This window comes from Hydra viridissima, unplaced genomic scaffold (assembly GCF_058129835.1).
Source record: "Hydra viridissima isolate aposymbiotic clone 2 unplaced genomic scaffold, HvirCarnegie_v1 scaffold_7, whole genome shotgun sequence".
Taxonomy (NCBI): Eukaryota; Metazoa; Cnidaria; class Hydrozoa; order Anthoathecata; family Hydridae; genus Hydra; species Hydra viridissima.
Genome location: NW_028324306.1, coordinates 16,587,273 through 16,648,462, shown reverse-complemented (window position 1 = coordinate 16,648,462; position 61,190 = coordinate 16,587,273). Strand labels below are relative to the sequence as shown.

General features: G+C 28.9%; 6 protein-coding genes across 12 annotated transcripts in view; all 6 read left to right on the top strand.

Moving 5' to 3' along the window:
* The first annotated feature begins 1,650 nt into the window (after window positions 1-1,650).
* On the top strand, window positions 1,651-6,333 carry LOC145184339 (uncharacterized). The gene is made up of 6 exons (XM_080059986.2): window positions 1,651-1,922; window positions 2,588-2,628; window positions 3,321-3,399; window positions 5,197-5,655; window positions 5,732-5,931; window positions 6,010-6,333. Exons 1-6 carry the CDS (start codon window positions 1,877-1,879, stop codon window positions 6,256-6,258), a joined length of 1,074 nt encoding a protein of 357 aa, XP_079916112.2. The 5' UTR covers window positions 1,651-1,876; the 3' UTR covers window positions 6,259-6,333.
* A 4,442-nt stretch (window positions 6,334-10,775) lies between these two features.
* On the top strand, window positions 10,776-13,534 carry LOC145185001 (DNA polymerase kappa-like). Its single transcript, XM_080060777.2, has one exon. The coding sequence runs from the start codon at window positions 11,550-11,552 to the stop codon at window positions 13,503-13,505; it is 1,956 nt and encodes a 651-aa protein (XP_079916903.2). The 5' UTR covers window positions 10,776-11,549; the 3' UTR covers window positions 13,506-13,534.
* Window positions 13,535-14,424: 890 nt separating this feature from the next.
* Window positions 14,425-25,723, top strand: LOC145185000 (uncharacterized). Of its 2 annotated transcripts, none has more exons than XM_090093104.1 (9): window positions 14,425-15,051; window positions 15,214-15,434; window positions 18,619-18,848; window positions 18,950-19,167; window positions 20,644-20,898; window positions 21,666-21,848; window positions 23,355-24,452; window positions 24,628-24,793; window positions 25,431-25,723. In XM_090093104.1, the coding sequence occupies exons 1-9, from the start codon at window positions 14,493-14,495 to the stop codon at window positions 25,591-25,593; spliced, it is 3,093 nt and encodes a 1,030-aa protein (XP_089949230.1). In that variant the 5' UTR covers window positions 14,425-14,492; the 3' UTR covers window positions 25,594-25,723. The 2 variants fall into 2 exon arrangements, with proteins under 2 accessions (XP_089949230.1, XP_089949231.1); XM_090093105.1 differs by having other exon boundaries at window positions 14,546-15,051; window positions 18,950-18,991.
* Window positions 25,724-30,059: 4,336 nt separating this feature from the next.
* LOC145197286 (septin-2-like) lies at window positions 30,060-36,143 on the top strand. 3 transcript variants are annotated; one of them, XM_090093101.1, is made up of 11 exons: window positions 30,060-30,287; window positions 31,076-31,189; window positions 31,370-31,380; window positions 32,562-32,866; window positions 33,761-33,895; window positions 34,037-34,256; window positions 35,231-35,327; window positions 35,438-35,489; window positions 35,572-35,679; window positions 35,778-35,832; window positions 35,922-36,143. In XM_090093101.1, exons 1-11 carry the CDS (start codon window positions 30,251-30,253, stop codon window positions 35,982-35,984), a joined length of 1,197 nt encoding a protein of 398 aa, XP_089949227.1. In that variant the 5' UTR covers window positions 30,060-30,250; the 3' UTR covers window positions 35,985-36,143. The 3 variants fall into 3 exon arrangements, with proteins under 3 accessions (XP_089949227.1, XP_089949226.1, XP_089949228.1); XM_090093100.1 differs by having other exon boundaries at window positions 30,061-30,287; window positions 35,775-35,832; XM_090093102.1 differs by lacking the exons at window positions 30,060-30,287; window positions 31,076-31,189; window positions 31,370-31,380 and adding an exon at window positions 32,136-32,356 and having other exon boundaries at window positions 35,775-35,832.
* A 14,900-nt stretch (window positions 36,144-51,043) lies between these two features.
* LOC149886378 (uncharacterized) lies at window positions 51,044-55,802 on the top strand. Of its 4 annotated transcripts, none has more exons than XM_090093935.1 (5): window positions 51,044-51,403; window positions 54,004-54,194; window positions 54,391-54,528; window positions 54,756-54,959; window positions 55,217-55,802. In XM_090093935.1, the coding sequence occupies exons 2-4, from the start codon at window positions 54,008-54,010 to the stop codon at window positions 54,932-54,934; spliced, it is 504 nt and encodes a 167-aa protein (XP_089950061.1). In that variant the 5' UTR covers window positions 51,044-51,403; window positions 54,004-54,007; the 3' UTR covers window positions 54,935-54,959; window positions 55,217-55,802. The 4 variants fall into 4 exon arrangements, with proteins under 4 accessions (XP_089950061.1, XP_089950062.1, XP_089950060.1 ...); XM_090093936.1 differs by lacking the exon at window positions 51,044-51,403 and adding an exon at window positions 51,417-51,517; XM_090093934.1 differs by lacking the exon at window positions 51,044-51,403 and adding an exon at window positions 51,661-51,958.
* Window positions 55,803-58,351: 2,549 nt separating this feature from the next.
* Window positions 58,352-61,190, top strand: part of LOC145184337 (protein spinster homolog 1-like) — a 6,621-nt gene continuing 3,782 nt past the window's right edge. The window contains exon 1 of the mRNA XM_090092950.1: window positions 58,352-58,578. Within this exon, the coding sequence (XP_089949076.1) occupies window positions 58,395-58,578 (184 nt within the window). The 5' untranslated portion in view covers window positions 58,352-58,394. The remainder of the gene's footprint in view (window positions 58,579-61,190) is intronic.

The window sequence follows — 61,190 nt, the reverse complement described above, 5'->3', positions numbered from 1 at the left end:
AAGTTTAAATAGAGCGTGGCACGGATCGGATGGTGCAATTAATTTCTTTTAATCTTCTTAATGTTCGTCCGTCGTACGCCGTCCATTAAACAGAGTGCTTAATTTTCTGCGCATCACACCATTATGTAATCAAGATCATCGTTGAGATTTTTCTTGATCTTAATAACTTCTTCAGGTTGTAATTTTACGATTTTGAATGGGATTGGTTTCGTTGTTTTAAGATATCGTGTTCATTTTTTTTCCTTCATACGTATTCTGTCATAACTTATCGATTTACTTTGTATCTAATTTTTCACTCGTGCCAGCCAGCAAACGACCGTTTATAACTTGTTTGATTTCGCATAACAGAGTTTCGATTTTCTTTCATGACAGTATGAGTTTACCAACTGCTTTCTTAAAAGTGACTTTCACAAATCTAACTAAAGCTCATAAAACCAACATCACTGCGGAGAAGTAGAAAGAATATATATATATATTAACATCATTCTGGAGCATAAATTGTTTTCTTACCTTCGAATGAAACAGTCGAGAATCATCTATGATTATTACATCAGGAAATATTATGATGACGAAACGTTTAAAATCTAATAAATTGAAACAAATTATATTTTGATTTATTACAATTTGTTTAATCAATTGATTGCTATGCATGCTTTATAAGTTATTCCAATATTTCGGAAATTTCCCCTAAAAAACTGGGTTGGAAAACTTGCGTTGTATCCTCAACAAATAATTTATTCTAAATTTAAATTATATAAAATATCTTGTATCGGTAGCATCGCTACTCTACGATAAAAATATTTTTGCCAGGTTGGGTCGTATACTAAACTTTGACATTTAATCCGGTGATCCAAACAAAAGAAAATTAAAAAGTTTAAGGAATTGTCAATTATTTAAGTGAAATAAAATAGTTTTCACTAGTTTTAAAAAGTTGTTTTCATTTTATTTTATTTTTTTTTTAAAAAAATCAATTTATTTTAATATATTTTTTCGATTGGTGCAAATATTAAATTTATACTAAGTTTTATTTTTTTACAGAGCATATGTAATGAACTTAATAATTTGACTTTTAATCTGTCTTCCTTTTTGAGGACAAGTGATTCTAGAAGATGAGGTTTAAAAAATACATAAAAGTTTAATTACAAAACAAAATTATATCCTATATAAGGTAATATTATCACTAGTAGAAACCACAGCGGGATAAAAAAGATGGCGAATCAGATGTGAGAAATAAAATAAATGCTGATGATTTTAACAGTCAATAGCTTGAAAAATATTGACTTTCAAATCTTTGTTTTAGTACGATTCTTAATCAGAATGAAATTCTCTAACTTAATGAATCATAAAAAAGGGGGCGCCAACCAACAACTTTCCGTGATTTGCTTACACAAAGGTCGATAGAATATATACCTTTTTAAAAAAAGCACCCTGTTTTTTTAAAAAAAATACCCCCAACCTCTCTCTAAACTACTTCACTCTCTACGACTGTTAATACAACAAAAAACTTTGTTAAATCTTTCACTCTTTTCGAGATTTGGTTAATTGCGATTTTATATTTTGTTAGCGGTGAAATCTTGCTCATTTGTTCATGATATTGGAGTCCAGTGTGCTGCGCGCGCATTATTACAAAAAATTCCTTCCTAGTTCACTTTCTTCTCTATATTTTACCTGCTGTAGATCTCGCCGTTATCGTAGTACAACAACTGTTACTGATTTATTCACACCATATATCAATTATTTGTTCCTACATTTTATTTAACTAATCTATTCATTTTGACTTTATAGAATATTAAGAAAAAAAATTAGATAGATACATATCTTGATCGTTTTCCATAGTAAGCAGATCAGCTAATCAGCTGACTTCAATCAGCAAAAAATGCCAAATAATGAAGATGAGCCAGTAAAGAAACGCCATTTCAAAGGTAGCGATATTAATTTAATTGCTAATAAGATGGTTATCCAGTTTTTCCCTGTAAATGGTTCACTCACAGGATTTTTTATTGGTATTACTAAAACCACTGACTGACATTCAATATAAATCATTAACAAATAGATATCTAAATACATAGTTGATGGCTCCTCAAAGATTATCAAAATTACAAGCCTCTCTATCACCAGGAATTAAATCCTCTGTGTTAATGATAAATATTATTCTACAGGTTCAATAATGAATATTACAACAAAGTAAAATCTTGATTTTTTTGGTATTGCAATAGAATTTTAACAAATTTTTGGTTGCATAATTTTTTAATTCACAAAAGTCCAAAAATTTAATAAGCTAAATTTAAAAAGCTAAATTTAAATGTGGTATGGCTGTTCATGCCTATTTTTCTACAAATCATGGTTGTACTGTTTATTGATAACATTGATCAAAAAGTTAATGGTCTAATAAGTCATTCTGTCTTGATTTATTTTAGGTGGCAATGGCAATTCATCTGTTTTTGGGAAATCTTCAGTCTCTTTTAGTTTTGGCTTCACTCGGAAATTTAAACATTTATGTCAATTACTAATCTCTAACATCTCCCTTTCTTAAAAAAATTTAGTTATTGATTAATATTTCAATTAATTGCTTTATTTCTTTTTTTAGAAGCTGTAGAGGATAGCACTGGAAGTGATTCATCTGAAAGCGTAAGTTTTTTTTTTTGATTTTGTTTATCTTAAATATGTAGGTATGAAAACATGTAGTCATTTTATCTAGTATAGTTTTTTTTTTTTTAAAAAAAAATGTATTATAAATTCCAATGAGTCTGCTATGTTGTTAGTTAATTTATTTACCTTATAAGCATTTGTCAAAGTGCAACCCTTTTCACGAAAATGTGTGATATAAAAGAAAAAAATTGTAGTCGTTTTCTTTGCTGATAAATATCTGTTTCAAGTGTGAAAAGGGTTGAGACCATTATTAATTAAAATAACTCCTTTAGAGTATAAATTTATAAAATATGTTATGCAGAATCTTATTATAATTAGTTATATACCCATGTCATAGTGAGTAGTGTGTATAGTTTAACTTTGTGTCCAAACTTCCCTTAAGAATATTATTTTCTGTGGTAATCACATTTTCTTGGTATAATTTAAATGCCAGAGACACGAAGTTTGCTGCAGTTGATGTTGACATTTATGATCACTAAGTGTGAAGTACAATTCCTGCTAGGTATGTATTCCAGGTTTGTATGACGTGAATGTAACAAACAAAAGCAAGAAGAAGAACAAGCTTTTAAAGCTGCTCCTTTGTTTCTTTGCGTTGCATATGATCTAAAATATCACTTTTGTTATTGTGAATTTAAAAAAATTAGAATCTTTATTTGAAATATGTTGTTTAGCCATGTCCTTCTCCACCTCTTCTCCTTGCCCAAGTTCCGACATTGAATGGTTCAGTTGAAGATGATAATATAATATCAGGTATATTTTTATTGTGTGTAACTTTGAAGCAGTATTATAAATGTTTTTAAATTAAGGCCATGTTAGTAACATTAACAATGGGACATGGATATTAACTGTGATAAATGTTTGCTTTTTTTTTAACCAAAATCCTAAAGTATTTTTTCAGCATATACAGTTTTTCAATTTAACATTTTAAAAAAATATCTGCAATTACATTAGGTTGTGATTGATGGCCTCATTCAGAGATTCATGATTTATGCAAATGGAACAATAATTTGGTATTAGTTGGCTAACCAACGCTTTTAATGACAAAAATTTTTTTATTCTAATTAAGTCAGCTTAAACTTATTTTCTTATTAATGTATCTGTATAATCAAAAGTTACGTATAAAGCATGTGTGTCAATATTTAAATAAATGATTGTGTATCAGTATTTAAATAGCGTGTAGATGACATGTTAGTTGTGCTCATTAAGTACCACTTACTAAACCAAATGTTTTCTTACACATATTTTGGTGTTCATAATAGCAGCTTTTAATCTGTAAAAATCTTTTTTTTTTTTTTTTTTTTTTTTTTTTTTTTTTTTTTTTTTTTTTTTTTTTTTTTAACCATTTAAAACAATTCTTATGAAAATGATTAATGAGTGTTTAAGTATTGTACTTACAATACCAAATAAATAAATGCACAATTAGTTGGTGGATCATTAAGGAAGGTCTGAACACATTCATTTTAAATCAGGTTTTAATATACTTATATTTAATGGCAGTATATTTAATTAGTTTTTTAGACAATTTTAAAGATGGTTTTGTTATAATTAAAACTGTTTCAATTCCTCCAGCATATCGTTGTTTGGTATTTCAAAACCATCTAGGTGTCTTTAACTCAAATCCACTGTCAAATGCAATTATTACTAATTTATTTTTTAGATTTAACATTTTTAAAGCTTTGAATTTTTTCTACCTTTTTGTTTAGTTGTTTTTTAATTTATCTTAATAGAAAACAATTTCAAAAACAAAACAAAAAAAAAATGCTAAATAGCTTTTGAAATTTATGATTACAGTTAAATCTAGTCAAGTATTCATCCTCTAAAGTTAAAATTATGCACAAGTCTTGTAAATTTGTGACTTTTATTCAACCAATATTTTTTCCAAAGTCTGCCAATATGTTTTTTTTTTATACTCTCCTAGAGTATGATATGCAACCCATATAGTTTTTGGCTTCGAATTTACTTACTCTTCCTCTACACCTTCATGTTTTTGCATTTCTGTAAATTCTTCAATTCTAACATATATAAAGGTAATAAATATGTCTTCTTGCATTACAGACAGAGAAGGACCACACTCAGAATTATTGGCAGATAATGAATTCAGAGATCTCCAGCACCACAAATAAACATCTAGCACCACTTTTTTTCTTGAGCATGATCTCACTTAGTTTTAGTAGCAAAAAAGTCAAAAACTCTATAAAAAGTAGTTTTGAGTTCTTTAAATGTTTGATTAAATTAGTTTTTTTTATTATCTGAACATTGTATTATTATTTTTAAAAAAAAGATATTGAAAACAACTTCACTTTTCACGTAAAATACTTCCCAAGAATCCACTTTTACTTTTTTTATAATTTCAACAAAATAAAACTTTTTTACTAAAATTGGGGATCAAGTCTCTCTTAATTTCATATTTATAATTTTACCTGTATTTAATAAGTTATTCATTTTCACCAGTAAAAAAATATTATCTTTCTACGAATTGAGGCAGCTGTGTTGTTATTTGTGTGTATCTTATTGCAATTTTTTAACGTCGGTTTCTCGTTTTGATAGGCTCCGATGTCAGTTACAAAAACAGATCCAATCATGATAAAAGTGTTGAACAAGATGATAAAAAGAAAACTTGGGACCGTAAAGATAAAAGTAGAAGTAGAAGTCTTGAACGAAACAAAGATAAACGGAAAAACTCACTCAGTCCTAGACGTAAAAGATCTCGGACGCCTCCTAGAAAAAGGCGATCTCGTAGTCGAAGCTTTGAGCGTAAAAGAAAGTCACGGAGCAGGAGTCCAGACAGAAAGCGTCGAAGATCACGAAGTGCTGAGCGAAGAAGAAGATCGCGTAGTCGAAGCAAAGAAAGTAAAAAACGATCTCGTAGTCCTGAAAGAAGGCGTAGTTCTCCAAGGCGGAGGAGAAGTTTTAGTCGAAGTGTTAGTCCCCCAAGAAGGTATTGCAGTAAATGGGCTAAACCTTCAACTGGTCTAACAAGAGCTGTTTTACCAGCTAATCCATCTAGTGAGTGTCTAAAGTTTATAAAGAACAAATTTTGCCTACATTTAAAAAATGGATTACAAAATAAAGTTTATTTTAGATAAAAAGTCGAAAGAAGTTTCTACCGAAGAGGTCGAACAGCGGTTAGCAGAACATTTAATAGCTGTGAAAGAGAAAAATGCGGAGGAAGCAAAACGCATCAATTTACCCGGATATCTTAATCCTGCTATGATCAATGTTCAGCAATTTAAACAAGTACAAGACAAACGCAAATTGCTTTGGAGTAAGGCTAAAGATAAGGTAATTAAAAGAAACTACAAATTAAATTTCAAGACATATAAATAGCTGTATAACAAAAAGTATTTTTTTGATTTATAGAAGGAAGGTGCGAGCCAGTGGGTCGGAGCTTTTGAAGATCAAAGTAACGATGAGAAATTTAAGAGGTTGATGGGTATTCAGGGAATACAAGTTGACGCTGCGAAATCATCTAAGATTCAAGAGAGTAAAAAAGTATTAGACAATCTTGAAAAAGAGTACGAAAAGTCACGTGCTTTTCAATTATCACGTGGGGCAGGTGGAATTACTGGTATAGGACTAGGATTTGGTTCTCTGGCGCAATCGCCATGATAATGCTTTTTCAAATTTTTTTATCTCTTGTTAAGTGTTGCCTTTTATTTTTCTGTAAATATAATTTATCACAAAGTGATATTCCTTCATCTCTGTTCATGAACAAAAGTAAATAACTGTAAATATTTCTCTCCAATCACGAAATGATGATTGAAGTTTAAGTCATGCAATAGAGATATTTATACTATTGGAATTATCAATTATTCTGTCTTCTTAAAACAGAGAAATGTATTGTTGATTTTCTATTATTATTTAGTCAGCATTTTATTAACTGCGCTTCAAAAAAATCTTTTTAAATATTTCGTTAATCTAGTTTTATAACACCTGTAAATTAGAGATTTTATTGGTTCAGATTTTTTTTTACTTAATTATATTCCGAACTTAAATACTGTTGCACTAAGTTAGAGGTTGTACGAGAAACTGTCAGACTGGTTATATGGTCAATTTAAATAATTCTGGGACATCTAAAGATCGGTTTTCAATTTATCCCTAATTCTCGAATTCGATGTTAATTTAAAATAATAGAGTTATGCATTAGCCAATTTAATACGCCGTTCTACTGGTATTTTCTCCTTGCTTTGACGTCCTTCTTTAGTCGCCTATCCTGCACATTATTAAAATGTCTAAAATTTTCTGGAACCTTGTCAAAATAACATTGGAGAAAAGAAAGTTTTTCGTTTTTTCTGTACTAATGGGATTAGAATATCTCTAGCCTACTGAAAATTAGTAATAATCTGTTATTTCCTGGAATGATTTTAAAGGGTTAACGGAATTCAGACTATGCACAGTGAGCCAGTAGGTGGACAAAATGGGAAAAATTTTAGTTGTCTAATCTTGAAAACTTATTTAATTTTAGTATCTATATATACTAGGAGCAATTTATTGATAACTTATTTATATTAAATCCCTTAGTTACCAGGACTCTAAGCATTTGAATATTGAAATTAAAAAAAAAAAAAAAAAGAAATTTTAAATAAGTATCTACGTTTTTGAAAAAAAAAATTAGTACATGCTATTCTAGAGTATTTAGAGATAAGAAAAACCAATGTGAAATAAATTTGTCATAGCATGTTATCTCAGTTATACTTTGAAAATCACAGATTAAAAAAAAAAAATTCCTTAGGAAATTTATTTTTTGTCGCACTATAACTAATAATTACCACAATTTGCCATGTGCTGTCTTATATTTATTTGAGCTATATAATGCTTCAATCGAATTTTAATTGATTGCTCGTCCCCTTAAATCCCCGTTCAGATTTTATATATGTTTTAACTTAGTTGCTATGGTACTAAATTTTGCATAGCAACAACTCATTTTTACATTAACGTTGTTTTAAAAGTATTTTACTTGCGCTGAGTACACAATATTAGGGGTATGTATTAAAATGAGATTCACAATTCTTATGAGATTATTTTTTTGGTTAGTATGGATACCTTACTTTGCATAGCATACGAACAACATATTTTTGGTAGTTGTTAGTAATTTAATTACTAACACTAACAGTAATTTAATTACTTTTAATTTTAATTACTAACACTTGTAGTAACTTAATAAATAACAAATATTAGTAGTTCGGGCGGCATATATAACATTAAACTTTTAAATACAAAATACTTGTTACAATAATTATTTAGATATGGTTTTTTTAAACTTAGACATTCATAATTTTCTCCAAAAAAACAATCTTAGTATTTCAAAACAAAATATTACTGAAGATATATTGAAATTTATTCAGCCAAAATTTGCTGATTTTAAAGACGTTGATTTTAGACATGCTGTTCAACGATTTGTTTACTTATATAAAAAAAAAGTGGAAATCTGCAAACTATACTGTCATAAATTTTGAAAAGAAGTTTGTGAACTGGCTTAATGAATATTTAGTTGTCAGAAAAAAAGACAATGAACCAACTGCAAGTAGACGTGGTCGAAAACCAGTTGCATTTGATAATAGTTCTAATAAAACTAAAAAACGGCGTGTATCTTGTTTAATTGAATCTCATTCATCCAATTAATTATTTTTTGCTGCTAATAAAAAATTTAGAGATGCATCTATTGTTATTGCTGCCAAGAACGTTTTAAATATTTCAAATACAGATAAAGCAACTAAATATTCAGCAGATGAAGCACTGGCTTTAATAATTGATGCAAGTCTGACAAACGCTTCCTGTCAATTGATTAGAAGCGGAGCCTTGGAGAAAGAATATAACATTTACCCCGCTTACAATGATGTCAGAGATGCAAAATTGAAATGTTATCCTGCAAACATAAAAGTGGAGGACTATTCAGCTTCAGTTCCTTTAAAAGATTTAATAATTCATACTTTGATAAGAATCTGTGGAGTTCGGGAACCTGTGCTAAGGCACTTGATATTAAACGACAAAGCAATAAAAACAATCACACTAAAGTGTAAGGCTAGTTTTGATGGTGCTACTGGCTAAAGCATTTATAAATAAGTTTTATCAGAACCCGACATTAACAGATATTTAAAGCGTGAAGAATCATTACTTGTGTAGTACCATTAGATTTGACTGGATTTAACAACAGCAACTAAAAGGTACCTATTTGAGAAATCAAAAGTCGTCCTCCACAGCCTATTGTAGACCCATAAGATTTGCATACAAAATGGAATCCAAGGAATCTGTGATTGAAGAAGATCAGTACATTAAAAGTGAGATAGAAAGCTTGGATATGATTTTATTAGAGGTTTGCAGATCTTCTATTGAAGTGAATTGTATTATTGAACTTACAATGATTGATGGGAAGGTTCAAACGATATTATTGTTTTATAATTTTTAGATGCAATTTAAAATTGACTATGTTTTTTTGCACTATTTTTTGCTTTTATTATTCCTAAAACATTATTTACCTAAATACTCAATTGTTATTCAATAGAGGTGGGTCAAAAATCCGATAAAATATTCAAATATCAATTTACTACTTTGTAACTAAGGAGAGTATCCGGTAACTAAGCAATATAAGTATCCATAGCAACTAACTTTAAAAAATTATCACTTTTGTAAGAAGTGTGATTTCATATTGGTACTCATGCCAAATTTAGTGAATATAGCACTTATAAAATATCTGCAGATAACAAAATAGGTTGTTGCTAAGCAAAATAAAGGTATCCTTAGCAAAGAAATAAAAAAATATTACCTTCATAAAAAGCACAGACATCATATTAGTACTCATACTAATTTTAGTGAATATAGCTCTAACATTAAATTAGTTACGAATTTTGTCCAGTAAAAGTGAATTCTGGCCACTGTGCTTGTCTTTTTTTTAGCACTTTGGGACCATCAAGTATATTAGATTTTAACTTTTCTATATTGGGCTAAAAGAAAGTTGTTAATGAGTTAAACCAAACGTAATTCCACACAACCTAGATATTCACAGCTAAAATCATTTAAAAAGACTGAACAAACCCATTTGAAGAACTATATAGGACTCACATAAAGGTGTTTTTGAAATCCTTTAATTTTGTCCGAGCCAGAAATCTCAATTTAAATATAAGTTATATAAAATTATAAGATGTTCCATCAAACATTTTTTCTTAAAAAACACGTTTAAAATGGTATTTACAGTCAAAATTAAGATTCTGAAAGATGGAGATGATATTGAAAAAATTTCAAACTTTATCATCAGAAATTTCGTTTTGATTAGAAAGGGAATTTTTTTTGAAAATTTCTGGTATTTAAAGATTTATCAATTTCGGTTTTTATTCTAATCATTTACTTTTGTAAAAAAAAAAAAAATTTGTCAGGTAGTAGTAGCCAACAACGCAATTGAAAAATTGTTTTATTTCGAATGACCGGGCCAGCGCTTATACCGCTTTAGTTTTCCATCTTCCGAATGATCAGATCAGCACTTGTACAGCTTTAGTTTCTTATTCACTGAAGAATCCGAGTGGGGATTTATTGCTTGAGAGGATGAATGTTTTTCCACAAATTCTGCATCACAGTTGAAAACAGCATGGGCTTTTGGTACAACTGTAACTGAAAGAAAGAAAGATATTTTGAAATTTTAATTTGGGAGGGTATGAGCGAGTAAATCAAGACACCCATATGTAGCATGTATATGATACTTTACATTTAAAAAAATTCATTGAAGAAACTGGGTCGCCGTACGTTTAACTTCATTAACGGGCTCAATTCAAATCCGTTTTTTAAATCCCCCCTTAAAATCGAACTTTTCTCTGGGATCATGGCCCCATGATAAGTAATAGAGGCTTTGTGGAAAGAAAGGGAAATGGACCTAAGAAACATTTTCCCCAACCCTTTTCTTTAACCTTTTGGTCAATAACCAAAACTGGGTACTGAAATTTTCAGCATAGAATAAAAATGCAATAATTGATAAATTATTTGTGTGTTAAAAAAAAGGTGGGCTTATCCTCCTTTCCTCTACCTCCTTGGTTATCATTCTTAGAAAACTATTTTGGAATCTTTAAGATGGCTTTTGAGTTACCTTCGTGGAGGTTACAAAACTAATAATGTACACCCTTCCCCATAGTGGTAATCGAGTTAAACATTTTCACAAGTCAACATCTAATAAAAACACAAAAACTTGAAGTAATCTGTTTAGGTATATTAAAACCATCTTATGTGAAAAAAAACAAAAAAAAAACAACAACAAACAAAACAGAGAGAAAATGTTTAATTATCACGTTTCTCTTTTGTATTTTGATTAAGATACAAGAGGAAGATCTGTTTAAAGATTTTTTAACGTTGAAAAAACAAGAAAAAAATTTATAATTCTTGCCCATTGAACTTTCAAAGTTAGTGTAAAGCTAAAATAGTCTCAATTAATTTTTAAATGTAGGTATTGTAAAATGTTGCCTCTCCTGTTGATTTAGTAATATTTTTTGTATGTCCGGTTGTAGCTTTATAAGTCTGTATGCCGATACAAAAACATTTTTCACAGGAAAATAAAACTTGATTTCTTAAACACACAATATTTACATATAACAAAGCTTGCAATTTGATTTTTGTAAGCTATTCTAATTAGATTTAGTTCATGCTCTTTGTATTGATAGTGTAACAATATTAAAAGAATTATTGTACTAAGTCTATTGTACTCCAGTAATCAAATCCAAAAAAATAAAATTAGGAATTGGAAATTGAACATCCTTAGACTAGCACACCAAATAATTTTGAGTTTTGATTAATCATACTTAATTGATTTAAAATTACCTAATTTATAACACTAATAAGTTTTGAGTGGTAATTTCTTAAACTATTCAATCTTTATTTTGTTGATTTATTTCTATATTACTTCATTATTTTTTTTTTAGAAAATGAGTAGCATTTCAGCTCAATCTAATAATGTAGAATCAAAAGAGATATTAAATGAATTTAGTAGAGAAACAGCACTAGAGTTATCCCATTTTAAGAGAAATATGTTGAATGATCATAAAGCTGGTATGCAGGGTTTAGATAAAGAAAGAATCAACAAAATAATCTATGAAGCAAGTAAAGGCTCAAAGTTTTATGAAAATGAGCTAAGAAAAGAAAGAAAAACAAAAGAAAAAATTGAACAAATGCACATTGAATTATCAAAATTTAGTGAAAATGAAAAAAAAACTGCATTTAGGCAGAGCAATTTAATTTATGAAAAGCTGTCCAAACAAGTTGACTTGACGCGGATGTTGGTTCATATTGATATGGATGCTTTTTATGCAGCAGTTGAGATGAGGGATTGTCCAGAATTGCAAAATGTTCCTATGGCCGTAGGATGTACTGCGATGTTATCAACTTCAAATTATTTGGCTAGGCGTTTTGGTGTCAGAGCTGCTATGCCAGGATTTATTGCAAAAAAACTATGCCCTCAGTTAGTCATTGTTCCACTTCATTTTGAAAAGTATCAGAAAGTAAGCATGGAAGTACAAGAAATTTTTCAAGAATATGATCCAAATTTTTTGCAACTGTCTCTAGATGAAGCTTACTTAGATTTGACAGAATACATTAAAGATATTAACAAATCAGTGACTAATGAAGTACAGACCAAAGATTTAGTTGAAGTTATTGTTGAAGAGATTCGTAATAAAATATTTGAAAAAACTAAATTGACTTCTAGTGCAGGTATTGCCCCAAATATGATGTTGTCAAAAATATGCTCTGATATCAATAAACCAAATGGGCAATTTTACTTAAAACCAGATAGTGCTACAATTAGTACATTTATCAAAAATCTACCAATTCGTAAAGTTTTTGGTATCGGGAATGTTTCAGAACAGTTGTTAAAATCACTTGGTGTATTAACATGCAATGACTTATATGAGAAGCGTAATATATTGTATCTTTTGTTTTCAGAAGGTACATTTACTCATTTCATGCAAACTGCTCTAGGAATTTCATCAAATCATCTGGAACATAGCATGCGTAAAAGTATGAGTGTAGAACGAACTTTTCAAGATATTTCTAATAAAGAAGAACTTCTGAAAATTTGTCAAACTATGGCTGAAAACTTAGCAAATGATTTGTTCAGAGAAAATCTTTGTGGTCATACTGTTACATTGAAATATAAGCTATCATCATTTATTACAAAGACTCGAGCAAAAACTGTTTCAGGATTAGTTTCTGGTGCAGAAGAACTGTTTTTAATTGCAAAAGAACTTCTTTTAAATGAAATGCAAACTTATAAAGAAGGTGAATTCATTTTGAGACTTATGGGTATTCGCATCTCCCAATTGAATAATCAAAAAAGCTCAAAGCAAAAAACTGTTGACCGTTTCTTTAACAACAATGATGTTTTTGACAAAAGGTTAATGCAAGAATGTCCTATATGTGGAAATTGGTTTAGAAATAGTAGAATTCAAATCCATGTAACCAAATGTCTGTCTCAATCAAATGAGCCTGATAAAACTCTCAAATCAAATGAGCCTGATAAGACTCTTAGTAAACCAGAGTTTAAAAATCAAAAAAATGAAAGCAAAATTTTAATTCCTCAAGAATCAACTGGTGAAACTATTTTAAATGCTGATGTTTGTCCCACTAATACAGAATCAGCAATTATTTCAAAAACTTGTTCAAAGAATTATACAGTTAAATGCCCTGTTTGTGGAGCTTCCATTAGATGTAACATAAACTCTCATATAGATTCTTGTTTAAATAAAGAAGCTGTGAAAGTTCTGGTTAAGGATTCAATGAACCAGGAAGTTTTAAAAAATTCAAAAAAGCGAAAATCTCTAAATAATGACATAGTAGTACAGCCAGAGAAAAAAACATTACTTTCATTTTGGGAAAAAAAGTAATTAAATATTCCTACAAGTCTAAACAAAAATATATATATTATTATTATTATTATTATTTTTAAGGTGTAATATATATATATATATATATATATATATATATATATATATATATATATATATATATATATATATATATATATATATATATAAACACACACATGTATACATATATGTATGTATGTATGTATGTATGTATGTATGTATGTATGTATGTATGTATGTATGTATGTATGTATGTATGTATGTATGTATGTATGTATGTATGTATGTATGTATGTATGTATGTATGTATGTATAGGTATCTGATCAAAACCTGTACTGTAAGTTTGATTATCAAGTTCCTGATGCATATTTGAGAGATTTTAACAGTGAACCATATGTATATGTATACCTGCATACCTGTATACTTATAGTTTTTTAAATGTAAATGTTTTAATACTGTGATGTGTAAATTCTCTGTCAGTAGCAAAAAAATAATTAGTTTTTTTTTTTCAATTATTATTTTTTTTTATTATTTATCATTAAAGTTATTAACTTTTTATTAACTACTGACTTTTATTGCTGTATAACATTTGGGTGGAAAATTGAACATATTTCATTTATCACTATTCGGTGAAAGTAACAAAATTAGTCAGACCTTCATCTTATACCAGTATATTCATTTCAAACCTTAATCTTATACCAGTACATTCATTTTAGATCTTCATCTTATACCAGTATATCCATTTCAGACCTTCATCTTATACCAGTATATTCATTTCAAACCTTCATCTTATACCAGTACATTCATTTTAGATCTTCATCTTATACCAGTATATCCATTTCAATAAAATAAACTTAAATTTTTCAAACCTTACTATTCCACTAAGATAAAGTAGGATTAGTCAAATCTTAGTATTATACCTATACATCAAATAAATTTTAGTAAATAACTCAACCCTATAAGGTTTAATATTTATAGATAATTATATTGTATTATAATTATATATGATATATATTACAAATGCAGTTTTTCAATTTCACTTCTTAGTATCCCTTATAGATGTGTATATAATAATGAACAATCCATTACGGAAGCATCAGAAACAAATTAGTTTTCATGTTGATTCTAAGTACAAGATTCTTGAAATTATTGGGGAGGGTGCATATGGTGTAGTTTGTTCAGCCTTAGAAACTACTACAGGTCAACGAGTAGCTATTAAAAAAATATGTGACATTTTTGATGTACCAGCCATTACAAAAAGAACATTAAGAGAATTAAAGATTTTAAAGTTTTTCAAACACGATAATATTATAGCTATAAAAGAGATTTTAAGACCCCCAGATGACATCACACTCTTTAAGGACGTTTATGTTGTTTTGGATTTGATGGGAAGTGATTTGCATCATATTATTCATTCAAAACAAGATCTCTCTGAAGAGCATGTTCGTTATTTTCTATATCAAATGCTGAGAGGTTTGAAATATATTCATTCTGCAAATATCATTCATCGTGATTTAAAGCCAAGTAATTTGCTGGTGAATAAAGACTGTGAGTTAAAAATAGGTAACCTTTTTACTCTTTTTTCTTTTTAAAGTATTCAAATCTAATTGATGTAATAATAATTTATTAATAATATGAAAATTGAAAAATGGCAACTAGTTTGATAATTAAATGGTTTCATTGTCCTTGTTTAAAAACTTCCTAGTTAATCTGAGCTTATTGTAGGCGACTTTGGCATGGCAAGGAGTCTTCTGTCTTCACCATCAGAACAAAAGCGTGTAATGACAGAATATGTTGCTACACGATGGTATCGAGCTCCAGAATTAATGCTCACTGTACACCAGTTTACTAAAGCTATTGATACGTGGTCTGTTGGGTGTATATTTGCTGAGATGCTTGGAAGAGCTGCTTTGTTTCCTGGAAGTAACTATCTGAATCAACTACAGGTATAAAAATGCTAGTATGCTATAGATATATAATTTCAGAACTATTTATTTTGCGGAAATTATTGTGAGTATGTTTTGAACAAATGTTGTAGAATTACATTTGAGTATAAACATGTTATCCCAGAAATTTTTAAATTAAGTTTTAAACCATTTACTTAATTTTTTAGAGAAGTAGCATATATTTTTACAATTGTTTAATGTAATTTCTAAAGGCACCTGAAAAAAATTCTATGCTGGAAAAAACTTAAACTTGGTACTCAATTTTCTCTCCTCTCTCTCTATAACTCTTCTCTGTGCTGGATTTTTATAAATCATCTTTTAGCAAGAGGTCATCTTGTCATAATCATAGTTTTTTTGAGAAAAAAAACTTGTTAGGTTAAATTAAGTTATTTTTCAGAAATATGTTTTATATTCCTTTTTAGGTCCTTTAAATTTCAAGCTTTTTGGATAAATTTAATTTGATGCAAAATCTTCATTTCATTTATCTAGTAAACTTTAAAATCAAAACCTTTTAAAATATAAACTTAAAAAAGGATTAGTCAACTACATAATACCATAGACACATTATTTTATTATTTTATAAACAATCTTACAAATGCTTTGTAATATACTTAAAATAATATTTACATTTTATAAACATTTTTTTATTATTATTACTATTATTAAAATGATTGTGACAATGTTAATAGATTTTTTCAGAAAATTTCAGTTTATTTAGAGAAATTTTTAAGGTGTCTAAATGGTATTAATTTGACATAAACACAACCATTTATAAACTGTTATGCAAACAAAAAGTAATTTAGATTTACATAACATTTTTAAAATTTTTTTCAATCTGCTAGAATTGACAATATTTCTTGATTTCCCATATCTTATGGTTTTAAATATATTTAATGGAAACTGTGTCAAAATGATCAATCACATTACAACTAAGGAAAAAATAAATTAAGAAAAATAAGATTTGAGCAAAATTTCAAACTCAAATTTTCGAAATTTTGCACTAAACATTAATGAATGACTATTTAGTTACTTAGATTAATGTCCTTTATCTAAAGAGGGGAGCTTATATATTTACCTATTATTAATTTGTAATAAAAAATGAACCCTTTTGTTGTACCCATATCATTTTATCTCTTTTCTACAGAAATTTATGATTTCTTCACCAACCTTTTACATTTTGTTGCAACTGTCATCTTCTAAACTTGTAGGGTTTAGGAGTTAGATCATTTTTAACAATACTTCTTATTGACCAGAAATGAATGTGTAATTTGTTACTAATTCTTTTTATTTAAGTAGAGGGTTAATACATAAACTGCACCCATATTGTGATTGTGTCATTATGATACAGCAATTCCTCAGTGCAATCAATCCTAAATAAACTAAGGTGTTTTTAGTCAAGCAACAAAACTGAATTTGATTTTTACAGTTTCAAATAATGTATGAAAGGTTTTTATTAGTGTTTTTAACATGTTAAAGATAGAAATTTTCTAAAAAATGATGCTTAAACTTGAATTAAAGCTTATAAACTCTTTTATTGTGATAAGGGATACTGAACAAATACGAATTTGTTAAATCAGGAATTGCAAGGATATTTTTTTAGTAGGCATAGGGTCCCATGAAATTTCAAATGCTACAATTGTATTGCTACTTTAATGCAATTTTTGTTTCAAACTGGTAAAAATGCTGGATGCATTGTATTTTATTTGCTATTTGATAAAAACTTCTTTTCATGCTATAACTTGATGTTTAACATTTTGTTGAATTATTTGGCTTCCTGATTGCTGCAAGACTTTCCGTTCTTACAATTAATGCAGCATAAAAAGTAAATTGCAATTATTCTTTTTGTAAATGATTATGTTCAAATTGATCTTGAACAAAATTTTTGAGGAGATCTGAAACTATGATCAAATAAATTGATTCCAATATAGGTGCTTGGGAACCCCTAAAAGTTATACAATTTGGCTGTTGCTTTATTTTTTGCTTGTTTATGCCCAAGAGACAAGTTCTACAAGGTGAGATAAAAATATAAATAAAAAAGTTCAAGATTTTGTGAAACATTCTACTATTCTCTTTTATGCAAATGTAAAAAAACATTCACCAGAGAGTACAGAAAAATCTGGTCCATCAATAAAGTAAATTTAAAACTATCAGCTCCTTCAAGTGCGATTACAACTATACTTCACAAACTACTATATGTCTTAAGGCAGGTACAACTGCAGTTGATTGTTATTAAATATTTTTATTTCAAGGATTTGATTTAAGTCTTCAATAGCAATCTGAATCATGGTTCTCAATGCATAAAGTGGCAAAAATCATAACATCTTTAAATGACAAAAGCTTAGATATTTTGTCATTAATGATCTATTGAATCAATGATCTTGAATCAGTTGATCAATTATCAACAATGAGAGATCTTAAATAAACTGTTAACATTTCTCTTTGTAAATTTTTTTCAAACCGATTGACACTTGCGTCTATAGCCGTCAAAGCAAAGTTCACTATGTGGCATGATGGCAATAGCTGCAACCTAATTAAAGGTGCTGAATTAATCAAAATTAAGTTTATTTGCGCAGAAAAAGTAAAACTATACTTCTAATATTCTAAAAATTACAAAAACATATAGTGTTAACTTTCAAACTTCACTTGTTCCTACTGTCCGTCAATGTGCTAATATTCTAAAAATTACAAAAACATATAGTGTTAATTTTTGAACTTCACTTATTCCTACTGTCCATCAATCTGTTAATTATACAGTTTAAATCTTGCTTCACAGTTGTATTCTATTGTAGTTTTTTTTTCTTTTTAAATAGTGGTTTCCCATAACTGTGTATCTTGTTTAAAGCAATTCCCCTTATGTAAATGCATAAACAAACCTAAGTTTTTTAAGATAAAGGAAAGCCTTGTTAAATCTATTTTCAAAAAATGCAAAAAACTAACATAGAAATAATTTCAAATAAAAAAGAGAGAAAATTTAAATGAAGAGATAATTTCATAATTTATTTAAAAAATCAGGGCTTACTTATTCAAGCAGTTAAAACCAGGTTCACTTATTCGAGGTTTTTTTTTCTTTTTTCATGACATTCGTTAAATTTTTTTAGTAATGCATACTTTATAATCATGAACGGTTTTTTTTTTTGAGAGAACCTTCTAAACATCATAAAACAATATTTTTTTTAACTTACAGCTTATTCTGAGTGTGGTGGGTCTTCCTTCTGTAGAATTTCTTAGTACAATTTCTTCAGATCGTGTGCGAAGCTATATCACAAGATTGCCACATAAAGATGCTGTTCCTTTATCAAAAATGTTTCCTAATGCTTCTGCTGATTCTATGGATTTACTTACTAGTTTATTAGTTCTTGATCCAAAAAACAGATGTTCTGTAGAAAAAGCACTGGAACATAAGTTTATGGAAAAGTAATTTGACCTTAATCATTTATGAAATATGCTTTAAGATGATTAAAATGTAGTTTTGAATGGTTTCTTTCTCACATCATGATTTTTTTTTCAAATTGCAGGTATCATGATTTGGATGATGAACCTACATGTGCTGAGTTCAGGTACGATATTGAAAGTCTGCCACTTGATAGAGAGGTTTTAAAAGAACGGATTATTAAAGAAATTTTGGATTACCACTCAAAACGACCAAAACCAAACCTTCCCCCTGTGCAGATAGAATTCTCTAATCAGTTTATAAAACCTGAAGATTTAGTTTTGAAAAACAATGTTTCAAAAGGTTGTGTTATTTAATTAATTGAAATTATACATTTTAAATTATTAACTACCATAAATAATTCATTAAATGCTAGAACTTCTTGGAATTTTAAAATGTAGGAAAGGTACATGCATAGTTGTTTTATTTTTTCAGTTAAACATAAAAAAAAGTTGTTTAACATTTAAAAAAAAATCCTAGATTGTATTAAGTAGTACAAATCTCATCATTTTTCTCATTGTTAATTGTCATATGATTTGATGTGCCATCATTGAGGTCACCCTGGGTTTTTTTTACTACATAAGCATATGATATTGTCTTGTTCTACACATTTTAGTGCTTAGCTATACTTCTTCTTTTACATTTTTAAACATGATCATGAGTTTCAAGTGGTTTAGCGGCAGAAATATTTGTGTATGGTTTTAGCTTGAGTTTGTAATAATATATCTGTATGAGAAATTGTTTGGGGTTATTTCTATTCTATCAAATGATACACTTGTTAAATAAGTCATATTAGCTTGCCTTTAAGTTTATCTGAATGTTTCTTTTAAACTTAATTCCTACTACTATCTCTTTCAGTTTTTTTCCCTAATATTTACAGGTCACTACATGCTTTGAAAAAGAATTTATAACTATTAGCTCTCCTCAACAGAAGTGTACTTGTTGAGTAGGCAGCATCCTTTATTCAGCAGATAATTCAGTCATAGCTAAAAATTTTTATTTCTTTCTGTTTTTATATTTAATAATATTCATATTAAACAATTTAATCTACTCAAGTGTAAGTTAGGTGAAAATAGTAATAACAGTTTCCATCAATTTGTAATTCAAGTAATCCCCCTCTTGACTTTTTGTGCTCTTGGTTTTGATATTAGTTTTGGTTTAATGCCATAGTTTGCCAACCTGGTTTATTCACCATGAAGTATGGGAATGTTTTAAAAGCTAAATCATATCTTGATATTTAATTCAATTGATTAAAATATATATCAATGATAAAGTTGTTAAGCTTTTTCTTCAGTTGCTCTTGAAAAAGCATCTGCATTTTGATTTTTTGTTAATAACAAGTAATAACAAATAAAGTACAAATTCTTTTTTCAATCATTTCAAATAAATCAAATTTAAAATAAATTTTATATCTTCAAAGTTAAGAGATTCCAAAAAAAAAGTTTGCAATTCATCACATCGCATATTATTTTATTTCAACCTTTCAAGATGTTGCATAGAATTTCTATTTGAATAAATCTGTTAAACTTTTTTTCAAAAATAACAATTTTTGTATGAATATACACTTATCACGGAATAAACATTTGCTTAAAAGAGTTTTATTTCAATAAACTTCAGAAAGTCAAACTCATTCTAATATTTTAATTATAAAATTGCCGACCAATTATAAGATTGATATTGAAATTTGTATACTATTCATTATTATTCGTTGTTACTGGAAAAATCAAATGCTAATGTTTCCTCTTGAAATCCCAGAGAACTTTTTCTCTTTTTCTTCAGCTGTTCTGGATGTCCCAGCAAAACAGGATAGGAAAAGAAAGCACAAAGATGATAATATCCAAAATGGCAAAAAGAAAATAGAGTCTAATGATGGAGAACTCTCATCTGCTGATAAGCATCTTTTGGAACGTTGGTCCAACATGCAAAAGTCCACAAAACCATTTATACACCCGATACGAAACCATATTGGTGAACTGTTGCAGTTAAATAAGGATTCTGTAATAAATCAAAATCAAAAGCATGAAACTGTAAAAGGTGATTGAACATTTTAGTAAGATATTTCTTTTCAGTTTTATAAACTTTTATTTAATCAAATTTTGTTTAAACTTTAATCAAATGTAAAATTTAAACAAACTTTCAAGACCTATTTGTTTTCTAGAAACTTTATAAAAAAAAAAAAAATCAACAAACAAAACTTTAAGATTCTTAAAAATTCAGTTTAACTTAAAAAAGATGTTGGTTTTAAACTCTGTAGTTTGCTTCTTTTAATTGAAGTATTGCATGTTTTTATTTCATATAAACAATTTTATAACTTCAACGAATGATGTATTACCTGATGTGTTCTCCTGCATAAGAATGGCAGCATAACATTTCAGAAAAATGTTTTAAAAAGTTGTTGTAAGCAATTTTATACTACAATGAAATTTAAAGTCTCTTGTAGGTCAACAAAATTGGCCGACAGTCCAGCAATTTTTGGCACACCAGTTTTAGATCTTTTTTTTCTTGGAATCTTTTAAAACTCAACAAACAAACAAAAACTCTTGAATAATATTTCCTTGTACTTAAGAACTACAGTTTTGTAAAAGTTTGTTTAAACTTTAACTAAATGTAAAATTTAACCTTTTTTTCTTTTCTACAAAAATTTTGTGTTTATCTTATAAATAATTTACTGTTTGAATATATCTTCTTCAGCATTTTTGATCTATTATTGCCATTTTTCTAAACTTTGCAGTTTTGCACACTAAAAAGTCACTGTCTTGAAAAATTTTACTTGATTTAGTTTTCTTGTGATATTTTGACAGGTCAATCAATTGTTGGCCGTGTTTCTACTTTCCAATTCACAAATTTTGTTCCAAGAACAAAAGATGGAAACATGGAGCTTGTTAAAGAAGATTCTTTGCATTCTACTGTTGTCCCATCACATCTTGCTACCACAAATACTTCTGTTTTTAATGAGAATAAAAAGAAAACAGAAAATAAGCCAGGTAAACTTTTGTTTTGTTATTAATTATATGATGCTTGTTGTGTTTATTAGAGTGCTTCAAAAAAAATGACTTTAAAAAATTTAATGTGACACTGCTTCTCAACTTTGGTATTACTGTTAAATGCTTTTTTTTTTTGTGATTGAACCCTTCAATCCTTTAAGGGCTTTTTTTTTTCTTTTCATCTTCCATGATGAATCAAAAGTTCATTTTTAGCCTTTTTTTTTTTTTTTTAAACTTTTTAACTGAGTTGTGGTTATCCTTTCCAGGGACCAAATTTAAAAATCATTATTATTTTGGCTTAAATTATCCAGTAGAATAAAGTTTAAATGCAATATTGACCTTCATTTGTCTTTTAGAGGCATAACTAAAGTTGTAGGGTCTATGTCCAAAGTGTGTTTAGCAACTTACATCACAGGTTTTTCTACTCAGGTTTGTGGTCAGACTAATTTATTTTCAAAAATAAAAATATATTTATTTTCTTTTAAATGAAATGATTAAAAAATTACATTAAGAAATCAACTTGAGATGGAGCAGAGTTTTAGGTCTATTATTTTATTATTATTATTCAACTTGCAATCTTTGTCAATCATTTTCTAAATCTTCATTTTATGCGATGTATATAAGTTTCAGAGTTAAATTAAAATAATAATAATATGCATGTGCAATTAGGGAGAAAATGTATTATGTATAGTTTACTAAATATTAATAAACTTTAACACACAGCATATTTTTTGTCACAAGAGAATTAGAAAATTTACTGACATTTTCCAGGGTTATAATAGGAATCCTCCAAGATTCCATGGCTGAACTAAGTTAGACATCAAACTGAAATCAGTAGTCTCAACAGGATATAGAAGGTCAAAAAAATTTATCTTGACACCTGATTATAAAACTTTACTTGACATGTGAGATAAGTAATATTGCAAAACCTCTTTCCAATTAGAAAGTTTATTGCTTGAGGGACTCTCAATTTATTTTACTGGAAACACTTCTGTTGCGTATTGCTTTGTACTTGTTGAATTTTTTAAAATTATTTTTATTTTTAAAAAAAAAAGTATAAATTTTTATGTAACAAAAGTGAACAACAATTTAAAAAGCAAATATTTAAATATTATTAAATGTTCATTTTTCATGGAAAATTTTTTCAAGGATCCCAAACTGGATATTAATAAATGGTAAAAAAAGTTATAAAAATTCTTTTTTTTTAAGTTTTTTTCTTCATTGTTTCTGTAAAAAAAAAAAAAAAAAAAATTAATGTTGACATTGAATTTAGACTTATTCTACTGGATAAAATTATCTTATGAGAAGCATTATTAATTGAAATTTCACAAGGTCGTTTTTTGACTTTTCCTAATGTTTTTGTTAAGTGCTTAAAAGTAAAAAAAAAAAAAAAAAAAATTCTGGTAATAAAAATGTATAAAGTTCATGCAAGTGTTATTATTTTTATTTATTTTTTTTTTTTAGATTTTAACTTTGACATGAGCATTTAATCTTTTTTTTTTTTAGTTACCAAAAATTCTATCATTGTTCCAACTAGTGCAGTGCCAATGTACAATTTACAGGAGACTTTAAATAAATCTTATATTTTGTTTCCAAACATGCAAGTATTGAATCGTCCCATTCCAATTGCACCAAAACCTGTCAATAATATTTTGCCCGCTCCTAACCTGTCTGTTAGCATACCAAATGATAAAAATGCCCAAGTGGTTACTCAGACTATGATTGGCCCAACATCTGTAACCTCCTGTGTTTCTCTGAAACCAATTACATTCTCATCGATATTACCACCTTCATTAAATGAAACTCCAGTATCCACTTCATTAACAAGCCAAAAATTTTCATCAGTAGTCAATAAAACTTTAGGGGTTTCTGTGAATAAGTTCCATGCAAATAAAGTGGAAAATTCAATTAAAGAATCAGATACCAAGTTAGAAAATGTTGCATCAGGTGTCTCGTTTTTTAATGGCTCCACCAATAGCGGTAGTGAGGTAAGTTCAGCTTTGTTTTCAGGGGAATCTCATCTTTCTGAACTTACAATAAATTCTTCGGATTTAAGTTTTTCCTCAAGTTCGTTGTCAGCTGATAGTGAAGAAGTTTTAAACGAAAGAGGACAATTTGATTGTGGTAATAAAAGCTGCTCTCCTATTGTTCTTGACGATAATAAAAGTAAAGATGCACCGTGTTATAACGGTAGCTTCTTGTATACTACTACAACTTTACCAAGCACTAATACTGGTAATTGGTCCATAGTGAAAAACATGCTTCTTAAAACTATAAAATCTAAACAGGCTGTTAATCAAAACTCATCACTAGCTAATTTACCTAAATACCTTACTTCTCATTCCGTGTCAAGTGCTGAAGACGCCGGTGTAAAACGTATGCAGATACAAAAGTGTGCATCGGAACAAAGTAGCACACTTGGTGAAAGTCCAGCACTGGAGCAAGTGAACTCAATCGAACAAAATAACCTGGATCAAAGTTGCACTCAAGAACAAAGTTGCGCACTGGAACAAACGGACGTGTTGGAACAAGGTGATGCGCTGGGAATCAGAGCATCAGAGTTCACTGATTTGAATTATGATTTTGGTTCAAGCTTTATGACTAGTAAGTCTCATCGAATATGGAGACAATCTTTTGTTCGCAATTTCTTTATTTTATTCGCAAAGTAAACAAAGTAAGAAAAATGCTGAAAAGCATCAAAAATAATTTCTTGCTTACATTGAAACTTGTCAGTGATATTCAAAGCCAATTTTTAGTAGCCCTAAATCTAATATTTTAGATGATGCACAATCTTCCTTAGTTACATCGTTGTCTTGTGATACATCTAAAAGGGACGTTTTTCTAACGACAATTGTTAACACCCCTAATACACCTCGAAGTGGAGCCGCCGGATACGGTTTAGGCATGGATTTTGAAGATTTGTTTAGCGCAGGATTACTAGACATGTGAGATATTCTTTTTTTTTTTTTTTTTGCAAATTTTTTTTTTATGTTGATATTTTTTTTTTAATTTCTGCAAATTAATTAAATTATTCTGAATTATTATAAATTGTTCACTAAAGTTCGAATAGGTTTAATTGTAAAATAAATGTTTCTTCCGTTTTTAAAGTTAGGTTTTAAATAAGATGTCCTAAAATGTAAAAAATTTTTAAAATTCGATTTATCTCAAATGACTGGTACAGGAGTTTGTATTTTGTTCATTATTATTCACTACCGAAAATCAAAATGCCGATCCTTAATTAAAAGCAGGTATAAAAAATTGTCAAAAACTCTCTAAGTGATTTCAAGTGCAAAATGTTTTTTTTAGGATCATTAATTCGCTAAAGTGTAGCTAGTTCTCTCCTGGGTTTTAACGGGTTGATTGAGTTTTAAAGAGCATATTGAAGACATTCGATTATTTAAACTTAAATGCGTTTGAACAAATGCAACATGGAGAATTCTTTTTGTTTGTTTAGACGTCGGTGTTTAAGTTTAAATGTCGAACTTTAAATAGCTCAATTCGTTTAAAGGCCAATCGCAAGGTAACTGGTATCCGTGGTTGGCTTTTTACCAAAACATTTTGTGGAGTATTATTTTTTTTTAGGTTTAACCCAATTCGTACCCATTCATCTTTCTCTGACCAAGGCCCTCTGTCAGCTTCATTATTGAATGAATGGCTCGGCATGAGTGACATAGATCCTGCGGATATCGCCGATTTACAGAGGGAATTGGAGAACTCTACTTCATTACTCTTAACAGATCCTTAGCGCAAGTTTGTATCGATTACTGATGATTTTACGTAAATTGATAAAAATTTATATTGATTAGGGTTCTGTAATGTACATAGAATTATACATTGTATTGTTCTGTAGTATACATCGCATTAAAGTTTTTGTCATAAAATGTTATTTTGAAAAGAAAGAGATTTATAAAGAAATTTTTAAAAAATTTCGAATTTGCTTTATAAATATCAATATTCAGTCTGTGAATTGAAGAATTAAAATAAAGAAGCTAAAATAAAGACTTATTTCACAATTACAAATTTTATTTTAATATGATAATTATTTAAACGAGATTTTTTTATATTTATTTTTTATGTTTACATTGTCAAAAGGTAAAGTTATTGTTTTTTTATATTTTCGGACCAACTGAAATTTTTCAAGGTTGAAAGATCTCTTAAATCTCTTTGTTTAGATTTAAATCTGACCACGACAGTTTTTAAATCTGACCACGACAGTTTTTAAATCTAACCACGACAGTTTTTAGATAAGAATTCCGTAAAGTGCAGTTATGTAAATTGATGGTTTATTTTGAAATTCTTTTTTAAATGTATCATCAAAAATCTGCCGTCGAGCAGACGAAATCTAAAAAATTTGATTTATTTTATGTTTATTTTTAGGTTTTTTGCCAAGAATATTTCACTTTCGTGGTTAGGTTCATTGAGGAATATTTATAAATCATAAACTGAAAAATAAATCACTACAAGCCACTTCCAAACCATGACTTTCTTACTAAAGGTGATATTGCAGACACTATTTGAGATCCTGTTGCTTGGTGATACACAACCAAACTAAAGTTTAAGTGGACAAAATTCATAACTTTTTTAAAGCTTGTTTATAATTCAAAAACTAATTTGATGACGGGGGTACTAATGCTGACATTATTTTTTATGTATTTAATATGTGGGGATCATCATCGATATGTAAAAGGACCAAAATATGAGTAATATAAATAAGTAAATAAGTAAAACAAACAAACAACAAAATGATCTAAATGAAGAGTATAAACGTTTAGGAGTATTAAACCGGAAAACGCCCAGCAATCTCCTACGACACTTTAAACTGGTTAAAAAAAAGCAATTGGTGTTTTAAATCACCTGACTAAGTAAATTGACTTAGAAGTTAAAATTGATCAAATAAAGTGGGATGGCAAGTCTTACCATTCTTACCTCTCTTACCACTCTTACTACTCTTACCACTACACTATTATCATTTTTACCACTTTTACCATTAGTTTTCTAAAGTTAAAAGGTACACGAATCTCCCTTATATATATAAGGGAGAGTCGTGTACCTTTTAACTTTAGAAAATTTCGAGTCAGGAATTGGCACATCTTTAATATTTGCGTTAAGATTTTTTTTTGTTGATAAACAACTGACAATCTTGACAAAAACCTCTAAAGCAAATAAAGATGATTCTCTTTGTTGCTCCAATATTTAATTACAAAAGTGGATTAAATTTTATGCAAAATGAAAGATGCTTTATTCAGTTTTTCTCTTCCTTTACACTTTCTGACAGATCAACTTTGAAAACATGAGTTATTACTGTTTATCCCGTAATAGTAAACAGAAACTTAGCAACTTCTCGTTGAAACAAAAAATCTAATCAACAGTAACTACTCGTTGAAACAAAAAATCTATAAATCGAATAACAACACTTAAAGTGTAACATCAAGCCAAATAAAAATCAAAACAAAGGTAACGTGCAAATTTTCGCTAGAACTGAGTCAAGTCACTAATTTAATCCCACTCTTTGTAAATTTAAACTTGCATTTAATAAAGTCTTATCTCAGTTCTTGCTGAAAGTTATCCATAAATCATACTTATCTGTAATGAATTCTATATGGTCTGTAGTTTTCCTGAGGGCAAATTTTCAAATTACTGACCCAAATCCTCAGAGCACTCATTCACACCAATCATTAAAAAAAAAGGAATTTTTAATCAAAAAAATTTTCATCAAAAAAAACTTTATAATTAAAAAGGAATTTAATACCATCAACTTAAGATTGAGAGGAGATAGTAACAATGAAAAGTAGATGCTATCTATTAGATGAAATATGTTTATTATTCTTTTCTAATGTATTTTATTTTTCATTTTGAAAATATTTACTTTACTTTTCTAATGTATGTAAGTGAGAGTGTGGCAGCTTTGAACATTAAAAATTTTTTTTTTTTTTTTATAAACCAATATTTTAATTATTTTAACCACTTCTTTTCTTCTGAAAAGTCAAAGCAATAATTAAGGAATAAAACTGCAGTGTTTTAATAAATTCTGATCTAAAAACTAAGTCAGAATTTACTGGTTAATTGTAAATGTCATGAATTATCCTATCTTATAAATAACACTAAACATCTCACTGGTAAGAAACGTGGTCAGGAAAATCTTACAACTTTATATCGAAATGTTTGCGATTTGTCCTCAAAAACAAAGCAATCATATATTTTGTCCAGTTTATCCCAAATCCCAGGAAAGACAGGTGACAACTGCAAGGGTAAATATTATCTTCACAAAATATTTTGTTTTATTAAGTTTAAATAGAAAAACGCTTCAAAAATGCATTTTTTCAAAGCTGCCCCCTCTTCCCTACTTTTTGATTTAATTAACAAGATTCAAATATCAACATTTTTTTTTTGTAATAAATAAACTTTCTATCATTATCAACGAATCCAAGTATCTAATGATTTATGAAAATCTCCATTTGAAGATTTGTCAAAAAGAGATACTTTAATCTTTTTGTAAGCTTGTTAATCGGTTTGTTTAAATACTAATTCATTATCAGGCAAATGTCTAAGATTCTTTTGGTTCAATATTACGGCCATCGAAAACTATAAGATAATATTGTGAGTGATTATTCTTATCAATAAATGTTTTTCGGACTCGTAAAATAAGGCTGAATCCTTTTTGTTCTTCGGATTTATTTGATCTCATATTTCGGTAAAAGATGCATTCTTTAAAAGAGCTCTTAAAAGGTTTCTTTCAGCTTCTTTAAAAGCTACAAAAAAATTCCGATTTTCAAATTTCTTACCCCAATATCAATAAAGCGTCCTATAAAAATTCTTTTAAGGGATGATTGTACGTGTCGATTGAAACTCTTAGAAAGCAATTATGAAATCCTGCATTAAAATTCCCTTAATTTATTTAACCATGAACTTTTACCTGTTTTACTCATGAAAGTAAAATTGGGTACTTTCTGTTCTGTTGGGCACCTTGTTTCTTGCAAATACTTATAAAATACAAATTATGGAAAATGAAAGATAAAACAATGTTTTTTCTTCATTTATTCTCACTTTTAACATTTTTCGAGTAGAAACTATGATTTTCTTCTATAAAATTTTACTGTACTTATTGTACAGAAATAACAATGTGTTTAAGCTTCTCATTGCATGAATACTTTAAGACATCTTTTCAAAAGCTATTCTGATAGGAATTTGTGATTAAGACTCTTTTGCTGTTGCATTTGATGACACATGGAGGCTTCTATAGTCTATGTGCGAATAATTTCATTTGTAAAGAAAAAGAAAAGTTTTTTTATATTTGTCGTTAAAAACAAATCTCTTCTTATTGGCAAAAGTTTCCCACGTGGTAGATTTAGTCTAACAGTCTTTTAAGGAGATGCCTTTTAGAAGCCAATACTAATGGTTCAAAAAGTTCAGTTACAATAGGATCAGCACCCTTTCTTTTTAAGTTTTGCAATTGAGCAATCCTAACAAAATAACAAATCGTTGATGAACGAGTTGAAAATTCAATCAAAGTTGCAAACTTTTTGATTGATAAATTTCTTTTGATTAAAATTGTAAATTTTACCATGAACTCTATTCCTTTTCCCGGAAAACAAATTTTTTTTTTTTTTTTTTTTTTTTTTGTTATTTTTTCAAAAAGTTACGAAACCGCGTAACTCTACTCCCAAACCGGAGTTTAATAGGTCAATTTTTCTTAAAAATCACAAAACTGAACATTTTTACGCTTATTAATACACAACATTTTACTGAATGATGAAATGTGACGTTTTCTGAAATTTTTTCTAAAAAACGAGTATTTCTGTTGAAATAAACAGTTTCACGTTACATTTCACATTCAAAGTCATGATCATCATTCAAAAACTGAGACTAAATAAGTTGGATTTCAATGTAGCATTTTAAAATTACTTGTTATGGACTCCTACTGCCTCTATCATACCTCAAATGGGTTTTTACAGGATACTTTATAGATATTAGAGTCCCAAATTTAAAAAACCTTGCATAATTTTCTTAAAAGTCTTTGTAAAAAAAAAGCAACTTTTTCCGCGAAATGTTATTCAAAGCACTATTTACACTTTTATAATTTTACGATAAAAGTTTACTATTAAAACTGTGCTGAGAACATTGAATTAGCAGGTTTATCAAATATTTATTTCTGATTTAGATCGCTATATTAACTTTTTCAAAGATTGCAGATTCATTATTTCTTTTGCACTGTTGGAGACTATGGTCATTATGATATACCATTAATTTTTATAACTATGTTGTAATATTTTACAGAACAAATCATAAAAATGAAAAACGAAACAGAAATAATTATGAAAACACCCACTCGTGTCTATCTCATAGCGACAATCCGTTCTAAAATTAACAAATATAACCCAAAAAGACAGTATTCAATAATATAAATGATGGAAGATGTTTTTAAAAAAACTCCACGTCAAGGTAATTATTTAAATACATGTGATTGAGTCTTCACAATAGAGCTTTATTATCTTTTCATCACTGCACGGTAGCTATAGGTAAAAATAATTGGCTTAATCCTGATAGAACGGAAAACCAATTTAATAACAATCTATCTATGAGCAGTTTGCTGTATAGCTTTATATTTAAAAAAAATTGAATGTAAAGGATTTAATTATAAACATGCAAAACAAAATGTTGGGAAGAAGGAAGAACTAGAGAAAAACTATAAAATCAACTGAATATTATATCTTGATAAATGCATAATCTTCTTACACCTCTACTAGAAGTGTAAGAAAACTATGTATAATTCACAGTATCTACTCAAGGTAAAATACACAATATATAAAAAATTTAAATTCTGATATATCTTACTGTATTTGATTCTATTGGTTAAACAAGAAAAGATTTTTTAAAAAAGAAACATGCTTTTCAGCATTCAAGGAAAAAAAAACTTGGTTGTTCATGTTAGATATCAAAGAAGCTATTTTTTTAATAATTTCCAGAAAAAAGCTGTACCAACCCTGTATTAGATGTATATATAGTATAAGAAATATATATATAGTATAAGAAATATATATATAGTATAAGAAATATATATATATATATATATATATATATATATATATATATATATATATATATATATATATATATATATATATATATATATATATATATATATATATGGCTGCCTTGAGAGTTTTAATAAAAATAAAAATATATTATAATAAATTTTACTCTATGATATTTGCGGTATTGTTTTTCAGCTGAAAAGACAAAACATTTAGAAACTTCAGGTCTAAAAGCTGTTTCTCAAAAATCAACAAGTAGCATAACTGTTAATCTCACACCTTCCCCTTCCAGATCACCTGCTACTCCTTGTAAGCAATCATGTTTTAAATTGGTGTATCTTTTTATTATTATGTATAAACATATATAAACAATTTACACAAGTGTGTATTATTGATATAAACAAGTATATATTACCTACATGTATAAATACACTCATAATATATGCTTTTTTCTTTTTTTTTGTTTCTATGTTTCATCAAATGGTGCAGCTAACAATGAGGTAAGAACTGTAAAAAATTTTTTACATGCTCATGATTAAATGCTTAAAATTATGCATGTAAACACACATCCTTCTATAAAAAATGTTTCTATATAGATATTTCACTGACAACAAAAAAATATTTTCTTTGATTTTTTAAAAATTATTACATTGATTGCAGTAAAAAAAACTTTAGAGGTTGATTATAACTGTTCAAGTATTGGAAATGCAAATATTCACTATGTCAATATTATGTCTGATATTTGTCACCTTAAATAATAATAGCTCCCTGAATAATTGTTATTTTATTGATATTAGTATAACTAGTTAGGGGGATGTTTGAGTTTGAAAACTGATATTCCTAAAATGCATTATTTTTACTGAAATTGTAAAGTGTGATTTTATAATCTCTTTAGTGCAATACAGAAATGGGTTTATGTTAAACTTTATGTTTTTTTAGTATAAACAGTCAGGGGGTGAATGTTTGAGTTTGAAAACTGATATTCTTAGCATGTATTATTTTTACTAAAATTATGAGTGTAATTTTACGAGCTCTTTAGTACAATATAAAAATCAGTTTATTTTAAGTTTTTTACTATTTTTACATTTTCATACATTGATATGATAACGGTTCTGTTTACCATGCAGTCTAAGAAGATCTTTTTGCTTGTATTTTACAAATAAATGCTTGAATAATGGGGATGAATTATTCATTTAAGAAATAAAAAACTTGTTTAAATATTTGTTTTTGGCATTCAAGGTATCATTGAAATTTGATGTATTTGGCTATTGTTTTTTTTTTTTCTTTTCAGTATGAATGTTAGCTCATATAAGCACTAATTGGCCTCTGTATAAATCACTATATAATTAAATATTGGTGTTTCCTCAAGGAAGTCTGTTTAACTTATAAATTACTTTTACTTGGATATTCTTAGCAAGTTAAACAAACAAATTCTTAGTAGAATAGAAGTTGTTTGTTGTAAATCACAATATGGAGGTAAAAAATGAAATTTGTTTCAATAAATTAAAGAAGTAATTTTTTTTTTTTATATATACCTTACAAAATGGTTGTTAAAAGTTTTATATTTGCTATTTACTTTTCTATAAAAATATTTGGTTTCATCAAGTTTGCTAAGAGGTTCAGCTAGATATTCAACAAAATTTTGTAAATAGAGTTTCAATATCTAGAGTTATTTTCCTAGGATTCTGGGATATATGTTGGATTTGCAAATTTGCCAAATCAAGTCCATAGAAAGTCTGTAAAACGTGGTTTTGAATTCACTCTTATGGTGGTTGGGGAGTCTGGTTTAGGAAAATCTACATTAGTTGATAGTCTATTTTTAACAAGTCTGTATTCAGATCGCCAGATACCAGATGCTGTTAAGCGTATACAGAAAACAATATCTGTATCAACATCAACAGTCGAAATAGAAGAAAAAGGAGTCAAGTTAAAGTTAACTGTTGTGGATACGCCTGGTTTTGGTGATGCAGTCAATAACAGCGACAGGTGAGTTCCTTGTTATTTAAAAGGGTTCATCAACTTTAAGAAAAAAATAAGATTCAGTTAAGATGAAATAAAAATGGCAATCATAAGATTTTTTCTGATGACTTGAAAATAACACCTTGGAATTTTAAGATATATTGATTTTAGATAATTTAATTTTAGATAATTTAGCTGCTGAAATTCTGGGTTAGGTTAAATATATCTAATATGTAAAAAAAGCAAATTTTTTTCTATAAATTACTTCTACACAAATGCATTCTTGCATCAACACATTTTTTGAAAGTTCTTTAAATTATCTCGATGTAAATACATCTTTACATCAATACATCATCTTTGAAACTTTGTCTAATAATTCCTAGAAAAGAACAACCTGAAAATCTTTCTGCACAACACCAGTCTGCTTTTAGTAGGTTAAAAGATTAGTTAACAAATCTCACATAAAATTTTATCCAAGTTTTTTTTTTAGGTTTTTTCCTAAATACACCACTTCCTAATTTAAGTAAAAAATTTTTTTAAAATTGTAAAAGTTTTTAAAAATTCTTAAACATTTAATTTTATTTTGAATTCTGATTATTAAATATTAAGATTAGTTTAAGGTTTTTCCCTATAACTTTCATGTCGTCTCTAGCTGATTTGTTGATATCTATATTTGCAGGAAATTTAGAATTTGAACCAGTAGTTTATTTGTTGCACATTATAGTTGTAAATGACACTCAGACACCCAGATAAAATGATAAGAAAAATATTTAGACTAAACTACAGAAGTCAAAGAAAATACAATCCTAGTTATCTCTAGTTCTACAATAAACTTCATTTTAAAAAACAACTTTTTGGTATTCTAATGATTAAAATATGTTACATGCTGGGGTTTTGTTATTTTCTTTCATTTACTTTTAGTTGGCAACCATTAGTGCAGTATATAAATGAGCAGTACGAAGCATATTTGAGGGATGAATCAGGGCTTAACAGAAGAAACATAACAGATACAAGAGTTCATTGCTGTCTGTATTTCATAAACCCAGTGGGTCATGGGTAATTATATTTAGTACTTAAAAAAAATTTTTTTGATAAAAAAAATTGTGTTCTTGCCGTTTTTAAGTTAATTTTAAATTTTATAGAAAATGTAAAAATTATTTTTGTGTTAAAAATGCTTTTTTTTTTTTTTTTTTTTAGTTTAAAACCATTAGATATCGCCATGATGAAAGCTTTGCATGATAAAGTAAATATTGTTCCTGTCATAGCAAAAGCTGACACTCTCACGCTTAAAGAAGTGAAAATATTGAAAGAAAGAGTTCTTGAGGAAATACGCTGTTCAGGAATTCAAATTTATAGGTTCCCTGATGATGATGAAGATGACGAAGAAGAGTTTATTGAGGTGAATAGGCAGCTCAAGGTAATACTTCATTGCCATTTTTAAAATATTTTTTGCCTTCTTTATTTTGTAAAATTTTGGAGAGAAAGTCTTTCTTATGAGGCAAAGGAAAAGATGTAAATAATAAAATAGATTTAAATGAATAAAATGAGTAGTACACATGTCAATTAAGTAGATTTTAGTCATTATTTGAAAAATTATTTTCAAAAAAAAAAAATTCTGTTGCCTTCATTTAAAGTTTTGTTAAGAATTGCTGGCATAAAGTCAATAAGGTTGAGTCAAAGTTCTTTTAATCTTGTAACTTAACATATTTCAGCAGTTCAATAATTTTTAAGAACATTAATGGGTTTCAAATGTTAGCAATTTTTAGGGTTCAAATAGCAAAATTGGCCTTAAGTTTGGAAATTCATATAAAATGCCTGAAACCTGTAAACAAAGATTTTTTAAATAGATTTTACAGTTTTTACATTTGCTTTTAAATAAAAACGTTATACATAAAAATCGAAAAAAAAAAAAATTTAATTGAACAAAAGATTTTCATAAAAAAAATCAGTTAAAAGTTACATCATAATTGTAGTTTATGATTATGCTTTAATTATTATAATTATGCTTTGTTTTTTTATGTCCAAAAAAGAATTATCATCAGCATATTATAAAGTAATGAGTTTTTTAAAATGTAGCATTTTTTTAAAATTGGCATGTGACTTGACCATTACAAAAATCCTATTTCTTTCTTAAGTTTACTATGATCATAAATTTCAGGGAGTAAAGAATAAAAAGATTTTAGTTTCCATATGAAATATGAAAAAATCCTAATGGCATTAGTTATAATTATTCTTGCATAAATTACTCTTGCATAAATTATTCTTGCATAAATGACACACTTATAAATAGAATTATGACTCGTTTAGGTATTGTTAAAACAAACATTTGCTAATAGATTTTAAATTTTAGCTGTGTTAAATTTTTAAAGCTTTTTTTTTTTTTGGCTGCAGTCCAGCGTACCGTTTGCTGTCGTGGGTAGTAATACTGTTTTTGAAGTCAACGGGAAGAAAGTCAGGGGAAGAATCTATCCCTGGGGGATTGTAGATAGTAAGAAAGCTTTGTTTGAATTGAGTTTGTTTATTTGCAAATCTTTTCTTTCCACATTTCTCTCATCTTCAATTTGCGGCTTTTATTACAAGAAGTTGCTTTCATTTCAGTTGAAAATCCGGTACATTGCGATTTCACCATGCTTCGCAATATGTTGATCAGGTAAAAAGTATGTTCTTTGTGTTTTGTTTTTTTTCCGTAGATAAAAAAGTTGCATTTTAATTTTTCTTAATTTTTTTTCTAGAACCCATATGCAGGACCTCAAAGATGTAACACAAGACGCCCATTATGAAAATTTCCGCGCCAAAAGATTAGTATCCACTGGAGATCTCAGTAATTCACATCAAGAAAGGTAAAATGTGCAAAAAACTGTTTTAAACGTGTCACACACCGTAGGCCTGTGTTAGACGATGAACTTCTGAACTTTGTTTCTCTTTTTTATTTCAGCAGAAACAGTTCTGAAATTGATGAGCGCGACCTACTTTTGAAAGAAAAAGAAGCAGAGGTTGTACACACTTTAAATTTTAGTAAACAAAAAAGTTACAAGAATATTTTCTTCGTATTTCACCAAATACATATTTTTTTCGTTTTAAGCTGAGACGAATGCAAGAGATGATTGCAAAGATGCAAGCTTCGATGTCGTTGCATCAATCTTGAGCTCAACAGTTCCGTTATTAGTGCAATGCGAAGCGCCGGCAGTTGCTTTCAGCATCTTTTTCATTACTGATCGGCTACGAATTAACAATCTATTAAATTGTAACAACGGTGTTCTTTTTATTTATTCTTTTTATGCGTAAATAAGTTTATTGAAGAGTTTCGTTGTTTGATTTTTTTTCCTACTCTTAGTTATTTAAATTTAATTTATTGACTCTCTTTTCGCTTTTATTTGTTCGTCATACAATCATGCAAATTAATTTGTTTGTAATACCAGCATGCAATTCAAATTCTTTTTCACTTCTTAGTTAATATTGGAATGTTAATTTCTTCAAAAGTAGATTTTTATTATATATATTTTTATTATATATACTATAGTGTGGATAATAGCGCATTTATGATTTTACAAATCAAATAACCGCAATTCTATTTCGATTTTAAATGTGAAAGAGATTTCGATATTATTGAGAAAAGAAGAATTTAATCTATGATAAACCCAAATTTGAAATACGTTTCTCTGTCCAATGCAAGTAGAGATTTTTGCGTTTTAATCGTGTTAGTTTATATTAAGGATTAGAGAATGTCCGGATCCCGAGAGGAACTGAACGTGTCCTGACCCGAACGGGTTTCGGACACCGATAAAAGCCAAAAATAATTTTATCGTACTCCGATTACCCAATAATGCCGATAAAATCGGGTAGTTGAAGTTTTTCATACCCGACCCGACTCAATCTTTTAGGTAAATTAAATTTACCCGAAAGATTGAGTCGAGTCGGTTATAAAAATCGGTTCCCGATTACCCGTTAAAAATAATTCCCGGACAGTTCTGTCGTGTATTCAGTGAAAAAGGTCTATTTTATTCAAAAATAATTGATATTTTCTAAAAAAGTGGAATATAACCGTAATAATCGCAATAATTATTTCACTTGGCCTTTCGGTTGTTAAAATTTAATATATTTCCTTATGCTATTCACCGTGTGTTTTTAGAATTGTTTCTTTTCAGTTTCTTGAAATGATGTTAGAAAGTTTGTAATTTTAAACTTTTGAAATTAAAATTGGACGTTCGTAAAAAAAGAGCAAAGCATTTCGAAAATGTTTGTTAGCCAGTCAAGTGCTCTGTCATTACAATGTCTTGGCTCTGATGATACTGAAAACGAAGAAGGAAATGAACGTGAAAAAGAAAATCGAACACTATCTTCATATTCAGATGACCTGCCTCCACATGAAATCGAAGCCGAAAAATCAGGTAATAAGTTACCAATTAGTTCAATTTTTTTGTCTAGTGCCTGTAAATTTTACACAGGTTGCTACTTGCCTTCAAGCATTCTTTAAAGTTGCAAAGAATTCTAGACAAGCTGTCTACCTAGTAGCCAACTACTTGGACTCTTGTTACAAATGTGAGTGAAAAATCATTTAAAAATATTATTAATCAAAAGTTGAAATGTAACTAGCTGAAGTCTACTATTGTGCAAGGTACCAGTTCACCATTTAACGTGCCGGTTGCTAAAAGTTACATCTAATGTTGCTAATATAAATAAGTGCTACAAATGATCTGAAGTAATGCAAATAGTTGTAAATTTTAAGACACAAACTCAGTAAAAATTGGTTAAAGTATGAATAGTTTGACTATATGAAAAGTTTGACTATTTCCCCTTAAAGTCAGACTTTTTGCCCATAAAAGTCAGACTTTTTAAATTCTCTTTTATATTTATCTGACTAAACGCCAAGTTCTTGAAAGCCAAGTTCAAAGAAACTAAATTCAGTCTCCAGAATTTGATCAAGGATCCTGAAGAACTATCAAAGAGTTTTTGTCAAGTTTGTTCAGCAAGTGTGGAAGAAGACTCCAAAATTGAACCATTCCCTGTTGAAGACAGCCTTCGGCACTCACAATTTGAAAGCTTCTTTTTGAGCATTATCCAGCCAAAGAAGCAGAGGAAGAGCAAGATTGGATTGAAAGGAGAACCTTTTGCAAATGAAAATGATGTTGACGCAGTTTCTGCATGCATGGGAAACCCAATGAAGTTCTTGGTGACAAAACGGAACGTCCACCCAATTCTTTCCAACATTATCAACGTTACCAGCAAGTTTAGCATCCTCAGAGCACTTGTTCAGCGCTGCCTGCTTAGCAGCCACGAAGGGAAGAAATCGCGTGGATTCTCTGAAGGCTCAAAAAAACTCCTCTTCATCAAAAGCAATTACTCTTAGTTTGAGAGAAAAATGCCGCTAAAATTCTGCTCAGAAACCTAAAGCTCTTCATCAATTCCAAATGAGGAGCCTGATGATGATGCCCCTGTTGATGCACTTAACGTTATGGACCTGTATGACATTGAAGAAGAATCTTCAAATTTTAAATTTTTATTTTGTAATCAGTGTTAGGTAAAAATTCATACGTTAAGATGCTATATTTGCCAGTGTTACATTTCTATGATGACTAAGGCAACTAATGTGTTTAGAGAGTTAACTCTTGGTACCAAAACTGCATTTATTTTCAAATAGTTTAACCTATTTCATTTACTCATGTTGATTAATTAACTTTGGACTCAATCTGTTTAATCAAATACTTAATAAACTCCTAGCTTTAATAAGTTTAATTTACTATCTTTTTAAATTTTAGTTTATACACTTCACAGACTCTTCCAAAAATGCTAAATTACCGTAAGCAACAGCTTGTAGCAAATTTTTGTGACTTTAAGCAATTTTTGCGGTTTTTGCCATTTTTAAAAATCTTTTACTAAGTTTCGGGACCCAAACGGTGATAAAGCCAAAACCGAACGGGTTCTGGTTTTCGGGTAATAAAAAATTCAATACTCGAAAGGGTACCCAATAATATATCGGTTTCGGTTCCTTAGCTGTTGGTGCTTGTCAATCCATTCGGTCATTGTTTCGGGTAATCGGGGTATCGGGTATTTAACGGGTCTACACTCAAAGGGGTTCGGGACCCGAAAATTTTTTTGAAATTACCCGTTCGGTGGCCGAACGGGACCCGAGAACATTCCCTATTAGGAATGCATCGAACCTGGTTTTTGACGAATCTTAACGTTCGGCCATAAATTTTTGCCTTACACCGTACGGTTTGGCCACCGAACCTTTGTAAGTGTTAAATATATTCAATGAGAAATGAAAGCAAGTTTTAAGACGTTTATACAAGCAAAACTTGGAAACTTTAATGTTTTCGAAGTTGTGGCCAATCTTAACAATTTAAATTAAACAAAGCTAAAGTTTATTAAAAAGTATCAGCTTTAAAAATTTTGGTTCAAAAAACTAGATAGAGGTTTAAAAAAGGCTATTGAAGATAATTTAATTCCAAGATGGCTGCTGATGGTGGCGCAAAAAGTTAAGAAGTTTTCTTTGAAAAAATTAAAAGATATTTTTAAATGATTATAATCTGTACATACATAAATTTCCTATTACACATAAATATATATCATAAAATATGATACAATAACAATAATATATTGCAGTTTTTAATGAAATTTTTACAAAGCTCATATTTAAAGTGCCTTATTTCAGCATTCATTAAATTTCATTTTTACAATTTATCATTAATTTTACGGTTTTTTAAACCAGTAGAAATATAAAATATTCGCTTCTATAAGTAAAGATTCTGTCTGGAAATATTTAGAAGTTTGAACAAAAAACCCGGTGGTTCAATGGAATAGTTTCCTTTGTTAAAATTACTCGACTTTTTAAGATTTGCTAAGATTCATCTGAACCCAAGTATTTACTAAGCATTAATCCAGTTTGCTTTCTAGTTCTGCTGTCGTCATGGTAAACTTGACAGAAAAAAATTCTAACAGAGTTACTTAAGTTATCCAACCAAACAATTTATAAATTTGAGATAAAATGAGGAGGGGTAGTGGGAGGGGGTTAAATAACATTTAATAACTTAAGAACATAACCTGTTTATACAGTAAATATTTTCTATGAAGTATGCATAAATATATGCATAAAAGAGATAATTAATAATTATTTTTTAACTTTTAACAAAACTAAAAAACAATTAACCTCCTGATTAATTTTCTAACCCTCTGACCCCCCTCCTAAGTTTGATCACATGTGACCAATAATTAAGAGTACTCATCTGTTTAAGGAAATTGATGGATGGGTAAAAGACACATTTTCTACCTTTCCTTTTTTCTTTTTTGTGTTAATTGCTCCTATTAAAAACTTTGTCTATGCTGCATTTTGTTATTCTTAACTTTTAAAAATGCCTACTCAAAAAAAAAACCGTTTGCTTTCTGTACCTCAAAAAAGCTTCAAGAGAGATGACAGCTTTTTTTTTAAAGACATACTTCAAACAGCTTTACAAAAAAACTTTGACTTTGAGGATGCAAGAGTTCCTTTAAGAAACTTGTGAGTCATGAAGAACTCCACTGGAAAATATATCTCCCTAAACTTTTTGATTTTGCCTCTTTTTCAACATTTTGCCTCTTTTTCAACATTTACAAGAACAAACACAACCTGTGAGTGTCTAATCTGCAGAATTGCGAAGGTTAAGAAAAACCATTCTCATCCTCTTGCTGCAAATTCCCCACTGAAGAACTTTCCAAAATAAAGAATTGTCGAGAAATGGTATTGCAATATTCTTTTCTGCGGTTAACAGAAGGAGGGCCCCTTCAGTGCACAAAGGTAACTCTTCTTTTTCAATTTGTTTGAAATTGCTAAAATGAGCCAGATTGCGTCGGAAAGAACTGTTTCTAATGTGATTGACTTCACCTCAAGGAACCATTAGACTTCATGATGAACAGGGCAAAAAACTTCCAGAGGTTCAAGGTATTTGTAATCTATCAATAACATCATTCAAAACCACACACAATCTAATTATATAAAGTCAGTGCTATTGTATACTAACTTTAAGGGTAAAGCTACAGTTAAGCAGCCTAAAATAATTTTACTTTTTAGCTTTTAAATATACGGTGGAGTGTGTAGAATGCAATTAAATAGAATAACAGTTTTCACGCGTGAGTGAGGATATATTTATGTATAATATACAATAATACATATCAATCTTGCGTGTCCCGTTCTTTATAATTGACAAACTAAACGGTTATTTTCATAGCCACATATCTCTTAAAAAACATTGGATAAACTATTACTTTGACCTATATTCTTTAACTATAATAAATAACTATAATAAATTACTAACAAAAAAAAAATCAACACATAACATGTAAAATACCAAATGACAATATTAAAAAACGACAATATTAAAAAAACATAATAACATTAGAAAAAGTTATATAAAAAGGATACAGTTCCGAAACAAAAAAAAACCAAAAAAAAACTGAAAAAGCTACTTTGAAATTTTTCTACTATGATTTTTATATGATTTTTTAGTCTCCGTGAACGAGAGCGCAAAAAGCTAAAAAGTAAAATTTTTTTAGGCCGCTTAACTGTAGCTATCTAATTTTAGGTTCTAAAAATTTTAAGCCTAAAAACTTGCATCAAACTCATGGCTCAAGTACAGGTCAATACTGGTTTACCAAACAAAGGCGTGAAGAGTCTTACATCTACTTTAAACCATGTCTTGGATCAGCTTGTTGTGGAGAAAATATTTTCATGACAAATTTGTTGCACTTGGTCAACAGCTTTTAATAGACATTTGATCTCCACGGCTTCTTTTCCACAGGTCAAGGGTCTCTAACCAAATTAGACGTTTATTGTTGAAGTTTAAAAGAATTTCACATTGAAATTCAAGTTTTTGTTGAATTCCGCTTTGGCAGCACTATTGATGACCAGTTTACATTACATATTTAAGTCTTTAAAAACTGCTATCATGGGCTGGATATCCCAGTAACACCAAAGGTTCATGCTCTTTTTTTTTTCATATTACTTATTTTATAGAACACAAGAAGTAGTAATTAGGGCTATAAAGTGAGCAAGCAACTAAAGCCAGTCACCATTCCTTCACTCAGCAATTACAAATATACAAGCTTGCGCTAAATCATTCTCAGTATGGAATCAATTTTAAGAACTGCTTGGTCGACTTTTGTAGCAAGTATATTTAAAGATTTTCCTCAAAGAATTTTCCCCAAACTTCATTAACTATATTTTTTTGTTTGTACCCAGCAAGCACACAACGTTGAAACAACGTTGAAATAACGTTGATCAACGTTGATCAACGTTATTTCAACGTTGTTTCAACGTTGTGTGCTTGCTGGGTACGCACCTCAGTCTACATTTCTTTAAGTGTTGTGGTTATGATATTTTTGAGAATTATAGAATTAATTGAAAAAAAAAAAAATAATTTCAAGATTGCCGAACTAAAAAAATCAAGAAAAAAAATTTAAAACTTTTTTTAAAAATTTTCTTTCTCGGATGTTCTAACCAAATTTCAGCTATTGCATTTTTGGAATCCTGGAGGTTTATACTATCATACCCCAAGTTTTGATATTATCCAAAGCACCATTTTCTGACTCCTGAGTCTAAATAAAAACACTAACAAATTTGAAAACAAAATTCATTCTTTATGCTAGGATAACACTTGATTTAAGGAACCTCTGCAATCATACAAAAAAGTAACAGTTGAGAAAATCTTGCAGAACTTTGGGAGGATTTTTAGAGAAAATTTTATAGAAGAATTTTCTGAGAAAATCTTAAAGATGTTTTTCTGAGAAAATCTTAAAGATGTTTTTGGGAGAGTTTTATGAGAAGATTTTATACAGAGTTTTATGGAATGATTTAATGAGAAAAATCTAAAAGAGTTTTTTCAATCTTTCAAACTCGTTTTTTCAATCCTTCAATATCTTTATCTACGAATTCAAAGTTTTTTTGTGACTTTGATTGCATATCATTATCGGTATAACTATATTATTTCCTGTATTTGTAAATTTTATAATAAGAGTGTACTTGAGTTAAATATATGTGAATAACAGCATGTGAATAATAATAATATGTGAAAAGCTATTAAGTAGTATAAGAAAAGAAAAACTAGCGATAAATATTGTTACTTTGTATATATTTCGATATAGGCATTATTATTATTATCATTGTAACTATGTATTAATATTTTTATTGAAAAGTATCGCTACACTCACATTTTGCCTCGCTAACACATATTCGCTACTCTCTTACCAACTCTTTCTAAAACACAGCCCTTGCATTATTGATACCTTAAACACTAATTCAAAAATCACAAATCCCCGCTACTCACACATCGCCGTCCTAATAATTTCCGCCCTCACACAATCATGAAAGCACGTTCTATATTTACAAACGTCCTCATAGCAACAGTCATAGCAACAGTCATTTAATCTTAATTTAGACTTAATGTCATACTTTTTGGTATGAATAGCTCGTAAATATAAATTAAAAAAAACGCTTCTTCGATAAAATCAACACTGCAAATAAAAAAAAATCTTAGAAAAATTAGAATAATGCATCATCGGTATTATTATTTTCATCACCATCGTATCAAATAACGAATGTTTAACTCAAGAATATAAAAACTTCCATTGAGATTTTCGCAGGTCACTTAAGTTTTCTCGATTGTTCAGTTTTTAAATGCAGTACTTAAGTTTTCTCGGTTGTTCCGTTTTTAAATTCAGTAAAAAAGGAAATTAGTGTTTGTTTGAATAATTTTTGACATCAGATATTTTTTCCGTTTTAAACTTTTTATTGATAATAAAAAATCTGTTGAATTTTACGCAATTCATATGTAAAATTCTCAATAGATTAATACTAATTTGTATTTAAGTTAAACTGATTCAACACATTTTATGAAAACTCCTTTCATCTTGACAGGAGCCCTCATAAAGTAACATCTTTGCAGTTGTTTTTTTTAAACACTCTGAGGGTCAATCAGAAATCCTCTTCATCTTATTCTTTATTCTGCCATTTTTCCATCAAAAAGATGCTTTTTTTGTCAAAACTTTCTTGTTTAAAACAAACTTAACAAAGTTTAAACTTAAAAATCAACGAGAAAATTTCTTTGTCTAGAGAAGGGGGGAAAAAATCTGTTCCCAAAAATCATCAGAAGTTAATTGTTTATTTGCTAAGCAAATATACAACAAAAATAAACTTCTTCCTTTTATGGATAGAGTTAACTTCTTAACGATCACGTTTTCTTGCTAATTGCAGCTCTGCAATTTAACTGTAGTGCATTAATTGCAGTTCTGCAATTTAACTGTAGTGCATTAAATTCCTTTAGTTAACATTAAGTTGATGGAAAAGCTTCATTAAAAAGTTAAGATGGGAAAAGTTAATTTTAAATGACATGCAGCCAGGTTTTTGATTTGCAACGAGTAATTTTGAGACATGTTTTGTCCATTTACCTGCAGTATATGGAAGAGGATTGCGGGTAACCACAAGTTTGTTCTCATGCATCGTTAGAATGTAAACTTTTTTTTTTAATTCGCTTTAAAAAAAAAATTTTAACAGCAGGTAGAGATCACTCTTTTACATTAAATGTACATTTTATGACATTTTAGTTTAGTATAAAATTTTTCTTGGACTTTGCATTAATACATTTTAAATAATTAGTTTTCGATTTTCTCGAATCAAAAATATTTTTACTTTCAATTTGAAAAAAAAAGTGAAAAATGAAAATTACTATCAGAGTTTATGGAAATTATTATTAACTTTTTGAGGTAATCAGAATGCCACATCTTTGAGACATTGAGGCGAAAAACTTAATTAGTTTTTCTTTAGGCATATTTTTCCAATTTTGGTCTAAATCTCTAACCAAATCTTCTTTGTTATAATTTTTTTCTTTAAGCCCACAACCAAGCTCTTCCCCTAAATTTTCAATGGGATTTTGGTCAGGGGTTTTGCCATGTTTTGAAGTCTAGAACCTCTAATCTGTTTATCTAAACTCTCCAGTGTATCCTCCGAGTATAGACCTATTGGCAAAATTAGTTTATGTGATATTGAAGAACTATGCAGTAACAATTTGTCTACAGTAGGAGGCATGACATACCAGTCGTAAAAACTCATTTTAAAATTAGCTGTTTCAGTGCAGTTTTTCAGCTATTTCAGTGCAGCATCTAATTCATAAATCGGATTTCCACAAGAAATCGTGAATGGTAAGCAATTTTTTATTTATATCACAAATAACTTTGGTAGTTTCAGAAAAAACGTCAAGATTTTTATGCGCTTTTCTGGCGATAATGCCATCATTTCTATTGCGTGTCAACAGATGAAAATAATGATCTGAAAATCTGAGAGGTTCTCTGAAGTGTAACTAAATCACTTTCTTAAAATTGCTGAAAATTGCTCCTCTTTTTGCTTTATAATTTTTAATTTCCATTTTACAATTCAAACGAAAAATAAACTCCAAACGCTTTTTCCAGAAGTGCAAACTTAAAATTCAGAACGCCAAGGGTAACTCATTTTCCGTTTTTGCTTTTACTAAATTAATACTGTTCATTAGAATTACACATGGATTGCAGGATTAAGTGGGTTTTTGCTTTTACTAAATCAATAGTGTTAATTAGAATTGCACAGATTGCAGGATTAAGTGGGTTTTTGCTTTTACTAAATCAATATTGTTCATTAGAATTGCACAGATTGCAGGATTAAGTGGGTTTTGTATCTGTGAATGCATTAACCAATTTATTAAACATTGTAACATCAATCTTTTATAATAAAGATCGCCATTCTTCCTTTAATATTCATAACATTTTAAAATGTCTCTAACATAGATATATGATTTTTTAGATTTGTTTCTTCCTTTCTGCATAAGATTGAACTCTGTTTTTTATATTGTAGATCGAGAGGTCAACAAAAGTGACAACATGAAGGATTTTTTTATTTTATAAATTTCACCATCTCCTTCCTTAATCAATAAAGGCATAAAAGTCGTGTTAAAAAGGCTTTCTTCTTGTTTAATTCTTAATTGTGTTGCTTGTGTTATATTTCTATTTACAATTATTTTGTCATCTTGACCACATCCTGGGATATCAATCATTTCAGAACTTCTATTAACGGTGTGGTCTAATATATTTTGAATTGTATACTTTACAGAAATTTCAGAAAAAATGTTTATCTTCAAGTTAGCATTTAAATTTTTCCACTAAAATTTGTGTAAGGTGGGATAAATATGTACATTATGGTCAAGAGTTTCTGACCATGATTCAAAGGGGGCTCTGAATCCTTAAAGCATAAAGCTTTAGACAAATAACATTAAAAAACCTAACTTATGTATCAGTGCAATTCAGATTCAGCGATATTCTAATGTAACTAGTATACTGTAATTACTATTATTATTATCTATGTAAAAATAAGCTATTTATTATTTATTTATTTCTTTACATGTTATTTATCGTGAAAATAAGTATCCGTTGTTTTAACAACTAATGTTCATAAATCTGATATTAGTTCATGCTTAACTATTATTCATTATAATCCTTAAACTTAATTCTAATGGGGTAATTTTTTTAAAAATTATTTTAATAATTATTTTAATACTTTACAATTTTATTTATTAAGTAGAAACTTTTCCTGTATTTCTTGTTATTGTCGTAGCTGAGCGTGTAGAAAATTGCCTATAAAAGGATAAGAATTGATCTTGATGGAACACAATCGTCTAGATAAAATGAAAGATCAGTTGGTATGGTGTGGAATTACTTTGTTTGTATATAATAAAAATGATATTAACTTCTTATTCAAAGTTTCTATTTTATGTTTTACTTGATCAATTGACTCATGAAGTGAGAATTTGAAAGTTTTGCAAATAAGCGGAAGAAGAGAATATTAAAAGATGAAGCTTTCAATAAAATGAGGATCATAATCATCATTTAAAAAGAGAACTATTCATTACTATTATTGACTCAGTTCTGTCTGGACTTAAGTGTCGATTCAACTCACTGAGACATATCTTCACCCTATTTGTATTCCTATGGCAGTTCATTATTCTGAGTAATGAAGACCATCTGCATTTCTGTTCAGTGAAACAACCCCATATGCCTTGAAATCTAATGCTGTGTTTGCTCAATTGAAATCATTTCAGAGTTTGTTCATCAACTGTAAGAAACTAATTTTTGGGAGTGTATTTTGTGAGCTGTTTTTGGCCTTCCACTCTATTAATATGCCACGCCACACTTTCTTTAGTGGTCCATAAAACGGAACATCAAGAGGCTGGTGATAATAACCTTAATCCTTTTATGCTTCCTTGTCCGTGAAGTAACTATAGTAACCATAGAATTGAAACAACCATGAAAATATAGTTGATTTAACCATCCCCTTTTGTAGCGAATAAATTCACATACTTTTAACCCACCACAACACCAAGTTAACCATATATGTTGTGCCTTGATGTGCTGCCTTTTGTGAAATTTATCTATTACCTGGTTCGTCTGTCAAGTTGGCCTCATCATAAGTGAGACCAACTTGGTGGTCTCACTTATCACATCTGTGATGTTCAAGATTATCAAAAGGTTACTTGATAATTTACACACTGACACTTTCACTTTCACTTTCTCAGCTACTTTGATGTTCTGACTATGTCTTTTTTTATACTTTCAAAACTAAAATAGAAAAATTGGGCATTATGTAGCATATACAAAAAACTAAAATAAAAAATAGGGCATAACGGCATATGCAAAAAACTAAAACAGAAATATAGGACATAATAAAGAATTTATAAAAAAATATAGCTTGTCCCAAGTCACCCCACACTGCGATCACAAAACTTCAGTGTGGTAAGACATCAATCATTTACGCACATATAAAATGAAATTTCAAAGTTGTGAAAACTCTTTAAGGTTCATAAGATATATTTTGTATGAACTACATTTTCAGTCACCTTGTTTAAAATGAGGCTTTGTCACCCATATTAAAATGAGGCTTTGCTGTTAAAGCTTACACCTGCGAAAGTAAATTATTATTTAAAAAAAGTAATAAATCGGCTAAATTGAAAGACTCAGTGCCATTTTAAGATATCTCACTACTGTAAAGCATTTCAAAAGAAAAGGTCAGAAAAAATAGACTTTCAGTCAGATGCCTGCAATCAAAAGAATTTTTCTCTAAACCTATAATTTGCTCTATCTTCCCTTCATATAAATTAAGAGCAAACAGTTTTTCTGGGTATTTGATCTCAAATACTTAAACACTATTAAACAGAAAATTTTTAAAAATTTTTTAAATTTAAAAATTTTTATTTTTTTATTTTTTCTCAAATTATCAGCTGTTAAAGCTCTGGCTTGGATATTGTTCTTAAGTGATTAAATGTCACAGTATAATTGTCTTATTCAAGATAAAGCAAGGCATTTAACAATATTTGCTGGTTGATTGATTAAACTAAATATTTTTACTTTTATTCAAAGTTTAAAAAAAATCATCGTTAATAGAGATTGAGACTGGGATGTGTTCGAATATTTTTGTTATATTGGGGAGACTGGGACGTGTTCGAACGTTCGTTAAGTTGAGGAGACTGGGACGTGTTCAAACTTTTTTTTATATTTAATGGGATTTCGTTCAATGGAGAAATATTTTTAATAATATTTTTAGTGTGCATGAAAGTTAAATCATTTTAATTTTGTAGAAACCTTAAACTAAGTGAAATCAAAACACAACAAATGAATTTTAAGTGGAACCGATAACATACACCACAAGTGAACTTTATATTTTTTTTTTTTTTTTTTTTTTTTTTTTCAGTTTTACATTTAATTAGTCGTAATATAATAAAGTCTGTGATATATGCTCTCGTAATACAACAAAATCCATGACATATGTTCTCGTAATACATTAAAATCCGAGATATATTATTTCGTGATGCAATTAAATCCGTGATATATAGACTAATTTAAATAAAAACTTGGTATCTGATAGAAGATCTAATGATCTTGTCGCCAGAACCATAAAAAGTTATAATAGAATATAACTTAAGCTATTAATAGACAAATAAAAATGACAAAATACAAAAAACAAAAGAGCGTGTTTATACAAATTTCTTAATTTTAAAAGTATTTCAACATATTGTCATTAAAGAGAATGAATTTTTTTAATTTCTTTTTAAAGACTGGGAAGGTAGTTGATAAATCAAAATTAGGTAAAACAATTTTGTTCCAGAGATTGGGTGCACGATAAGCTATACAGAACTGATTGAATTTTGTTCGACAAAAGGGTTCAAAGAGTGAGTTATCATTTCGTAGTGTATACTTATTTTTTGTTTTTAAGGTAATAAAATCTTTAAAAACGTGTAAGGACGGATTGATTTTACATTGAAACATAAAGCATAATATTTTATATACATTCACTTCATAAATGTTAAGTACTTTTATATTTTTGAATAAAAACTTTGAATGCGTAAGTCGATTTTCAAAACAAACTAAGCGTATTGCGTGTTTCTGACGACGGTAAAGAGTACGCAACTTACTTTTGCTTGTACTTCCCCAAGCAATATTTGCATAGTTAATATAACTATGTATAAATGAGTAATAGAGTTGGGTTAAAATGGTTTTGTTTAAATAATTTCTTGACTTATAGAGGACTCCTATATTTTTAGAAACCTTTGAACAAATGTAGTCAATATGTGGTTTCCACGTAACATTCTCATCAAGATAAATCCCAAGAAAACTAGTAAAAGTTTCCTTTTTTATTTCTAGTTCATCAATAAGAATTTTAGGCATCGTTGTTGGTAAAAAACGTTTTTTAGATATAGGATGAAATAGAATGTATTTTGTTTTATCAAGGTTTAAGGTCAATTTGTTACATTTAAACCACTCAGATACGCATTTAAGTTCTTTTTTCATATCAGAAAACAGCTCATTAATATTACTGTTTGATAAGAATATTACTGTTTGATATAGAACTGATAAAACCGTTGAAACGCAAAGAAATCTTTTTATTCTTCTTTTTTTTTTCAATTTAATTTGATAAACTTTTTTCAACCTAAAACACGTTTAAAGTGTTTTCATTTTTGACCTGTCTGAATTTAAAACCTCTTTCAGTTTGATGGTTTAACAACAAATTTAGCTTCACCTTTAAGAATATTTTTTATTCCTCAAATTCCAATTATATTAACCCACCAGTTTTTTATATTACCCCTCCAATAAGTTCTTTCAACGGCCCACATTTCCATATAATGTATTATTGCCCACATTTGCATATTAGTATGACGTCGATGTGTTTATTTTCAAAAAACACAGTCATGCTTTGCGGCATTACAGCTTGAACCGTCAAGTTTTTATTGCTGAAAAGCATTCAGAGATTTGTAGAGGATTAAAAATCAATTTATTGACGTTATAGCTTCCAGTAGATTGACGTTAAGATCCGAATGTAAGAATTTTACTTGAAATTCGATCTTTAAGACTTTTATCATTAACCTGTCTTCAAATTGAACTTCAGATTTAAAGTCTGACTTGAAATGTCAAAGTTTGGTTCTTGCATTCAGACCTAAAGCTAGCAAAATGTTAACAAATTTAAGATAAGCAAGCTAAGTGCTTGGCATGTAATGTAGCGTTAAGGTTTTTAAAACATAGTTAATAATGCAGTGATAAAAAACGGGGAAAATTTTTCGCCGTTGGCATCTGCCACCCAAAAATGATTTTGCAGCAGAATTTAATCACATTAAATCATATAATTCAGGCCTCTGCCTTCAATAGCTTCTGTCTTCTAATTGACAGACGTTACCAGAATCTTTTTTTGGAGACAGAATTTTCAGAAGGCTGTTGCCTCCAAAATGTTTTCTGGCTGCTACCGACCGTGGTTTACGCCTCTCAATTGGCAGCAGCCTCTAAAACATTCTACCTCTTGAAAAAACTCCGGCGGAAATAACGAGAGGCAGAGGCCAGAACATTTTGCTGCCAAAAAATTTTTGGGAGGCAACTGCAAATAATTTCTGCCTCCCAAAAGAGTTGGCCTTTCGGCATAGTTTTACAATGTCGCCTAGAGGTTTATGAACTCTATTTTAATGCATGTGTTAAAACTTAATGCTTTAAGTTTTCATGCTGCAAAATCTGTGTAAGGCAATTCCGGTATTCTCAAAATTTTCAAAAAATTTTAATAAACCTCCACTTAGCTATTTCAAAATGATTGGGACATTAATTATCTAAGAGCCTTCACCCCTGAAAATAAGCGGCGGATTTCTTTGTAATAGTTTTTAAACCTTTTAAAATTATAAAAATAAATCTTCAAAGTTCTCATGAGTTTATTCAAACTCATCGAAAGTTCAAAGGAATATTTAAGATGAATATTTTTTTCAAGAAAATCTAAAGTATTTCAGATTTAAACCTTAAAATTTAATATAGCATTTAGAATTTAAGAGCTATTCACGAAAAGTTTTTTTAAAAATATAAACAAAATATGAAAAACTTTTCGACATTTCTATATACACATAACTGCAAAAAGTTCTTTTCTTTCATTTTTTAAAAATAATCGAAAGTTTTGCATCCGTTGCGGTGTGTATTTAAATTGGATTTTATCATTTTTCCACGCATTTAATTGATAGGAGAGAAAGAATGGAAGCTACGTATTTTTCTGAGGTATGAATTTTATTTTAAATTGTCCTGTTCAACCTCAGTATAATTGTTTACGTGTAATAGATTAAAAGACGTAATTCAAAAAGAAGGAAAGGGGAAAAAAAATTTTATTTAAAGGTTTTTAGTTTTATTTTTACCGCGCTTTAATAAATATATTTATATTATATATATATTTATTAATATTATACATATGTATAAAAGTTTTATTTAAGGCTTTTACTTTTATTTTGACTGTGCTGTAATATATTATTATTTATATTCATTATAAAATGACAATGTTATCTTATATCATTTTGGTGATTGTAAGACCCATAGTAAATTTCAGACTCAATTATTCTGCTAAGCCTTCCACTTTGGATTTGAAGAAAACTATTTCATCAAAAATGAGTTTTTTAGGGCAAGAAATTTGTTTGATATAAAATAAATCCTTCAATTTAGGAGTTTTTTTTCTGGATTTTAGAAGTACAAAGATTTTGTACTCTTTCCATGTGGTAAATGGTTGTGCAGAGGAATTAATCTTTTTAAAAAAATAAATTTTTTAGGCTCTATGACAAGCAGGTAAATATTTTAGCTAAGTCATCAAGAAAAATTAAAAAAAAAAGAAAAAAAATTTCTAGTTTTAAAAATCTTAAATAGAAGCATGTTATATCTTTTTACTACCATAATTAAATTAGAAGAACTGTATAACTCGAAAACCAATAAATTACTTAAAAGTTGTTCAAATCTATAGAAATGATAAATAAAATCTATAGAAATCATAACGTTGTCTATGATGTTTTAGCTTTACACAACTCACAATTTTGTGTAATTTATAAGAATTTTCTATTAACTAATTTTACTTTATAAGTGTACATTATTAACTAAAAATCTGTTTATAAGAAGGTTTGGTGTGACTATCTGCATAAATTTATTTAGTTTGTAAGAATATGTTAACTTTGGTCTAAGTGTTTTGTGAAGCTGAATGGGAACAACTTATAATCATTTAACAAATCTATCAGATATTAGAAATGATTTTATGTTAACTTACAGCATGCTTTAGCAGAGTTAGAGCTTCTAGCTATATACTGAATCATATGTTTGTAGAATTTGTCAACATATGTTTTACTGAGTCGAAACTTGAAGCATCAATAGCTAGATTTTCTTGTAACTTTAATTTATGCAAAATATCATTATCCAAACTGGTTGTTTTTTTAATAGACACCAGTAACTTAGTAACCTAAAACAAAACAATAAAATCCAGATTTAAATTATTGCAGACAGACACCCAGCAAGACAGATCTACATGTACAAATGGATAATACATCTCTACTTTTCTGACTTGTAGTTTTAGTTCATTATCTTTGGCACAGTTTTTATTTTTTAATTTTTAAACTTTTAATAAAGATCATAAGCATTTTACTTTTTCTGCTTCTACAAACTGCTCTGTGAAATGAAAAATCATTTGAAAAATTCTTGAGTGCTTTTCCATCAACCACTAGCTGCACCCCAATTCTCCATCATATTGCATTATTTTCTTACACTCTCCTGCAATACACAAAATTTATTAATTGAAAAAATGTTTTTAAGTGAGATAGGATTTGTAAAGTGAAGGAGGACGGCCCAGCAGCGCATCTATGATTATGGAAATTTCCATGGGTCTGATTTATAGATAAAGTCATGGTATAAGATCCCACAGTATGTTTACAAGTATTCAACACATTTTTCACAACACATGTATGTATGTATCTATCTATCTATTATACTATATATTCACTTCACTGCAGAGAATCCATCTTTAAGAAAAAGTAGCAAGTGAAAGAGAAACAGATTGTAGATCAGATGGCAATTGAAAATTCTCAAATTCATAATGGATATTATTCCACTTCTCTGAGAGGTAAAATCATTTCATCATCATGTAACCATCAATTGGGTTTTTTGAAGAATTTGTCAGGGTTTTTTTAATCTGAATATGGGAAACCTTAAGCTCCTTCCTTTCATCCTAAGTTGTTTGAGGTTTTGTCTTCATTAGAAAAATATTCTGAAGCAAAATGCAGTTTCCATAAAGTTTCTTTTTTTTTTATAAAGAGATAGCAATTTTGACTTTGGGTTTCTGAGCTATAGCAAGGTTGAAATGTTATATCAAACAGAAATATTGGTATTAGAAGGGTGTAGAATATCTGTCCAAGTCCATGTTTGTTGCGGATTTTGACTAATTTAAAGTGAATATGAAAGCATACTTGGAAGTGAAAGACAAGCATGTCCACCAAGATGTAGATATTAAGTTAACACAGGAAGTAAAATGAGACCATATTGGGACAGTTCATTTTGAGTTGATTGATGAAAGAGATTTATAAAATCCAATTTTGTAGTTTTCTAATTTTTTATTTAAATATAAGCAATGTAATGTAAAATTAGTACTCAGGACTCAGGGATTTTATTAACAGGATTGTGCAAAGGAATATAATTTAAAACTCAGTACCCAAGAACAAAAATTTTACTACATTGTTTAATGGTATTGGGAATTTTTATGAAAGAACTTCCAATTCATTTGCACAATCTTTTGTACCAAAAGCAATTAGTAGTATTCAGGAATTTTTTTTAAAACTTCTCTTGTTATTTTCTAGAGATATGGCACAGTTGAAGGAAGTATATTTTATTGTTTGGATCTTGCTGACATTTGCTATTATAGCATTTGTTACAAGCCTCACAACATCCCACTGGAGATATACTGATACTTATTCTGAAGGTTTGTTTGAGAGATGCGAATATGGAAAAGATGGTTGCTTGTTTATTAGATTTTTTGTTGATAGTACAGGTTATACATTTTTTCATAGTTTTTGTTTAGTTATGCAGTCATATTAATAATAATAATATGCCATAATACACAGAATAACATCGCAATCACAGTATGTCTTTTAGATTTTGATGAGTGGTTTTTGTGCCAATGCACAATATATGTTGTATAATTCTTAAATTCAAGCATTATATATATTATGTAATTTACATATTAGCAAAAGAGTTTGATGCTGCAAGGATACTGTTGCTTGGAGCTTGTGCTTTCCTTCTTCTATCAACGTTTATAAGCTATGGTTCGCTATGCTTCTTTAAAAATGTATCTTTGGTCATAATAGTGTTAAATGTGATGGCTTGTATGTGATCATCAAATTTTCCATAATTTTATGCATGATATTTAACATCGACAAATACTTTTATCTGAAAATATTACTCTTAACCTGATACTTTTAACCAAATTGGTTATTCATTTATTATATGCTACTACAACTCTAAATATCGTGTTCATTTATTATTTAATATCAAGTTATGGTTATGAATAGTTTGATTGAATGCAACAGTTGTTCTTTTTTTTTTTTTTAAGTTTCACTCTCCTTAGCAGGCATGAGCCTGTACACACATTTTTACAATGAGAAAAATTTTAAATGGAGCTTCGGGCTGGCCTGGGCGAGTTGTATGTCAACAGGGATAGGGTTGCTTCTAATGTGCCTTGAAGATTTCTGTTACGATGGCAATAAAGGTGATGTGGAGAATGTTGTCTAGGCGTATTTATTGCGTTCTTTTTTTGGTATGTAACGAGGGAATATATAGATAGCAGCTATTTATTTTTTAAATGTAATTTTGAATATTTAATACAAAACCTATATTTGCTAATGACCCCTTTTAAATTTCAAGAATATGTGGTGACCCCCTAGCTTTTTTTAATATACTTTGCTAAAGAATATTTTTGAAAAATTATTTTTAAATTATGATAAATTTCAATGCAAATAAAATAAAGCTTATGTGGTCGTTGGTGGTTTTTTAATATCTTTCTTCAATTCTTAGTTTCGTAGGTGAAAATGCAAGTCTCACACCATGTTCAATATTCAGCACACTTCTTTGCTTAGTTCTTATTAGCAGTATTAAATTTAAAGCTACATTTACACCTGCGAGTATATGGAAATGGGAGCAGCGCCAACAATTTTCAATTTTAAAAAACTTTAGCTAATCCAACTATTGAGAATCAGGATTTCATACAAGAGACTGGATCTCAAGTCATAGATATGACTTTCAACATGCCAAATGGAGAGATAGTCAAGAAAAACGCATTGTTTTAATAACTTTCCATTAGGAAAGTTATTTATTACACAAGATAGTGTAGAAAACGCATGTGATAAATCGCTGTAAATGAGTTTCAATCTACAATATTAATTCATGGGTAGTCGATAACCATGCTCTTAGGTGACAGTTAACAAAGACTTCAACGGTGCCAAACCGATTATGAAAAAGAGTTCTATGCTCGCATGGGATTGTTTTTCCTATGCCTTAATTTTCCTAGGCTTACGGCGACTTGAGGGTATTTTGCGGTGACTATTTTTTAAAAAGTTTTGTACTAAAATATAATACTTGTAAGGAGTTGCTTTTTATTATTGAGAATTTTTATATTTATGTCAACAACCCAAAGCGTTTAGGGAATTGATATGTAAAAGTTATATAAGTATGGCTACTACAAAGCCCACGTATCCAATCAAGCCGTTGTGGGATGAACAAAATAGACGCTTACAAAAAAGATAACCTACCTCCACATTATCTATCAAGTAACCATATTTTACTAAAGACCAGTGAACAGCGTCAGTTGACGAAAGGGAAATAAAAAGAGTACCTGGATAGACATGAATAATAAACACTTTACCAGAAATTCACAAAAACAAAAAAAAACGCAGTATTTAACACATTTATTGAGATGAAAACAATAGGGAAAGGTTATTCAGCGAGATGAGAACGAAAAAAAGAGAGCAAAAGAGACAAGTTATGAAAATAACTTGTCCCTTTTGCTCTCATCTCAATAAATAGTTTTTGTTCATTTAATCACTGTTTAGTTTGTAGTAAATTTTTCTCTTTAAAGTGTCAAACTGAATAAGCGACATCTTACTTTTATGCTGTGAAAGTGCAAAAGTAAATTTTCGTTTTTCCCACAGTGTGATAACAGTGCAACTCATTAATTTAAAACTAAATTATAATTGCAAAGAATGTTGTATATTGAACTGTGAGAGCAACTTTAAAGATGTTATTTCCAAGCTTCCCCAATTACTTTATAAAATGCTTTTGCTAGAGGTCCCGGCAACTCAGTTATTAGTGATCTTAAAAAAGAGTATAAGTTGAACTAAAATAACACTTTTATTCATTACGGTATTCAGATTTGATAATTTAATTCACGTAGCGTAAGTTTCAAGTGCTTCTCCTGAAAAAACGGTGTGTTATTACCATACTGGTAGACTCTATTCTACAATACCACGAAGAAAATCCTTTTAGAATTGCAATTACATTAAATCCTCTCGACTTAAAATCCTATCTAAGATGCATTGATGTTATTCACGCTAGATTTTCGAAAATTCAGGAAACAGAGCATTCCAACTTATCTTAAACAAACAAAACCCTGCTTTACAATAAACAATCGAAAGCGAAAGTAAAAACTATGAATTTCCTCGACGTAATAATAATAAAAAAACACCTAAGGTAAATACGAGTTTAAAGTTAACAGAAAAGAAGCCATTACAAGTGTTCAAATTAAACCTCATTCAAATAATGACCTCAAAATTTTAAGCACAATATTTAAAGGTTACGCTCACATGGCTTATTCTATATGCAGTGATTCGCATTTCAAAATGAGATAAGTGATGGTGAATGACCTGTCCAGCATATATTGTACACGAGAAGTGACATTCGGTTGTTAAAGGAGTGGTTTTCTGCTTCAAATGAGTTTTAAGCTGGCCATCTCAATCATCGGGCTTGAACCGAATAGAATACCTATCGAAAACGCCAGATTGTCAACTTCGAGAACACAGATATTCAAAAAAAGCTGCATTATTCAAGTCATTGAATGAAGAATGGAAAAAAATTCCACCTGCTTGTATTAATTGATTAATACAATCATTGCGCGGCTGTCATCGCTGCAAAAAGTATGATTACAAAGTAATGACTTAAAAATTTTATTTAAGTCTATCAACATGTAGACTAATAATAACAAAAATTATATTTCTTGAAGTACGAAGTGGCCGAAAATATTTGCACATGTAAATATAACAACTGGAGTAGCAAGCAAATTAACATATACATATATTCATATATATATATATATATATATATATATATATATATATATATATATATATATATATATATATATATATATATATATATATATATATATATATATATATATATATATATATATATATATATATATATTTAAACAAGGGTGGCCATTTTTTTTCAACCAAAAATTTTAGCTCCCACCCCACTTTTTTATGGGACAATTGCGAGGCAACCATTGTCGACCATGGAGTTTTAAATGTTTGCCGGGTAAATTATGTAATGCGATTTTACATTATTATTAAATAAACTTACAATTATATAATTTTATGCGCGACTTCTCGTTTTTAATAATAAAAGAACTGACCATTGTACTGATTAACTTACTCAAAATCTATTAATGGAAAGGTCCACAGAAAAGTTTGATTAAGAACTGAGGTGGGGGGAAAAAAAAGGAGATTTCTTTGTGGAAAATACATTTCTTTGACATAGCTAATTTAGATGCTTTAACAAAGATAAATTATGAGGAGGATAATAACTTTTTAAACACGAAAAAGGACGACCGGGATACAAGGTTGGTGTAGGTTGAAAACTAAAACCAAGAAAAAATAGCACTGAAACGAACTGCAATGCGAACTAACAGGAAAAGAAAACTTCTAACAAAATTATGCTAATCATCAGTTACAAAAACTGATGTCTTAACATCAATCAGGCAGTGTATATGTATGTATGTATGTATGTATGTATGTATGTATGTATGTATGTATGTATGTATGTATGTATGTATGTATGTATGTATGTATGTATGTATGTATGTATGTATGTATGTATGTATGTATGTATGTATGTATGTATGTATGTATGAATGTAAAGTATATAAACATTTTTTGGATATAGGGTAATAATATAAATTCAATGTCATAAAATGTAAATGAAAATGCAAATAATAAACAATAAACAATCTGAAGATGGCAACACTGACTGTGGTGAAGTGCAAGTGCGTAAAATTGCAAATAATGAACCTTCAAGGATTGTTTCAAAGCGTGCTATAATCACCACATTTGTTCTGGTGTATATTAACTTGTTAAATTATATGGATAGATTCACAGTTTCTAGTAAGCTGAACATTTGTTTTTATTTTTGTTGTAAAGTTATATATAAAATGTCATCCTAAGAATTTCAAAAATCAATTTAAAAGTCAAATTTTAATTCTCATATTGTTATATTACACTTAAGGAATTAATATAAATAATATTTATTACATTTTTAAAAGAAATCTTAATAATGTGTAATGTAATATTACACAATAACACTTTAATATATGGCAACTTAAATGGCACCTTAGATATTGCCCATATTATAGTTAAATAAAAACAAAATTCCAAGGATTTATGCTACAAATAAGTTTTAAACTAAGTTGTTTGAAAAATTCTTAAAAATTGCCTCAAAGTATGTTAAAAACAAACAGAAAATGAGTTATATAAATTATTTCTACTTACAAGAAAATAAAAGCTGTAAATTTTGTAGGTAAAGTTTTGTAGGCAAGTTGTTTTTGTCCTGCTTTTTCTTGTTAAGTTTTCTGTGACTGTCAATCATTTGTTAAAAACTTTATCAAAAAAAAATCTAATTTTCTATAACAAATTTGTAATACCACTGGTTTACTATTCTCACAATGTTAAGCAATGTTCAATTTTATTATCAAAAATCAAAAGAATGTAGTTTGTGCTTCAGTGAGTTTTTACAGAATCAATTTACAATAAGATAATTTAATAAGCTCCAAAAGCGTCTATTACATTGAAGTCATCTAAACAACCTGCTTATGTACAAAGTTATTGTTCCACAAAGTTAAGTTTTGATTATTTAAAGATACACATTTTAAATATTTATCCAAAATTTAATGATGTAGTTCTAGTGATAGAAGATCCCTGATGGCTTCTTGATGAAACTTTAGATATCTTTCAACTTATTATGAATCTTTCTTATCCATGTTACTAAAACAACTAAAATTTGAAATAAGTCTTTACTAAGTTACCACATGTTTTTATCCTAAAGCATAGAAAGACATGGACCAATACTAGAGTTGGAGTGTAAAAGTTACTTAAAAATTCATTCAGTTTTGTTACACTTTCTTTCCCATTTTTTCCCTTTAGTTCAAAAACAGTACAGTATATATAAATACATGCATGTGTGCATACAGACAGACAAACCAACAGATAGACAGACATAGACACATAGACACACAGACATCCACATTTATGTATTTTTTTGTAATTGGGAAATACCATTTTAACCCTTAAAGAGTGGCAAGCAACTATCAAGCATCTTTCCCACAGTTCTGGTCAACCCACTACTACTGCCTAGTTCAATGGATTTGAAAATTATGATTGGTACCCCTAGAATACTGGTTATGGGAATGGTTGTTTCCTAACATTTTCTTTCTTCCAATTTTTTAAAATATTTTTTTTATAGTTTTGAGGTTGCCATGGAAGTGGAAATTTAAAATGCCACTAATAATCAATATATGGCACTGTTGATAGTTTATCATTAATTAGATTTTTATTTAATGTTTACAGTTGTTATAGATGGTAGCAATAAGGATGTTCAATAGATCACAAGGTTGTAACTGTTGGAGATGAACCTGATACTGTGGTATCAGGCTTCAAGCTCCTCCACCAGATTCTAGTACCATCAACTACTCTGAATTTTTTTTTTTTTTTACCAAAGCTTTTGAGCCACATTGTTTATGAGACTAACAGCTCTGTTGTTAAGTAGATTCAATGTAACCAACAATACATGTAAGCCCACAAGAGGTTAATCTAAGAAGAATCCTAAGAATCATTATTAAGATAGGTCTCATCAAAAAAAACCAATCTGAATCCAACTTTTCTAGTCAGCACTTTAAAGGTTTGAAAAAAAAAGATTTTAAAAAAAGTTTGAAAAAAGGCTTGAAAAAAAATTTAAAAAAAAAAGTTCTCAGCAATTGAGAAATCAGACTTCAACTTGAAATCAGTGAATGCAGCGTTAGAATAACACTAAAAAATTATGAGGTTGGAACAGTCAAAGACAAAAGTCGCTCTGGTCATCCCAAAAAAATGTCAGAAAAGAACGAAAATAAAGCAATTATGCTCGCTAGACGCAACCCAAACATGAGCATAGCCGAAATCGCCTCAGACCTGAATACAGCAATGGGTGCACATCAAGTTAGCTGATCAACAATTAGCAAGCTTATGAAGAAAAAATATTTCAATTCATACCTTGCAATAAAGAAGTCACTATTAAGTATCAAAGACCATCTCAAGCAAAGAAAATGGTGCAAAGAGAGAGCTGCATTGACTGTAGAGCAATGGAGAAAAGTAATTCTCTCAGACGAGTCAAATTTTGAACTTATTAATTGCAAGAAAAGGGTTGTTGTGAGGAGATACAAAAACAAAAATTATAATCCTCGTTTTATCATGTCAAAAGTTCAAGGAGGAGGAGGTTCAATTGGCATTTGGGGCTGCATTGCTGGATCTAGCAATGGACTGGCGTATCTTTACACTGATCGCCTTAAACAACATTGATATAGAGAGATATTAGAAGATTATTTAAACCCATCAATGGATGTTTTCAAGGCTGACTCCACCTGGCAATTTCAACAAGATAATGCTCCTTGCCACACAGCACGCTCAATAAAGCAATACATGAAAGAAAAATGGTTGAATCTAATGCCTTGGCCTGCTCGCTCACC

What these genes read in the sequence shown, in the direction of transcription:
- LOC145184339 (XM_080059986.2), top strand. Translation starts at nt 1,877, where the DNA reads ATGCCAAATAATGAAGATGAGCCAGTAAAGAAACGCCATTTCAAAG. An exon ending in TTTACCAGCTAATCCATCTA is followed by an intron (nt 5,656 to 5,731) that starts GTGAGTGTCTAA and finishes AGTTTATTTTAG; the next exon opens with ATAAAAAGTCGAAAGAAGTT. An exon ending in GGAGTAAGGCTAAAGATAAG is followed by an intron (nt 5,932 to 6,009) that starts GTAATTAAAAGA and finishes TTTGATTTATAG; the next exon opens with AAGGAAGGTGCGAGCCAGTG.
- LOC145185001 (XM_080060777.2), top strand. Translation starts at nt 11,550, where the DNA reads ATGAGTAGCATTTCAGCTCAATCTAATAATGTAGAATCAAAAGAGATA.
- LOC145185000 (XM_090093104.1), top strand. Translation starts at nt 14,493, where the DNA reads ATGATATATATTACAAATGCAGTTTTTCAATTTCACTTCTTAGTATCC. An exon ending in GAACATAAGTTTATGGAAAA is followed by an intron (nt 18,849 to 18,949) that starts GTAATTTGACCT and finishes TTCAAATTGCAG; the next exon opens with GTATCATGATTTGGATGATG. An exon ending in AGCGCAGGATTACTAGACAT is followed by an intron (nt 24,794 to 25,430) that starts GTGAGATATTCT and finishes ATTTTTTTTTAG; the next exon opens with GTTTAACCCAATTCGTACCC.
- LOC145197286 (XM_090093100.1), top strand. Translation starts at nt 30,251, where the DNA reads ATGATGGAAGATGTTTTTAAAAAAACTCCACGTCAAG. An exon ending in AGGTGAATAGGCAGCTCAAG is followed by an intron (nt 34,257 to 35,230) that starts GTAATACTTCAT and finishes TTTTGGCTGCAG; the next exon opens with TCCAGCGTACCGTTTGCTGT. An exon ending in TGAAAGAAAAAGAAGCAGAG is followed by an intron (nt 35,833 to 35,921) that starts GTTGTACACACT and finishes TTTCGTTTTAAG; the next exon opens with CTGAGACGAATGCAAGAGAT.
- LOC149886378 (XM_090093934.1), top strand. An exon ending in ATTTTTTGTTGATAGTACAG is followed by an intron (nt 54,195 to 54,390) that starts GTTATACATTTT and finishes TTTACATATTAG; the next exon opens with CAAAAGAGTTTGATGCTGCA. An exon ending in AGTGTTAAATGTGATGGCTT is followed by an intron (nt 54,529 to 54,755) that starts GTATGTGATCAT and finishes TTTTTTTTTAAG; the next exon opens with TTTCACTCTCCTTAGCAGGC.